At 37.3% G+C, this 60,948-nt stretch overlaps 3 protein-coding genes and 1 non-coding gene across 8 annotated transcripts; 3 read left to right on the plus strand and 1 right to left on the minus strand.

The window, feature by feature from the left end:
* The first annotated feature begins 2,377 nt into the window (after positions 1–2,377).
* CCT8 (chaperonin containing TCP1 subunit 8) lies at positions 2,378–17,411 on the plus strand. Of its 3 annotated transcripts, none has more exons than XM_069472403.1 (15): positions 2,378–2,541; positions 5,616–5,706; positions 6,432–6,511; positions 8,237–8,386; positions 8,830–9,010; positions 9,115–9,176; positions 10,120–10,257; positions 11,069–11,247; positions 12,028–12,094; positions 12,169–12,256; positions 12,348–12,463; positions 12,968–13,039; positions 13,117–13,281; positions 13,901–14,020; positions 17,187–17,411. In XM_069472403.1, the coding sequence occupies exons 1-15, from the start codon at positions 2,524–2,526 to the stop codon at positions 17,262–17,264; spliced, it is 1,605 nt and encodes a 534-aa protein (XP_069328504.1). In that variant the 5' UTR covers positions 2,378–2,523; the 3' UTR covers positions 17,265–17,411. The 3 variants fall into 3 exon arrangements, with proteins under 3 accessions (XP_069328504.1, XP_069328503.1, XP_069328505.1); XM_069472402.1 differs by having other exon boundaries at positions 2,378–2,516; XM_069472404.1 differs by lacking the exon at positions 6,432–6,511 and having other exon boundaries at positions 2,378–2,516.
* Positions 17,412–18,489: 1,078 nt separating this feature from the next.
* USP16 (ubiquitin specific peptidase 16) lies at positions 18,490–46,448 on the minus strand. 3 transcript variants are annotated; one of them, XM_069472406.1, is made up of 19 exons: positions 46,330–46,448; positions 45,354–45,416; positions 42,568–42,669; positions 39,396–39,574; positions 35,394–35,497; positions 34,510–34,613; positions 33,410–33,597; positions 32,757–32,852; positions 32,027–32,157; positions 31,637–31,724; positions 30,530–30,608; positions 29,194–29,285; positions 28,768–28,824; positions 27,686–27,862; positions 24,933–25,596; positions 23,754–23,848; positions 22,775–22,861; positions 19,022–19,178; positions 18,490–18,925 (listed from the first exon to the last, which is right to left on the minus strand). In XM_069472406.1, exons 3-19 carry the CDS (start codon positions 42,626–42,628, stop codon positions 18,801–18,803), a joined length of 2,484 nt encoding a protein of 827 aa, XP_069328507.1. In that variant the 5' UTR covers positions 42,629–42,669; positions 45,354–45,416; positions 46,330–46,448; the 3' UTR covers positions 18,490–18,800. The 3 variants fall into 3 exon arrangements, with proteins under 3 accessions (XP_069328507.1, XP_069328508.1, XP_069328506.1); XM_069472407.1 differs by lacking the exon at positions 45,354–45,416 and having other exon boundaries at positions 33,410–33,594; XM_069472405.1 differs by lacking the exon at positions 45,354–45,416.
* Positions 42,400–42,503, plus strand: LOC138389040 (small nucleolar RNA U13). Its single transcript, XR_011234480.1, has one exon. It is a non-coding gene; the product is annotated as a small nucleolar RNA U13 (small nucleolar RNA).
* Positions 46,449–48,258: 1,810 nt separating the features above from the next.
* Positions 48,259–60,708, plus strand: RWDD2B (RWD domain containing 2B). The gene is made up of 6 exons (XM_069472408.1): positions 48,259–49,561; positions 54,192–54,365; positions 57,043–57,269; positions 57,359–57,426; positions 57,548–57,910; positions 58,881–60,708. Exons 3-6 carry the CDS (start codon positions 57,063–57,065, stop codon positions 59,113–59,115), a joined length of 873 nt encoding a protein of 290 aa, XP_069328509.1. The 5' UTR covers positions 48,259–49,561; positions 54,192–54,365; positions 57,043–57,062; the 3' UTR covers positions 59,116–60,708.
* Positions 60,709–60,948: the final 240 nt, after the last annotated feature.

The following is a 60,948-nucleotide window of genomic DNA, read 5'->3' on the forward strand; positions in this document are numbered from 1 at the left end:
TTGATCTCTTGACTGTCCAGTGAGTACAGTTTAACTCAAATTACATAAAATTAAGAATTTTCATCTAAAAAGCATTCTTAGCAATTAAATCAATTTCATTCCTTGATAAATTGCCATACAGAAGATTAAAATAGATTTTAATTCTTACCATTTCCAGTTTATTAAAATTAATGTTAGATCAATTTTTTTTTTCTTTTGAGACAGAGTCTCACTCTGTTGCCTGGGCTAGAGTGCCGTGCCATCAAGCTCACAGCAACCTCAAACTCCTGGGCTTAAGCGATCCTTCTGCCTCAGCCTCCCGAGTAGCTGGGACTCCAGGCATGCACCACCATGCCCGGCTAAATTTTTTCTATATATATAATTTTAGCTGTCCAGATCATTTCTTTCTATTTTTAGTAGAGACAGGGGTCTTGCTCTTGCTCAGGCTGGTCTCGAACTCCTGACCTCGAGTGATCCTCCATCCTCGGCCTCCCGGAGTGCTAGGATTACAGGCGTGAGCCACCGTGCCCCGTCTAGATCAAATTTTTATTACAGACTTTAAACAAAATATTTCATTCATCAATTGTGTTGTCCTCAAGTTCAATTTTCCATGGTCTAGCCATAAATTTTTTAAAGGTTTTGATTCTTCATTTTTAATTAATAAAATTTTATCATGTCATTTTAGCCCCTTTCAGTTTTGTGTTAGCTCTGTTTATAAGTAATATTCTCTTTGAGTTAAAGGAATGAGTTATTTCTTAGCTAATACATGAGAAAATCTTGAATTGTCTGTTGTTCAGAACTGATCTATTACAGTGGTTCTCTAACTTTTCAGTCTCAGAACCCCTTTAGGCTCTTAAAAATTATTGAGGTCCTCAAAAACCTTTTGTTTATGTGGATTATAACTATCATATTTACTGCATTATAAATTAAAACTGATAACTTTTTAACTTTAAAAAAATAAAAATCAACCCATCCCTTGTTAACCCACATATTTTTATTAAAAATAACTCTACTTTCCAAAATAGAGAAGAGTGGCATTGTTTTGCATTTTGCAAATCTTTAATTATGTGGCTTCATAGAAGACACTTGGCTTTTCATACCTTTTACATCTAAACTGTTGTAATATCACACATCATGCAGGCCTCTAGAAACTTCCCACTTAAAGAATGAGAGAGAAAATGTCTTTGCATTATTATGAAAATAGTTTTGTCTTGGTGGACCCTTGCATTATTATGAAAAGGTCTTGGGGAGCCTCAGAGGTTCCTGGGACACACTTTGAGAACCGCTTCTCTTTTACCATGTTTCCAAATGGGTGCTTTACATACCGTCTTATTTGAGGTGTCAAAAAAGAGTTTTTTATTTTAATAATTATGTATTTTAAATATTTATTAGAAAAAATAGGAACAAATGAGACACTTGACACATCAGATTATTTTAGGCACTCTAAATTTGTCCGAAGTTAAAGTTTTATGTTCATTTATACGTGTCCAAGTCAAATGTCCAACCAAAACGGTCTGTATCATGTTTTCTGTATTTTCTACAAAGAAAGTGGATTACTTTCACAACGTGAAAATTCTGTTTTTCAATCAGCCATGTGTTAATGTGAAAGGACATAGAGATCAAGTTTTAAAAGATTCTGGGACTAAAAGGAATTTGTTTCCAGGACGAAGTAGAAAAGGACACTATAGATAGAGATTAAGAACGTGCAGTTTGCAACCCAGTCTGATCTGGGCAGGAATCCCAGCTTTAACATTTACTAGCTCTGTGATCTGGGGCAAATTATTTACCGTTTGTGAACCTCAGTTTACCTTTTATAAAATGGATGTAATATTAACTTGTAGGACTGACCATTAACAAAGATACTGCACGTAAAGCAAGTCGCACAGAACCTGGCACACAGGAGCCCTGGATACACAGCTATCCTTACGAAGGACTTTAATTATCACCTCCACGTTCCCAGCGCTCCCTACAGTGCCCAACACAGAGCTGACGCCCAAAGATAGGTTTGGGGGGTGAGGGCAGGTGCTGTGCCTCGGGAAGAAGAGGCACAGCTGTCCTGATGTTGGCGGCTGGGTCTGGAAGAGTACGTGGAATTTAAGCTTAGGAAGTGTGGCTTACACGTCAGAAACGGTAAAAATCAAACGTCCGGACCCTGACTCTAATCAGTGAGGACAGCCGGGAGCGAGCCCCAACGGCCCGGGCCGATTGCGCCTGCGTCAGCCTGAAGCTCGATGGCGCACCCTGCGCTCGGTCCCATCGATCGACTGGTCGGGGATCGTCCATTCTGTTCTGGCTGAGGAAGCTGCTTTCGTTCTCGCGAGGCTTCAAACTAGGCGGCTGGGGAGGAGGCGGACCCGCTGGAGAAAGAGGAGGAGCGGGAGGCGGCGGCGCGTAGCCTTCCCAGCAGGCTGTGGGTGTCCCTCGCTTCCTCCGCGGCTTTCCGAGCGAGCGCGTGAACCGCTTTCTGCAGGGTGGCCATGGCGCTTCACGTTCCCAAGGCCCCGGGCTTTGCCCAGATGCTCAAGGACGGAGCGAAAGTAAGGGATGGAGGAAGGGGGTGCGGTGGGAGGGAGTCGGCATAGGGCTGCGGCGGCCGCAGCAAGGAAGGAGGGCCTACTAACGGGCTGGGCGTGCTCCCCTGGCACAGCGGTCTGGGGAAGATTCCAGAAACGGAGGTGTTTTCGGGAGGGCTCAGGCGTGGAGGTCTGCGGGCACTTCCATTCTTCCTCGACCTGGAGGAAGGCCGAGGGGGGGAAAAGTGATGGTTGAGGGGTAACGCCGCAGGATTCGTTCTCTGCGCTTTCTAGCTGGGCAGACATAAAGCCACTCGTGCATTTTTCCTTCATTCGCAAAATGGGTCTAATTAGGCCCTCCACACTGAAAGGGTATGGTGAAGGTGAAATTGAATAATGTAAGTGAAGTTGCTTTGGGAACTGCAACGTGATTGACAACACAGTTTGCGAGTTACAGAACGGGAAGAGACGAGAAGCGGGCGATCTAGAGAGGAGAGCGTAGGAACAGGTTATTTCCTTCCAAGTGAGAAACAGAGGGCTTCCAGTTTAGTTCTCAGAAGCAGTGCGTTGAGCCAAATGCATTCCAGTCTCAACTTAATGCTAGCAAGCTTGACCTAAAACGGACCCCTGTCCTCATCTGTAAATTGAAGAGATTAGACCAAAAGATGGTATCTTTGAGTTCTGTCTTAAACCTCTGTGACCCACAGGATAAGTTAAACCCTGGATCAAATAACAATATTTTGTTTTATGGCCTGGTCTTGATATAATTTCAGGAGCATAGTTAAAAAAAAAATCTTACTGCACTATTGATAAAGTTTGGCTTTTTGGTTGTTCAAATAGTGGTGTTCCTTTATTTGTCCTCCATATTTTATGTGTTAAATTAAAGAAATAGATGATTGCGGTTGAATTTAAGGTTGTATGGGAGGTAAAGGGAGCATTAACAGTATTAGGGACCTAGGTTCTTGTTTGTAGGATGCACTTTTGAAATACTCTGGGGCAGGGCACATAACCCCAGCGCTTTGGGAGGCCAAGGCAGGAGGATTCCTTGAGGCTAGGCATTTCAGACCAGCCTGGGCAACATAGCTAGACCCGGTCTCTACAAAAAAAAATTTTTTAAATTACCTGGGCATGATGTGGTGCACCTGTAGTCCCAGCTATTGGGGAAGCTTAAAGTGGGAGGATCACTTGACCCCAGGAGTTCAAGGCTGCAGTGAGCTATGATGGTGGCACAGCATTTGCACCTGGAAGAGAGACCCTGTCTCTAATAAAAAATTTTTTAAAAAGATAATGACATTGCTCCTCTAAAAAAAAAAAAAAAAATCATAGCTTCCAATTTGAATTGTTTTTTTACTAATATAGGTTTGGAAAATTTATGTATCACAAAGCATCATTTAATTGTCATTCAGATACTAGTGGTTTTCTGCAGAACACTGAGATATTCTATTTGGTAAATGGGTACTGAAGGGACTGCAGTGAAAGACAAAAATCTCAGCTCTCCTAGAGTTTATATTCTTCTGAGGCAGAAATAATACATGATCAAATAAGGAAATTTTCAAATAATGGTGAAGGAAATAAACTATACTAGAGAATGACAGGAAGTAAAAAGTCTATCTTTAAAAAGAAGGATTGCGGTAGACAAAATGATGAGATGTTCAGGGAAGAACTCTTAGGTCAGTGCTGAGTGACAGAAGGAACTAGCGAAGATGAGAAGGGGACATGTTACAGGCTGAGGAACCAGCTGGTACAAAGACCTGAGGATGGAATGAGTTTGACGTAGTTTTAAAAAAAGAAAAAGTAGGTGACAGAGCTGAAGTTTACCAAGGGAAGATAACAGTAAATTCAGAGGAGGAGAGGAGAACATGTAGGGCCTTGTATCCCTGAAGAGGGATTTGCATTTTATCCTAAGAATGGTGGAAAGCCATTGAAAGGTCTTAAGTATGGTAGGTAGTGATGGGATCTGATTTGTGATCAGTTGGCCATTTCTGAGAAAATGGGGGTGAGGGGAAATAAGAGTATAAGCCAGGTCAGACTTAAATTCTATTGTTGGGAGTTCAATACTTCTAAAGTAGTGGCTGTGAACCTTGTGTGGATCACAGTTCCTTTTAGGGATATTATAAAAACCATTCCTTATATTTTAGAGCAGTACTATCCAATAGACTTTCTGCAGTGCTGGAAATTTTCTATATCAGCACTGTCTAATATGGAAACCACTAGCCGTATGTACCTAGTGGGCACTTGAACTGTGGTTAGTGCAATTGAGGGACCAAGTATTTTATTTTAATTACTTTAAAATTTACTTAGTTTAACTAGCCACAAGTGGCTAATGGCTCTAGGAAACACAATTCTAGGAAAATGTTTACATGAGCAATAGGCTCATGAAACCTCTTTGAAGCTCCAAATAAAATCCCAACTGTCAAAAAAAGTGTAAATTTGAGAATTTCAGTATTGTGAGCAATTCAGTTTTTTTAACATCTATATATTGAAATTGTAATTCTGAAGAATATTCAATCATCTGTATACTTTAGTTCCTAAACACTTCAGGGGCAAATACTTTAAAGTGGGAATTCCCAATGAACATAGAACTGCTGGCTTTACAAAGCCCAGGTTCTAACCCAACAAGAAAAATATACCACATTTCTACTTTTATTTAGAAAATACCGATAAACTCTGGAAAGGTATTTTACCTAAAATACCTCATATCCTTTATCTGATCAGTCTTAGCATGCTTCCCTGTATGTTACATTCTAAAAAATGGTAGGTCCTATGATTCGATGTGTAAGTAGGTACCTGCGGTTCCTTAAAATGTCATGCTTTATTCATTCAACTGGTGAGGGTATTTATGGATTCTTCATTACTATCAAATGCCATGCTTTACGTACATAAATCTTGTTTGTTTCAGCAGCCTATGAGGTAGGTACTATTATTATTACCTCTGTTTTACAGATGAAGAAATGTTAGGGAAATTGCCCAAGGTCATGTAAGTTAGTTAGCCAGAAAGATAAGAATTGTAACCAGCTCCTCTAAGCTATTCTGCCTCTTTATTAGAAGCAAGATAAACAGAGACCTTGTATTTGAAAATTCTTATTTTACTGTCCTATCTAATTAGAAGTTTTTTTTTAACAGCATTTTTCAGGATTAGAAGAGGCTGTGTATAGAAACATACAAGCTTGCAAGGAGCTTGCCCAAACCACTCGTACAGCATATGGACCAAATGGTAATTTCTAAATTCATGTTTTAAAATATGCAATAATAGAATTTTGTGTACTAGCTCTTCTTTCAAGTTTGTTCCAAGGATATTATATTTACAGTGTGGCTTTGAAAGTTAATTTCATAGTTCACTGATACCAATACAGCATTTTTAATCAGCAAGTGGGATCTCTTTAGAAGAATAGGAATCACGATGATGTTTTTTATCCTATTGAGAGGATAGAAAAATAATAGCAATTTGGCTTTCGATGGTTCGGTGTGACAAACACTGAACAATTCTTTAATTAAAAGTGACATTGTAGTTTAAGGGAGAAAATTCTCTCCTTCTTGCCTTCTACCACCAATTGAAATTGATAGATTTATGGACTGACCATAAAACTAAATATACTCTCAAGTAGATTATTTTAGTCTTTTTACGTTAACATAATTCGTGTTTATTGAACACTTGTTGCATGCCAAGAGTATTTGCAAACAAGATAGAAGTCAGCAAAAATGTGAGATTTGGCATCCTCTCTAGTAATTGTAGGAAATTAGTAAAGAAATAATACGGATGTGTGGTCAGGAAAAGTCCATGGGGCTGTGAGATAGACTTAATGAGTAGACAGTATGTGTTGAGTTCTTACAAAGCTATTTTAAGAAATAAACACAAATTCATATTTTTTTACCAGATTTTCCTGGGTGTTTGGGAAAGGATTTGATTAATGATTTCTTTTTCTTTTTTAACTATTTGAGGAATGAACAAAATGGTTATCAACCACCTGGAGAAGTTGTTTGTGACAAATGATGCAGCAACTATTTTAAGAGAACTAGAAGTAAGTTACTTCTTTAAAAGGGGCCGTATGTTTTGGTGACATCAAAATTAAGTGTATTTTAACATAATAGAAATCTCTTATTTTAGATTGGGTAATAAGGGACATTTTTTTCCAACTTGAAAATTTATTACACAGCTTTTTCTAATTATAAAGAGTCCTCTTTAGGTTTAACATTTTAGCTACTCAAAAAAGTTATTGATTTATAGAGGGATTGGTTCTGATAAAAGTATATTTGCTAATAACCATATCAAATTGAGTACAATATTCTTGTTCTATAGAGTGACACTGAAGTGAATTATTCCATAATGCAGAAACATCTGACGCAGTTTAAAAACAGTGGTTTTTAAAAATGAATTGTTTCGTTGTATGAAAATAAAAAGTTAGTTGCAGTTTTGTTGCTGTAAAGTCTACAGAATAGATACCACCAGCAGGATTATGGGGAATCTCCGGCATCTGAACACGCATGGAGAGCCATTCCTCAGGGAATTTTCATGAAGCTTAGCCCTTAAAAGAACTGGAACTTAATCTTGTATTTTAAATGAAACTGTATATAAATTAACATTTCTCTAACTTCCCTAATAACAATATATTCTTAAAGAACATATTCAACAAACTTAAAATTTTAACTCCGCAAAATATTTGTGGAGGGACTTGTCATTGTGAATGTTAATGTTAGTGTACACTCTGATGTTCTCAGGAGTTATTAAAGTCTAATGGGGATATTGTAAAAATAATAAAATCATAGTGCTGACATCTTACAGTTTTCTCACTGCTATCACTTGTTACTTTGTTGGCTTATTTCTGTAAAAGTATCTAAACTTAAATCCTCAGAATAAAATCCACGTAAAATTTTGTATGTATTTTAAGAAAAACATTATACTCCCCTTTTTTAAAACCACAAATGATAGCCCTTACAGCAAGAACATACAAGTAGTTATTGCGACTCATGACCAAATTAAGTGATGTCTATTTTAGTTCTCCTGAAGGCATTTTAAAAAAATGTCTAGGTTTAGTGGTTGTAATTACTTTGTTTTTTAATTTAGTGAACATATAGTAATGTGCTGAACCTTATCTATGGGACTGTATGTGCTAGGTGACTAAACATCAAAAAATGTGTACCTTGAGGTTTTATTTCTAGTGATGCATTTGTACTGATAGAACTATAGGGACTTGGATTTTTTTTCTTGCGAGAACACCCTAAGTGTATAGCAGTGTGATCAAATGGGAGTTACGTTCAATGCAACTGATCTCAGAGACAGTAAAATGATGGTTACCAGAGGCTGGGAAAGGGTAGTGAGGAGATGGGGGATAAATTGGGGATGGTTAATGGGCATAAAAATACAGATGGATAATTAGATAAAAGGAACAATATTTGATAGCACAACAAAGTGACTGTAATCAACAATAAGTTATAGTATACTTTAAAATAACTAAAAGAGTTGAATTGGCATGTTCTTAACACAAATGGTAAATGCTTGAGGTGGTGGATACCCCAGTTACCCTGATTTGATTAATTCACATTGGATGCCTATATCAAAACATCACATGTACCCTATAAAGATATACAACTATTATGTATCCACTATAATTAGAAATAAAAATTTTAAAATGGGAGTTACATAGCCCATGGAGAAATTGGAGTCTATTAGTTTAGGAAGTAGAAATTAATGATTTTATGTTGCTTTAATCATCAGATGTTTATCTTGATATTACCTCTTTTACCAGGTACAGCATCCTGCTGCAAAAATGATTGTAATGGCCTCTCACATGCAAGAGCAAGAGGTTGGAGACGGCACAAACTTTGTTCTGGTGTTTGCTGGAGCTCTTCTGGAATTGGCTGAAGAACTTCTGAGAATTGGCCTGTCAGTTTCAGAGGTGAGTGAGTGTTCATTTTATAATATACTTGTACTTTATTTTTGCCTGTATATATAGCTATTGCTTAAAACTTAAACTAAAATCATTATTTTAATAGTAGCTAACATTTATTGAGCAGTGTACTCTGTACCACGCATTATAGTACATATTCTTCACATGCAGTGTCTCATTTTATTCTCACAAAAACCCTGTTAGGCCTAGAGTGAGACTAAAATTAGGAAAATTTTACCCAAGACCTCATAGCTAGTAAGTTAGGATTCAAATTTGGGCTGTCATCAAAGCCTACACTCATAGCTAGTAGGCCCTGCTATATGTGCAATTATGAAAGTACAGTTTATTCTTTGTCATTTTATATTGAAAATATCCATATGCATTGGGTTACCAAAATGACTGGTTTAAGCCATGTCAGAATTAGAGAAATATTTTTGTTATTTGTGTTTTAGGTCATAGAAGGTTATGAAATAGCCTGCAGAAAAGCCCATGAGATTCTTCCTAATTTGGTATGTTGTTCTGCAAAAAACCTTCGAGATGTTGATGAAGTATCATCTCTCCTTCAGACCTCCATAATGAGTAAACAGTATGGTAACGAAACATTTCTGGCCAGGCTTATTGCTCAGGCATGTGGTAAGTAAATACCAGCAAATGAAAAGGTCCAAATCTTTTAAGGTGACTAGATGTTTTCTCTGTTATCCCAAGATGTCTTTTGATATGTCTAATTTTCTCAACAGTGTCTATTTTTCCTGATTCCGGCCATTTCAATGTTGATAACATCAGAGTTTGTAAAATTCTGGTAAGTTTACAAAAATACATTAACTACATTAGCTAAATCAATTATTCTTGCAAAAAAAAATTATGTTAATCTAAACCTAAATTTTATCTCATAATTTGAACACTTATGACTTCTTTTGAGGTATCATTTTATAACATTTTAATATTGCTAAGTTGTTACTGCTACCTATTTAAAATTAAAAGGGTATTGACATATTATCTCCTTGTAAAGTCATCATTTTTCATGACATCTTGTGAGTTGAGAATAGCATATAAACTGCTTTTTTGCATTCTTCATATATGCTGAATTACAATACGCTTAGTATGCGATTTTCAGTAGAATGGAGATTGTTCTATTCTGCAATAATAAAATTCATATTTTAATGTTAGTATTGAAATATTCAAGTATGGTTTTGATAAATGATGTGCTCGATGTATTAAAACCTATAATTGGACTGGTTTTGGTTTTGCACATCGGTGTACTGATTCTTAACATGAATTTACCTTATATAAGTACATTTGTTCTTTATATATGTATTTATATGTGCATTGTATGTTTTCTGTCTCCATTACTGTCCACCTTCTCCATTAAATTGTAAGCTTGTGAGAGCAGAATCTTTGCTGCTTTGTTCTCTCTTCTGTGTCCGGTGCTGACAGCCATGCCTGGTACATCAGCACCAAGTACTTGGTGAATGAGTGAGTGAATGGCTAAAAGCAGTTCTCTACCTTTGGTTGTTCCCAGTAAACTGAAGGACCTCTTCTCCATAACAGTGGCTTATTCCCACGATTCCTACCTTAAGCAGAGTGCTGTGCTTTATGCCTTCCACCTCACCCCTTATCACAGTAGTCACTGCCTTGGCATATTACTTTACCTTACGAAAGGATATTTTTGGTACATGCAGAATCAACTTAGCCTTATGTTATTTTCACGAGGTCACTGATGGTTTGTGTATTCCCCTCCTTAGGGCTCTGGTATCCATTCATCTTCAGTATTGCATGGCATGGTGTTTAAGAAGGAAACTGAAGGTGATGTAACCTCTGTCAAAGATGCAAAAATAGCAGTGTACTCTTGCCCTTTTGATGGCATGATAACAGAAACTAAGGTATGTAGAATTCAAACCTTAAACGCAAAAATTTGAGTTGCTCTTTCAGATTAGTGTTTGAGGTCGAGTTTGCTTTTACCTGTTTTTATACCAGATTTATATTATTTGAATGTGTGATTCAACTACTAAATGTTAAACTTGAAATATTAGATGGTGGTGATATTTATTTATATCCTAACACAAAGCCCTTGACAGCTTACATATTCAGCAAGTGAGAGAGTACTTTGTGTGCTCTTCACAAAATTTTTTTTAAAATGCTGACATTCTATAGCATTTTGAAGCAAGATATGCAAATGTGATTTGGAAATGATACATATGTTTTTAAAAAAATACATATTAAAAAGTTTAAAGTTTGTGTTCATAGTCAGTAGTGGCTGAGTTCATCTCTAGAATTCTTGAAATCCAAGTTGTTGATGGTTTTAAGTTTCACAAGATTGGGGGTCACTGGTAATTTAGTCTACATTTTAGAAAAAGGTTGAGAACCACAACATCATTTTGGTGACTGTAGTTGACCTTTGTCAAAAGACAAATACCAGCACATCTGCCTGACATACTGAAAATAAAAATATTTCTCTAACTTTTCCACCAAAGTACCTGTTAAAAGCAAATGAATATGTTTTGGGAGAGGGGTCTAGGAGCAAGCTGAATGTCTATTTCATACAGATTTTGTATTCTGCTTCATAATATATGCGTGTTTGTCTCCATATTTTTTGTCAGACCTTTAAATTATTTCTTTAGTAAACTATTATCTTATGACTTTGACTGCTGAAGTAGTGAAATGGTTTTAAAGAGTGCTTGCTTGTTTTGCCAGGGAACGGTATTGATAAAGACTGCTGAAGAACTGATGAATTTTAGTAAGGGAGAAGAAAATCTCATGGATGCACAAGTCAAAGCTATTGCTAATACTGGTGCAAATGTTGTAGTAACAGGTGGCAAAGTGGCAGACATGGCTCTTCATTATGCAAACAAATACAATATCATGTTGGTGAGGTAAGAGAGCTGCATTCTATTAACCAAAATTATAAATGGTTTTTTGGTAGTAAAACACTAAACAAATTCAATAGACTACGAAGACTGTTAATACAAGGAAAGTGTAAGTATTAGATCAGATAGCAAGAGGACTTGGTGTAGGGGGACAAGAAACACCTGAGGAAACTTCAGGCTGAGAGCTGAAGGATCAATGAAAAGCTGTTATTTGAGGAAGAAGAGAGAAAAGCGTTCCAGGCAAAAGGAAGGAACAGCTTATTCAAGAGACCAGATGCAAGCCTAGTGCATTGCATGTCAGCTAGAGTGTGGAGTCAGGAAGATGCCTTGTAATCCATGAGCATATTTATGGGGCACATTAGACAATTTATCTGTCCATTTCTGCCTACCACCAATGAAATGTACAGAGTGAGTCACTGTACTCTTACACAACATTGATTGCATAAAGTAAAGCAAAAGTTCTCTATATACTATTGAGTTCTGTAAGGGTTTCTCTGGTGTTAAGAACTATAAACCCCTGGCATACTAAAGTGACATCAGATCTAGAATAGTACCATACAACGCAGACTTAAGGTGCAGCATTATTGGCTAGCTGGGCTCGCTCACAGCGTCAGGAATCAGCTTCCTGGCCTCAGTGCTTAATGTAAGCCAGATGTGTTCTGAGCTTAAATAAGAGTCAGAAGAATGTGACTTGGGGGCTAGAAGTTTCTTGTTTAATCTGTGTATTTTATATGTTACCTGATAAAGTAAAAACTTCTATAATGGCCTTTGGGTTTTTTTTTAAAGGTTAAACTCAAAATGGGATCTCAGACGACTGTGCAAAACAGTTGGTGCTACAGCTCTTCCTAGATTGGTATGTATTTTGGAAAACATGAAAAGATAGTTGAAACTGTTTGAATTTTTATTACAACAGTCACTTTCTTACAGACTCCCCCTGTCCTCGAAGAAATGGGACATTGTGATAGTGTTTACCTCTCAGAAGTTGGAGATACTCAGGTGGTGGTTTTTAAGCATGGTATGTAGTGATGGTACCAAAAAAAAAACATTTAATATAAATGGGGGTGTTCATTTTATTTAATCACCAAATTCATTTAATTTATTGACAGAAAAGGAAGATGGTGCCATTTCCACCATAGTACTTCGAGGCTCTACAGACAATCTGATGGATGATATAGAAAGGGCAGTAGATGACGGTGTTAATACTTTCAAAGTTCTCACAAGGGTCAGTACTAGCAATAATCTTTGGTAATTTGTAAGGTTTTAAAAATACATTTGGCAGACTCCTAAACATTATGAGAACTCCAAAATGAGTGGTTTGTTTAAAGCAAAGCACCTGTTTTTTACTTAAGACCTAAACATTCACTGCTATAACATATGATAGTTTCCTAAAATGATTGTGCAATGGAATAAATAGCAAAGCATGTTTTTTTGTTTGTTTGTTTGTTTGCTTTAAAGGGATGATTTATGGTGTTTTCTGATTATAATGCACCTTAATTGCTAAATCACTGTTCTTAGTGCTGTTCCCATTCTTCACTTCAGTCCTTCCCGTTTCATAGACACTGTACAGTAAGAAAATTTTCCCTGACCATTCATTTTTACCACATTTGTAATTCAATTTTGAGTAACAATGCCTGATGAAAAACTCCAGTGTGGTGGAGTACTGGAATCTGGAAATATTAGAAAACTGAAAACTGCTTTTTAGTGACTTTTTTTGGTCTACTTAAAGGATAAACGTCTTGTGCCCGGAGGTGGAGCAACAGAAATTGAATTAGCCAAACAGATCACATCATATGGAGAGGTAAAGCTTTTTCTGTATAAATGGACTTTTTCCCATTGCTTGAATAAAATGCAGCAATAAACACATTTTTATTTTAGACCTGTCCTGGACTGGAACAGTATGCTATTAAGAAGTTTGCTGAGGCATTTGAGGTTATTCCCCGGGCACTGGCAGAGAACTCTGGAGTTAAGGCCAACGAAGTAATCTCTAAACTTTATGCTGTACATCAAGAAGGAAATAAAAACGTTGGATTAGATATTGAGGTATTTGAAAAAATACAGAACTTAAATTGCTTTATTATGTGAACACGCAACCTAGAAATAGAAGGTTTGAAAGGAAAATCAATGAGAGAGTGTTCTGATTTGCGAGCAAATGCGTTTAACAATTAGTTTTTACATAGTTTGTCTGATAGAGGAAAATTTAGTTTTCCTTTTGTTTTATTGATATCCTTCTGTTTTATAGTATGTACAGTCAGCCCCACATATCTGCAAGTTCCACATAACGTAGATTCAACCAACTGTAGATGAGAAAAATTTATAAAAATTAAAAATACACATTGTAAAAATATAGCATAACTACTTACATTGTATTAGTTATTATAATTAATCTAGAGATGATTTAAAGTATATGAAAGGATGTACATAGGTTATATCTAAATACTACCATTTTATATGAGAGACTTGAGCATCACAGAATATGGTATCTGCAAGGGCCCTGGGACCAATCCTGCTCAGGTACCAAGGGGCTCTATAGGATAGTACTTGTGCTTGGTTACTTTGCTTATACTATTTCAGGAGCCATGCAGGTTTTTTTAGTTACTGGGTTATAAACATTTTCACATAAAAGAATTTAAAATGAAAGGATGAAAATTTTGTTTGACAGGCTGAAGTCCCTGCTGTAAAGGACATGTTGGAAGCTGGTATTCTTGATACTTACCTGGGAAAATATTGGGCTATCAAACTTGCTACTAATGCTGCAGTCACTGTACTTAGAGTGGATCAGGTGAGCAAAAAGTAGAATTTTGATCTTTAAAAATGCTAGTTTTCACGGTTCAATAGCATATTTTCACAGAACTAGAACATAGCATAATTCCAATTATATTCAAAGGATTATTTCTTTACTCTCGCATCTTTAGAGATGATAAAGTGCTCTCCGAAAATTTTATTTTTTCTATTATAGTTTTAAATTGTATTAAGTGTATTACAGCTAATTTGGCTGGGCACAGTGGCTCCTGCCTGTAATCCTAACATTTTGGGAGGCCCAGGCAGGAGGATTGCTTGAGCCCAGGAGTTAGAAACCACGCTGGGCAATATAGCAAGAACCCCCTCTCTACCAAAAAAAAAAAAAAAAATTTTATAGGTAATTTAAAAGATCTTTTCAGTGAAAGAAATCTTTGCTGCTTTAATATTGGAATAGGTAGGACAAATCTGATTTAGATTCACAGGCTAAAAAATTCAGAATTTTTTAGCCTTAGAACCCCTTTGTACAAATAATTTAGAAAGTGTGTTTAATATAGAATATGGAAGGACCATGAAGCCCTGAAGCAGACATTTCAGACTACCAACTGTAAGGAAAATGAAGTCTCCAGTAGTCTGGAGATAAGAGGACCTGGGTATTTAAAATTTTTCTCTAACAAATAGCTTGAGATACTAAAGGATCTTAAAAGTGTTTAAAATCATAATAGTTCTACTTATTGAGGAATTGTGAGTGTATTCTGGGTATAGATGTAAAACAGAATTCATAATTATTTTTCAAAAAGGTATTTTCTAGTAAACTTAATTAAATCCATTTCCCCACAAAATTAGTACTTAATAGAAAATTATAACTGCTATGGCACAGTATAAATCCATTAAGTGAAAGTCATGCCAAATTAAAGTTGGGAGAAGTCAGTCATAGGTGGAATTCAGTGGAAAGACAATTAGACTTATTTCTAAGCACAGTTAAGACCAGTTGGTGGTTAATTGTAGCAAAACAAATTTTTCCTCTGCATAAGGAATAACTTTTTCATAGCTAATAGAGATGACCAAAAATGGAACTGTATATCCAGTTTCATCTCATCAGAAATAAGCAGAAACTGGATGTTTGTGTATCAGATTTATTGAGACAGGTTTATATATCAGTTTATTAGGTGGTTTTCAATGGAAGAATATGGATGTTTTTAAATAAAGATAATAGATGCCTAAGGAAATGTTTATTCTAGAAATTAGAATGTGGCTAAGAATACAAGGGGGAACCCAAAATAGAAGGAGATGGAGGAAGCTAAGTAGCAGACTGATGCGTGAGGTAAACAAATTCTGATAGTGGAAATTCCTTAACTTAGGAAGTTTTTGAAAGCCAGTTATCCAAGCAAGACAATTTTTATAACCCTTGATCACAAAGGCACTTCTGAATTTTGTTTTTAAACTAGGAACTGTGTTTTGTTTTATGGTGGGGAGGTTGCCCCTGGTCTTCACACTGTACATAGAGGGTGTTTCTGAAGAACCCATCCAACTACATTTACCAGTTTGTGTTAGTATAGTGAACTTACAGTCTTTTAAAAGCCAGTTGTTCCTAATTTTGTACAGTATATATTTTAGAAAGGGAATTGGAAATCAAGCTTTTAAGTATTGGATAGTAAGTATAGTAGGGGCTAGATTAATCTTTGTTCAAATGTCTGTTTTGCTAGTTCTCAAAGCATGGTCCCCAAATTGATAGCATCATCACCTAAGAACTTTCTAGAAATACAAATTCTCAAACCTGGCCCAGAACCACTGAAACAAACTCTAGAGGAGACCTAGCAGTCTGTTTTAATAAGCCCTCCAGGTGATTATGGTACCTGCTACAGTTTGGGAACTATTCTAGGTACTTTCTTTTTTAATCAAGGTACACTTAGGTTCTAAAATTATACTTAATGCCTTTAATTCAGTCTGAACATACCCTCAATCAATAACACGTTACTCTAAGAATTTCAGGTTCAGATTTCTTAAGAGGTTTCTGAAAAGGGATGTGAGCTGGGCAGGGTGGCTCACAGCTGTAATCCCAGCACTTGGGAAGGCCAAGGCAGGAGGATCACTTGAGGCCAGGAGTTTGAGACCAAGCTGGGCAACCTTATCTCTATAAAAAATTTAAAAATTAGCATGGTGTGGTGGCGCATGCCTGTAGTCCTAGCTAGTTTGGGGAGGCTAGGGTGGGGGGTGGTTTGAGCCCAGGAATCAAAGGCTCCTGTGAGCTATGATCATGCCACTGAACTCCAGCCTGGGTGCCAACAGCGTGTCTCTTAAAAACAAAAAAAGTAGTTGAGGAGAGGGATGTGGAATCTATCAGAGGTGGTAACAAAGATGTTTTATAATTTGTGTTGCTTGAAACAAGCCAAACTCCCTGATTTTATACAGGAAGTTCTCTAATCATACAACTTTGGCAATGAATATGGTATTCCTACTTTTGAGATTCAGAACATACATTATGAGGGGCTCAGAGTTCGACTTTGATTAAAGTCAACTAATTTAATTAACAGCCACCACTTTTTAACATAAATTTTTTCAATGTTAGATGGTTATACTTGGAAAATGCTGGGTTAGCACATTTTAGGTAAACTAAAGATGGGCTTGTGTTTTTTAAGTTACCAGGGAACTAGGTGCTTGTTAGGAAAGGGTTTGCTTTCTTGCTCCTTGAATAGTTCTTATTTACAGGTTCTAGAAAATTTCAGTGTTAAACTTTGTATTTGTGTATCAACTACTTTAGATTATAATGGCAAAACTGGCAGGTGGACCTAAAACTCCTAAGCCACAAGGAAACTGGGATGATAAGGATGGTTGGCAAGATGAACCTCATATATAAATAGCAAATCAGGTGCCGAACTGACTGATGCATACCAGTGATGCATGCAAATATATTCACCTTCAGCTTATTGGGTTATTGAAGTGCATGTCTTGGAATGTCCTTCACTAATGTGTGTGGATTTTATTGCTATTACTATCCATAAAAGCAAGAAACTTTCTCAGACTGCTGGAAGTTTACAATTTAATTCCTAACAAGGAAGTTAGCAAACTTTGCGCTGTGGTGTTTCATATGTGGTATAAAATAGATTGTTTAGTCTTAAATCAGGCTAAATAGAAAAACATTCTTTTTCTTCATTCTAAAGGTTGAGTTTGTAAGCATACTTTCTTGTGGTTTTTGTTCTGTTATGCAGATCATCATGGCCAAACCTGCCGGTGGGCCCAAGCCTCCAAGTGGGAAGAAAGACTGGGATGATGACCAAAATGATTGAATGGTTTAATTTTACTGTAGGTGAAGGCTATGTTTGTAGTAGTACTCTAGGAATTGCCTGATGTTTTCTTATTCTCATTAAGTTAAGAAGTGTTTTGTGTTTTTATCCTCACCTGGATGTTATAATAAACATGTTGTTACTGTCAAAGCTTCATTGCCTTATTACCATTGTTACTGGATCTAAATGACCTGTTTGTCTCAACCCTGTTAATCACATTAGCTGTGGGATTTAAGGCAAGTCACTTATGTAGAGACCTGCTTCCCATTTACCTCTGGTCCTGCGGTTTGTGTAAGTTACTGGAGCACAGCCATGCTCAAAGTTACATATTTTCTGCATGTAGCTTTCTAACAAGGGGATGGCACAGTTGAGTAGTTCTGACAGAGATAATGAGCCCACAAGATGAAAATATCTGCTAGCTGGCCTTTACAGGAAAGGTCTGCTGACACCTGGACTAGATTTCCACAGTGTTTGTTCACAGGTCTGGCAAACCTGACTCAGGTGACTTGTTTCAATAGCAATTAGTGATTTGTTGAATGGAAAACATACTCTAGCAAGTACAAAAGAGATGCTTATGATACAATTGAAATATCTGATATGTACAAATTAAGCAAGTCAGTTTTCATAAAGCAGATTCTATTTCCCTAAGGTCAATATGGATTGTTGAAAAAACATTTGTAAAAGAATTATACTGAGTTTATAGGACATGCTACTATATGCATTATATTAATATTATAAGGTTCTTGAATAATTCTGTTTGAAATTGTGTATTTTTGGTATTCTTGGAAGCAATATGGCTGGGTCTTCAATAAACTCAACAGGTATTAAGAATGATAATTACCACCATGGAAAGTTATAAGGGTTCATTGTGGAAGGGAACCTTATCCGACAGGCTTTGTGTCCTTTAGCTGCTTTAGGTTGCATATAACTCAAATACTGGGACATTAAGGGGGACTTGATACCTAGTCCCAGGAATGAGACTGGCTTGTGTCTGCCTTGGGTCAGCTGACCACTGGCACAAAGCAAGTGCAGAGTGAGGTCTTATGCATAGTATGGACTACAGATACATGTGTTTTCCCCAATTATTAATATATACCACTGCCAAATATCTATGCTTATAAAATTAACACACTTGTAATCAAGTTTTCATTAGCCAGTCTGAAACATTTTTTAAAGTGATACCTAGTAGGGTAAATTAATAGAACTTAAAATCTTCTAAGTAATAAATTTTGGGGGTAAATCAGTTTATTGATGTGTTGTGACCTACCACCCACATATACTGTGCACAAAAGACTTAAATAATTCAATTTTCCTTACCAGAAACTAGAAGCAGGAATAAAACCCACGGTGACAGTACAAAACCATTGTAAATTTTTAGGTATTTTTCCCTTTCATATGTAAATAAATATGATTTCTTCTGGCATGTGTTTAATGGTAAGTAAACATGATTTATAGTTAGTCTTTACTTTTTTATTGTTGTTATTACAGCCATTATAAAAGCCATAAATGTGTTTCCAGAGAAAGCACTTTTTGATACTGTTACAGTATTCTCTCATAAAATAGGAGGTACGCTTGTGAGTTGAGTACTTTAGTTGTAGGCACAGCTTGCACATGTGTATCGCTGATGTGAAACCACTGCCCTTTGGTGGATTCCATTTCAAAATCTGTCAAGAAGAAATGTAAAGTTATAAATAGATTCAAGTTCATTATATTTTGGTCTTATCATAATCCGAATGCCTGAATTCTCCAAAATATCTTACCTTGTGGAATATCACCATGAAGAACAAGATTAGAGAGATGACTATTTGCATTTCTTGCCTTGGCATAGGCAGTGTAATGTCCTGACCTCATGGTACCACTGTGTTCAACGACTCCATACAAGGAATACAGTACCCTTGTATTTTCTTCCACAACGTTCTTTAAAAATGAATAGAATTCAAGTTAGCTCTAGTCTATTTATAGATCTCACTGGCAAGAGAAGTTTGCACTATTTACACAAAAGGTCTTTAACCTTTACTTTGAGAATGCAAAAATCATTCATGAGTCTGAACTTGACTATTAATTTCTACCTCTTCTCAACCTACTGATACACTTCTGTTTTTATGAGAATATTGCTATTGCTGTTTCCTCACTGGAAAAACCATAAACCACAGGTCACTTTATGTAATCACAGTTATCTGGCCCAGAAATTAAATAACAATTCAACTTGCCAATTTCTTTAGGAGCCTTAGGATAAGTCCAAAATTCCAAAATATTATTAACAGCCCTCACTATTATCCTGGTCTCTGCCCAAAGTGTAAGCACTCAACAGGAAGAGGATAGCATTTAGGTTGTGCCAAATTCAAATACCCACTAGGGAGTCCATGAGACACTAAACCTCTCTGAAAGTGCTAACTTTCCTCACCCAGAGTGGATGCTGCTTATTTATTAAGATCCCATATGCCACAGGCTGACAACAGGTACAGGCATTTTCTGAGCAAGGGGCCACTTTAATACAACTATTTATGTTCTTTTGTAAAAAGTCCTCCCAAGTGGGCATCACTGCCCTTCAATAGTAGTATCCCTACCCTCATCTCTGCAATCTATGCCTCTCTATTCACTGAAGAGCTGTACTTCTCCACCCAGTCCTGTCAGCTTCCTCAAGAGATTCTGTCCTTCTGTGATCCTCAAGGGTTTTCACTGCCATTCCATTTTAGCCAACCACAACCAAGACTGGATTCTGGGCCTGGCATCACTTAAAACTGTTTGCTTTCAGAAATCTTACTATTTTCTAGTCTCGGTCCACAAGTCTTCCATTCTTTCAACTCTTCAGTCTCACCTATTCTGTACTCCTTAACCTAACAGGATTCTCCAATCCTCATTTTCTCCTAGCTTTTGAAGCCTCTGGCATCATTCCCATATGTAGTCTAGACCTTGGCTATTCAAAATGTGGCCTGTGGACAGCCAGCATCGGCATCACCTGAAAATTTATTAAAAATGCAGAATTTTAGACCCCCACCCTAGACTGACAGAATCAGAGTTTGTAGGTCTGATTCCCAGGTGATTCAAATGCACAGTAACAACATGTACCACTTACCAATAATCTCCTCTCTTAATAACCAGCACCAACTTTGCCACCACATCTGATTCATCACAAAACCTCACCCTGAATCCTACAGTGTACCTTCCTCAGCCCCAAAACCAGACAGCTGCTGTTGTTAGAAAACAAAATTATGTGATCCAACTTGTCAGGGACTTCAGTGTGACTATATTCTTATTAAGTTGTCCTCAGTTTTAGCTGCCTCTTCCAAGATGCCCTTCACAGAAACGCCCAAACTTTTACCACTCTTACTGCCTCTCTCCTTATCCCCTAACTCTTCTGTACCAGTGACCTGACCTCCTACTTCAGGAAAACTGAGACACAACCTACCCAATTACAAGTTACCCATTCTCAGGAAGATGAGGTATCCATTAGTATCCCCTCCGTTTGGTTCAAAGATCATACTCCAATTTCATGTCCTCAGCCCAACCCTGCTGGCCTCCCAGGATTTTGCTCAATCAACTCTTCTGTATCTTCAACTTCTAGATTTTCCTCTCGGCCTACAAACCTACTTAAGTCTCCCACACTTAAAAAAAAAAAAAAAAACACAAACTTCACTATCTACCACTTTTCCTTTTCAACAAAGCCTCTAACTTATCTACATACTTTATTTGCACAACCCACTTAAGTTCCCAACACTGTTCTTGAAAAATTTTACCATGACCTCTTTACTGTCTAATCCATAAATAGTTTCCAGTCCTTTTCTCTGATATTCTGATTCTGAGGCCACTTAGTCTCCTTTCCTCGAAACTTGAACACAGGGCAATGGCATTTAGGCAAAAGATGGATTTCTGGTGACCTTGTACTCCAAGCTAATCTAACCAAAGGTATTGCTACTTACCAGCCAAAGTGGCCTGGCCTTACGGTGTTAATATAAAAATAATTACAATTGACAACCCACCAGCTCTGAAATTATATCATTCTTGGAGAATTTTAAATTGGGAAGGAAGAAGGGAGAATCCCATCATTTCAAATTTTACATAAAAAGTAAGACTTTATTAATATGCTTATATTGAAATATTTGAAATCAGAATATAGTACATAGCATAGCCTTGACTCTCCAAATTCTGCTTCAGCATGGAGATTCTTTGAGATCCTTTATGATGTCCTCACCTTCTACCTCTGCCTCTTCCACCCAGATACTTGCCAGGATCCTGTCCTTGGCCAACTCTTCTCATTCCCTCTCCAGGATCTATACACAAGGGATCCCTATCTTCTCATAGTTTTAACCACCATATACATACTAATTTCCAAATCTTTATCTCTAATGCTATCCTCTCTTCCCTGGGTCTCAGACATGTGCATCTAAATGCTTTTTAGACTAAGAACATGAGTATCTCAAAAATATTTGACACTCAGTATATCCAAAACCGAACTCACTATCCTTTCTCCATTTCCCAACCTGCTCTTCTCCCTGTATTTCCTACCTCAGTTATGGTACTCCAATCTGTCTAGTTTCACTCAAGCCAGGTGTCAGGAATCATCCTCAACTTTCTATGCTACCCTCAGTATCCACTTAAAGGCCTCTGCCTCACCTTCTAGTGCCAATCAATCATAAATGCAGTTAATTTTACCTCCTGAAATCTCCCTTCAATCTCCCACTCTCCTGCCCCACTTTAAGTCTTCATCATCTACTAGCTGAATTAATGCAATAGCCTCCTAACTGGTTTCCCTGCCTCTAGTCTTTCCCTCCTAAAATACAGCCTCCATACCTACGCAAGTAACCTATGTCATATATAGATCTAATCATGTCACCCCACTGCTTTAAACTCTTCAGTGGCTCCCCACTGCATACCTAATGAAGTCCCCATTCCTCACCATGAAAGCCCTCCAAAACCTCATTCCTACCTCACTTCTCTGGCTTCATTTCCCAACTCCCCCTACATCTTGTACCATAAGCTCTAGAACTGTTTATATTAGCAGTCCCTGGCACACATTATGCTATTTTACACTGTTACACCTTTACTCCTGCTATTCTTTCTCCCTACAAAACTCATTTCATCTTGATTCATCATACTAACTTTTACTCCTTAAGTGTTCACTGAGGTATGGTCTACTTTACAGAGCCTTTCCTCAACCACCAATGTGCTGGGTTAAGTGTTTATCACCCCAGTTCTACACAGACCAATCTTAACACTCAACCACATTAAACTGACGTTATCCATTAATATATCTGCTCACCTTTATTTTTGTGCCCTCAGCTCCCAAGATAATGTCTACCATAATAATGAGGGTTCCAAATGTTGAACTCATATAACCTAATCTTCAAAATAAGTCATCACAGATCTTCAAATTATAAAGGCACAATGATCAAAGACCCATTCTACTCAATAATTCTTATCAACTTCATACTTATGTGAGTTGCTATTGGTGTACTTGGTAAGCAATGATTTGCCTTTAAAGGGCTTTCCTGAAAAACACCACTTTCACCTACCTTACATTTAAGGGTACAAAAAGGAGCCAAATCTAAGATTTCCGGAAACTTTATATGTTTGTTAACTTTGCGTAGGTTAAAACCAGCCTGAAAAAGAAGGATAATAGATTGAGTTCTTTTAATGGAAAAGCTATACATGTTAAGCCCCCTTCCGATGCTCAAAAGAACACCATCCTCCAGCCCTAGTTCAATTTTCTTAGGAGGCTCTGTTCTTCCTGACCACTAACTGATTCAAAGTTGGTTTATTTATCTCAAGAACATACACACACACACACCCCAACATGTTAAGAATCCTGCTCCTATGAGAAAATTCTCAATGTTTCTGCAGTAGACCAGATTAGACCAGAAGTTCTGAGTACTTAAGACTCACCAAAAGCAGAACACTTTTGTATGAAACACACTCTCAGCATCATGCTCTAACTAAGCTTTGTGAATTGTTAATTAAGACCCACCCAATTAGTCAAGCCCATACCAATCCTAAGAGGAAAAACATTCTAAAGATGCTAAATGTCTTTGGAATTTGGGAGAGAATTTGAAAATTGTACTGGTTATAGCAAAAGTTTTCCAGAAGAGACACACTCACCAAAATGATGAAAATCCAAGATACCAATGTCGTTTTATCAAGGGTCAGTAAAAATCATACCACACACAAACAGAAAAACATCACTAATATTCCCAAACATGATATACATAGGACACTGCGTCTTTTAAATCTGAAATTAAGGTTAAAATAAGTTGCTAACCTTAGTAAAAAAAAGTAATGTGAGTTCTAGTAAATCTGAAGAAGGATTGTGTCTAAATTTTCTTTCACTTTGACTTGCATCTTTGTCTTGCACATATATATTTTTTTACTCTCCTACTTCTTTGAAGTTAGAATTAAGAAGTAACAGAAAACCAAAGCAGTAATATGTTGAGACAATAACAAATAAAGTAGGTGTTATGTATTTAAAACAAGTTTTGGGTAACAAACAAGTGGTACCTGCTGAAATCTCTTTAAATGAAGAGTGAGAACAGGAGGAGCAAGAGAAATTAGCATCTGCTTTTTGGCGTTGGTGTAAACATGCTTCCTTTCACCTAAAGAAAGGAAGAAATTTTAGCAATGTGAAAATTTAGACTTCTAAAGCATTTCAAATTTACTATAAAATCATTTCAAACATCTAAAGCAAGGATCAGCAAACTTTTCCTATAAAGGACCAGACAAATATTTTTGGCTTTGTGGACAAAGAGGCAAAATCAAAGATATTTTGTAGGTATTTATATATGAGAAAAATTTCCATAAATCCTTACTAATGAAATAAAAATATTATAATAATGGAGGACAATTATACTCTATTAAAGAGAAGAATGAAATTATTGTGAAGGACATAATATTTTGGGGTTCAAAGTTAGTGTTCCCTATCATCAAATCATTTGCAAATAATCATCTATAAAAAACCTTTTTTAGTTCAGAGACCATACAAAAACAGGTAGAAGGTTAAATTTGGCCCATGGATGACCTTAGTTTGCCAGTGCCTACTTCAGAAACAAATACAACTGCTATAAAATAAACACAACTTACTTTCTGTATCTACATGTAAATAAATAAAAAGCTAGAATTTTTGAAACAATCCTAGTAAAACTCCTTAGGAATCCATAGCCTCTCCCTAACCACTTACCCAAACTGAAAAAGAAGAGGAGCAGGAAGGGAACTGTCAATATCTTCCTCTTCCATATCTGAGGGAGATTGTAAGAAAACACTATCCTCCCAGTACCTTGCACTGGGCATGTCACATTAGTACACCGATGAAGTCAAGTGTGACTTCCTTGGCGCAAAGGAGATGAAGGTCATCACAGATGCTGACAGGGAACCAAGAGGCAAGAAATAGCCACTGTCTGTCAGGATGCTGTGGTGACAGATCCCAATGGGATGATCTACCCCATGGGGAGAGGGTGGGAGAGCGAAGTGCCCCACTGTAACTGCTGCTGGGGTGTCACAGAGTACTAGCCACTTCAACAAAGTTTTGCTTCTTCCATCCTTCTGTTAAAATATTTACACAGAGGAGGGCACTCATTCTTGCCATCCAAATCTTGATACAATTACAATAGCAGTACCCTACCCATGCAGCGCAAGATGTGACCCTGAATATTAATTTTACTTACAGTGAGGGAATCTAAATACCTTTTATATTTGCCTTTGGTCCATTATACTGTCTCCGTGTACATACTTCACAAAGCAGTTTATTCGCATCTCGCAGTTTCTCATTACGGGTGAACTGATATAAACAATGCTGGATTGAACAGTCATCGGTATTGAAAGCTTCCCTGTTTGCAAGAGTACAGAAAGCAGTTTCTGGATCTTCATTTACAACTTCATATACCTTTGTCCCAGGAGTATGACTGTCATTCAGAATTTCTATATTTATTTCATCAGGATGAAGAACAGCATTCAAGTTAAGGTTTTTGAAACCACTAGAAATGTCCACTTCTCCATTGCTCTCTTCCTTCAGGTAGGCACCATTTAAATTCCCAGTACATTCAGTGGGAGAAGATGCCAAAACCTCAAGATCGTTATCCGTGTTGACATTTTTCATGTCTACTTCCTCTATGGACTTCTGATTGTCAGTTATACTTTCTATCATTTTTTCTTGGCCATTCAAATCTTGCTGGTTAACACAGTATTCTTTCTGTGTAACTTCCTCTTGGGAAATGTGGTTGGATTTAATATCCACTTCTCCCTGAAGTGACATTTCAGCCTCACATTCATTATCTTCAGGATGGTCAATGGTACAGATACCATTTAAATGAAGAACTTTTCCTTGAATTTTTTGTTGCCTTCGTTGGTTCTGTGTAAATAGTATAAAACATTAGAAACGAAGAAAAGAGAGCGAAAGAAAGAAACAAAGGAAAAGAATGAAGGAGTGCACATACACTACATCAGCGTTTGTTACTTATCAATCCAAAATAAATAATTTTGTAAGAAAAAGTTCACTCTCAGAATCTAATCTTACAAGTTCCTTTACTAGCAAGGATCAAATATATTACAAATAAAAGTTCCTTAAATGAAATCAGGAATAAACCATCACCAAACATCAAAAAAGTTGTCCCACTGGGGAAATAAAAATATATAAGACATGGTCTCTGCTCTAAGAGAGTAATCAGACAGTGTACTAAGACTGTTTAATGCAGGCAGCAAAGTATTAAACCATGTGGTGGGTCTAACTACACACACAATAAAAGGAGAAGAATCCATGTGATTTATAATTATTAGATAAAGGTTTCACTGAGGAGATAAAAAACAAACTAAAAACTCAAGGATGCACACAGTACTGGACTACTTCGGTCAGAGAAATGGATGAAAGCATTCTGGGGAAAAAAATGGCCCAAAGTTAATGAAGAAGCAAGGGAGCCACATGTACAGAGATCACCGTTTTTGCCACTTGCTGCCTATTTCCAGGTAGGGGGGTGGGAAAGGACTTTCATCAAGATTCCCATTACTAGAGTGCCTAAAGACCCGAAGGAGTTAGCATTTTTGTTGTAATTGAAAGGACAGTCCCTGTGAGGCTAATCTGTAATACCAGAATGATGAAGAACAGCATACAGGACACAAACATTTTCTGATGTGTTTCAGTAAAAGCAGGAACACATGAATAAAAAATGGGGAAAGGGCAGCAAACACTTCAAAGAAAATGAAACACAAATGGCTCTGAAACATAAAAACATGTTTAACCCCATTTATATTAAAATACATCCAAAATAAAACTGCATTGAGATAATATTTTCCATCCAACAGACTGGCAGAAATCCAATTTGGCTGGGCACAGCAGCTCACGCCTATAATCCCAGCACTTTGGGAGGCCAAGGCAAGAGGATCGCCTGAGGCCCCGAAGTTCTAGACCAGCCTGGGCAAGATAGCCCATCTCTATGAAAAATTTTAAAAAAGAAATTAGCCAGTTGTGATGGCATTTGTCTGTAGTCCCAGCTATTAGGAAGCCTGAGATGGAAGGATCACTTGAGCCCAGGAGTTCAAGGTTATAGTATGTTATGATGGAGCCACTGTACTCCAGCCTAGGTGACAGAGCAAAATGCTATCTCAAAAAAGAAAAAAGAAAAAAGAAATCTGGAAGTTTGTTAACATACAGCTGTTAAGGATAAAGAGAAACAAGAAGTCTTATATATTGGTGGTGTGAATATAAACAAACTACAAATGTAATCCCTCTATCTCAAAATTTACCCTACAGATGACATATGTATAGGATTATCCACTGCAGCATTGGCCATTACAGCAAAAGGCTAGAAAGAACCTAAATCAATAAAGAAATGGCTAAATGCATTATGGTACATCCATAAAACAGAATACCATGCAGCTATTAAAAAAAAAAAAATAAGCAGCAGCTTTGTATCTTAGAATGGAAAGGTCTCCAGGAATCTAACTAAGTATAAACAAACAAACAAAAAACAAGGTCCATAACAGTGTATATAAGTAAAACAGGTAGATAAAAAACAAAACTACACATTTGTCTTTGCTCTTATTTTCCAAGAGAAACTCCAAGACAGAGGAAACCAATGAAAGTGGTTGTCTGTCATAAAAGGACAGCGGTGAGAGGGTGACTTTTATTGTATGCATTTATATATATTTCTAAATATGTGAATGTCAATGTATTAACTCAAAAAATTATGTTAAAAAAGAACTAAACTTATTAAAAACAGTTGTCACAAGTGATGCGAGATTTTTAAAAAGCACATTTTTTTCATGTATACTCAAAGCAATTTCCCTGCAAAGAATATAAAATGACCTAATTCTGTAACTGCCAGATGGAAGTGCTGTATAGATTAATAAAATAACAGACATATCTGCTAAGGTCATTCATACTACAAACTCAGTAGTTCAAAATATAAAATCAGAAACGCATGATTTTCCTCCTAATTACCCACCTTGGCTTGCTTTTTGGCTTGCTTTTTGGCTTTTTTCTGTAAGTGCTTACTCGTTCCAGAAGGCATATCATTTCTCTCTTTTATGTAACTGTCATTATCTTTTTCTTCCTCACTGTCTTTATCTTCATCCTCCATTGTCTTTTTCAGATTTTTGTCATTTATACTTTTCTTACCACTCTTAAAATGGAAAGAATATAGGTCAAAAGCAAAATTTTACCAATACTGTTTGGTGAAAAGAACATCCATGTTACCTAATATTTTTCTACTCTTATTTTATACTAGTTTTGTTTTCCACAATATTTAAAAATATATCCAGGACAAAATTCATTAATCTCATATACTAGAAAGCAATCTTCACATACTGAGAAAACAAGCAAACCAATGAAACAGCAAAAAGGCAACTTCACATGCAAGTGTAACAGAAATACAATGAATTTTATTAGATACATGCTTATCACACTGCAAATATGTCCATTCCCAAATGCACTTTCTGTTTATAAGTGATTTATATTTCACATTACAGATGTTACTCCTTTTTCTTTCCTTTCTTTGCATGTAAATGACAGTTTGAGAGAAAGAGAAAATGAAGTAAGTTTGGTGAGACTTTAATCACTAAGTAACAGGCCAAGGGACTCATAATTCATATGAAGTTGAATAATGATTTATCCAATATTCATAACACGCTCTCTTTTTTCCTACTACTACTTAAAAGGAACCAAACTAATATGGCTTAAAACTGTGATAATACTCTATTTAACATTTATGAACCTAAGTCTGCAAGGGATTTGTGGTCTTAAATAATGAAAATAAACAGTAATTTTAATATGAGGAAAATACTTCCCTATATGTAAACCAATCAAGTTAATTACCTATAAAGTATTCTAGATATATCCTCTTTCTTAAAACAAGTATTTACCCCATTCTTTATTCAAATCCTAAAAATTATTCTATCTCAAATACATTAAGAAAAATTCTCCATTGGCTAAATGTACAAACTTGAAAAAGGTGACTAAGACTACCTCCATAAAATCTAACAGAGAAAAAAAAAATCTACTTTAATAAAATAAACTCAATATTCTTACCTGATCATCCAAAACTGGGAGAGACAAATCAAGGAAAGATTCATGAACCAAGGAGACCTTAACCAATCAAAAAAGAAAACGTAAAAGGAAGGAAAAGATTCACTTTAAACATTAGATAGTAAGATTCTCCCTGACCTGGGTGGTGGGAGTTAGTTTTAAAATAAACAAAGGCTTAAGAAAATTTGAAACGAAAAATCACACAACATTGTGAACTTTGGGTTGAGGAAAATAAACTAAAATGTTAAACTAACTTTTCTTCAATATTTAAGGAATGCTGATATTTCCAGCAAAGAACCAGCCATATTTAGATAGTTCAACAAAGAATATCCTATGAAGTTAAACATTTCTGTTTTTGAAAGAAATAACTGATAAACCATACTCTATGAATATTAATGAATGAATCCAGCCCATACCACATCTACTTACAGTTCTGCATTCATCACACATGATTGTACTAGTTAGTTCACCACCAAAGATACGGTCCACAAAACTTGGTATTGATTTTTTCTTTTCATAATCTATAAAGAAAAAAAGTTTATCAGTTACCTTTATATAATTAAATAAGAAAAGTTAAAACTACTTATGTATCAACTTCTAAAATTATATTTTAAATTCTCTTTCCCATAGACTTTTTTCTCTATTCATAATTAACATAATTTATACAGCATACACTCCATCTCTGAGCATAATAAAATTTAACACAATCACCTTTTATGAATAAGAAAAAAATGTTCTTACCCAAGATCTAGTCAGTGGGAAATAAATTGTGCAAATCAATGAGGCCTTCTGCATATCACTAATCCCATTAGTAAAAGGAGCAGCTGGGACTAGGCTGAATCATAGTCTAGCTCCCTAGTTCTAGCTCTAACACTCTAACATTCAGGACTGATGAAAGATACCACAGTAGCAAATTTAGAGACAAAATACTTGTAACTTGCTTTATGAACTCTAAGACCTAACTCCTTTTATATTTAAAAAACAAAAACAAAAACCTCAGGAATATATTTCAAACAAAATCCTCTTTTAATTTTTCTGTGTTCCCAGAAATAATCTCCTGATAAATTTAATATAATTTTACTACCTGGTCAGCCAATTTTCCAAACACCTTATAAGCATTATGCAAATGATAAGTGTCCATTTACACAGAAGCACACTTTTATGACAGATAATGCCAGCAGGCACAACAATTCTCGTTACTCGCCAGGCTCTAAAAGGCACCAAGGAGGTATTGAGTTGCTATGAGTTGATTTGAACCTGTACTTTACAGTACAGTAGCTCTTAGTCACTTGTGGCCATTTAAATTTAATTATAATTAAATAAAAATAAAAATTTAGTTCCTCAGTTTCATCAGTCACTTCAAGTACTCGACAGCCACACTTAGCACAAATCTGTCCTAAATCTTTACATGCCACACAGTAAGAACTCAGCTGGCTCTGTGATTAATAAGCCAGCTGCTGACAACTCACACTTATAATTCATGTATTACTGCTAATTATCATTTTCAGCTTTGAAAAACAAAGTTGTGACTCATCTTAACTCTACCTCTATAAATTTCATTGTAATAATGCATAAAAAGAATATACCACAAGTTAAATTTTTCTAAAATATTCACTGTTGGAGTACTGAATAATTTTTAAAAATCATGGTGATAAAGGGAAATTATGTTAATAATTGTGGATTTGAAATACATGTGCCAGCAATCTCGTCCTGAGATACAAAGGAATTCAACTATAGTGTTTTAGTTCAAAAAGTTAGACATTACCTTTAACTTTATTTTTTAGTTCTTCATCCAATTTTTCAGTAGAATTACCAAATGCTTTAAGAATTCCTTTACTCACTCTCTAAAAGTAATAAAATGGATATATATATACTATTAAATTTTAAATTTTATTTTCCTTAGAATATATGTAATCAAGTCAAGAAAGTGATCAAGATGTAGCTCCCCAGATTTACTGAAGTAAAAATTAATATTTCCAAAATCACATTTTCAAAATTAATTCAAGGAGCTAAAAAGAATGCCTATAAAGCAATCACTAGCCCCTGAAAAATGGTATCTATCTTATCATTTGAAGATCTTAAACCATTCAAACCAAAGCTTTTCAGAACATGCCCACCTCCTTTGGAAAGACACGGAAACATCTTGCCCTAGAAGCAGTGTAGTTACAGGGACTGACTCCAGCACTCAAAGCCCGGCTCCATCATTAACCGGGTGACCTTGAACTAGGTACTGAACTTCTCTACGCCCTACTTCAGAATCTATGCAGTGAGAAAATCACAGCGTCCACCTCACAGAAACATTGTGAAAACTAAGTAAGTTAATTCATATGAAACACTGAGAACAATGCTTGGATAAAGTAAGTGCAAAATAAACATTAGTTATCAATATTATAATTAATGCACATCCCCAAATACATTATTTTATATCCTGGAAATTAACAAAGATTTTAAAATGCAACAAATGTTCCCTGACTCTTTCAAAATGAAAATACTTCCTAGATTCAAAATACTGTGTTAAGCCACACTAAGAATATGAGTAAGGTGCACTGGAACTGGGAATCGTTTGAGCACAAACATTTTCTAATCCTTTGCAGCTCTCCTAGTAGAGGCTAGTACAAAAGAACCCTTAAAGAACAATAATGCTGTAAACATCAAGTAAACTAAGGCATCAAGAGAAAGAGATCATTTCTAATTCTCTTGATTCAATCTAATGATGAAAACATACCAGTTGAAAAAGGCGGTACAGGAAAAAATTTAAAAGTGCAATGGCCTCATAACTAGCTTTCATTGCTTTAATAACCCTTAAGATAGCAAATGACAGACAAGTTCATAAACATGAGATTATAAAATACAATGGTCATAATATGCTAACTTGGTGTTCTTCCGCTCTCATCCCATCCAATAAATAGCGAAGCAGCTCCTGGCTGTCTTGCTGCTGATAGCCTTTAAACCGCACTGCTCTACAGAAAAACAAAAACAAAGACAGATATTCAATGATGGGTCTCCTAAAATACAAAGCCATTTTTACAGAATCTTAGGATCACAGCCCAAATCTAAGAGGGGTCTAATTTCTCAAAATTTCTGTTTAGCCCAATCACACCCTTGACAGATTTAATTATCACACAGAGTACATTTTTTAAATCCAAATGAAATAAACTATGATTTAATATATATGTACTGGGTTGACTCATGCTATCAATTTTTTTTTATATTAATTCTCAGCATCTGAGGCACTGAAAGCATAATCAAAGTGGATACTCACTTTTTACAGACCTGAGAAAAGAGTTCTTTAGGTGTCACAATTCCCTTTTTGGTCTCTTGCATCTCATTAAGAAACTGGCTCATGGCTAAAGTAAGAGGGCCTGGAGGCTCAAGGTTTATTTCTAAGGGTTCCTAAATATAGGAATAAAAATTACTTTCTTCAGTCAAATTTTGGAATCATTTACAAAATGTAATTAGTTAACGTACATTACCAATGTTCCTGACACAGCTGACCTATTTAAAAGTTTAAAATATACATCAAAAGATACAGAAACTTTCTGGTAATGGATTGTCTTATGAAGAATTCAGCTCTACTATTTTAGTTTTAGATTATCAGGAACTTACTACCTAAGAACCAAAAGAGCCAAAGCAAAATGTAAATAATAAAAATGGATGAGGTAATATTCATTCAGCTACACAGCTTAAGAGTCACATTAAGAGATGTTAAGAATAATAATGCAGGCCTAGAGCTTCACAAATATAAACAACATCCCCAAGAAGGAAGCTAAACACTTTCCTAAGCACAGAAAAACAGAGCATACCCAGAGCAAACAAATGTAAGAGCTCCTTATAATTTCTATTGGCCTGAAAATGTTTAACTTGGCAGCCTAAAATAAACCAAAACCAAACAAAAAGTTGGAAATGAGTGTCAGTTCCTTAAAATAATTTATAATATGCATATTCACAAGAGGAAAGTTACTAATTATAAAAGAAAACTTTAAAGAACATACCATTAGTGCCAAATCAGGTGGTTCAATTTTTACAATTGTTCCAGACATTTTCACTTCTTTTAGTAGTTCTCTAAGAACTGGTGTTTGCGACAAATTCTAAAATATAGGATGAAAAAGAAAAGGAAAATTATTTAAAGGCAAATCAATTCATTCAAATATTTCTTAAGTGTCTATTTTATCAAAATAGAAAATCACAACCAACACTGAAATCTTTATAGTACCTATACGTGGGAAATGAAAAGCCACAGCATGTTCCTCTCCTTACTCTTATTAGGTTCATAAATACTTCAGTTTTGGGCCTATTCATCACCTCGGATGGGCATTCTTCCACCCCCCAATCTGAAGGAGCTATCCCTACCCGCCCCCCCACCACTTACCACCACTTGTAGCTACATATTTGTTTCTGTACTAGATTATCCTGCGCTTCCCCCACCCCAGTGCAAGCTCCAGGAGGGCAGGGGCCATGTTTGTTTCAGACCCCACTGTACCCCAGAGCTTACCAATGTCTTACTGCCATGCAATAAACATTTCCTTGAGTTTCTTTTAATATATAGAAATAAGCTACTTAGGGGAAAAACTCAATACTCTAAGTAAGAAATCCTATGAGGAAAAGGCTAGGTTTTTTTAAGAGGGGGGGAAATTGACACTGGCACCTGCATAACTGCATTGAAGAAACACGTATTTCCCAAATTACTGAGTCCTTTCACACTTATTTGAGAAGTAGAATTCATGGGAGGATTTTCTTTAGCCATGTTTTCCTTTTTTTCTCTCTCTTGTTCATTTTTACTCTCTTTTTCTAATTTTTTATTTTCCAGTTCAATGTTTCCATTATCTTTTTCTGCTTTAAAAGAAGAAGAAAAGATTTAATAAAATGTGTAATACAGTCATATCAAAAGCAAAGTTATACGTGGGACAGAGTACTAGAATTTGTGATTTTTATCTAATACCATTATTTGCCACCTATTTGATTTTAAAATGTTACCTAATAAATATAGGCAAATTACCATCGAAAGAAAGAAGAGCCAATAAATAAAAAATGTTCAGAACTGATAGAAGCATTAGTCCAACAAGTGAAACCAAACAGTATATGCTTCAGTATAAGTCTTCCCCTTTTTACTACACAAAAATTCTTTACAAATGAGCATATCTTACCTTGTGAAATTAGAGTAGAAAACAATCAAGAAAAGAATGTGGACGTGTAATAAATTTTCAAATGAATTCTGTGGGACTAAAATCAATCCTGAAGTAAAAAACAGTTCTGGCTCTGACAAAGGTACTTATAACGGTAAGATTTAAAGAAAAAGCTTAAAGCAAATGCTATATGACAACCAACTAATTTAATTATGCATGGAAAGACAGAACCTAAGAAGTATCTGACCATCAGAAGGAGTTAAAAATACTTTACTTTTATATCATCCCAGCAGACAGACTGAAATCTTGCTATTACAAAATGTACCACAGTAAATACAGCAGAAGGCAGATCTACAGTTATGTCCAGGCCAGGGTTATGGGAACAGGCCTGTTGCCCACCACCTTAGTGCAGACCCTTCACCACATCTGATGAGATCATTTCTTACATCCCTTCTAACACCTTATAGTTAAACCAAAAATAGTTTCATAGTTTGAAATCAACTGTCACTAATGTAACTCAGCTGTATGTAAGGCTAGGTAGCATAACAAATAAATTTAAATGTCAGCAGATACATATATCAACATTATAGTGACTTATGTCATAATAAAGAAATCACTTTACCTGGTTTTGGAGTTGTAATACTGGCTTGCTTTCTAACATAGTCAACCACTTGACCCAATCGGTTTGAACTACAATACTGGACCTCATCATCACATATGTAACACCTATGTCCCAAGAGATCACAGAGAAGAAAAATGACAAATTGACAATTAAAAATGGGGAGATAAATTGTGGTTTCTGAAACCCAAAGTGTGTAATTGCCAAATTATTCTATTAGAGAGACTAAAAATAAAAATTCTATGTTTTTTTGAAGAAGACTATGCATATTAATTCTGGTTTATCATTAGCAAAGTTAGCCAGAATTATAGCTATTATACATTTAAAGAGTACTGTGAAAAACTCCAACCCTTTTACTGGGCTGATTATAACATTAAAATCAAAAGTTTTTTCTATACACATACTTCTGAATATAGACCTACACCAACAAAATTAACAAATTTTATAAGTGGTAGATGACGTTCAGTGAAAACTATTGTGAAGATGATTTTTAATGACATAAAAATTGGTTTTAATGATATTAAAATACAGCAAATACAACATGCCAGCCTGACATTTACTTTTATACAAATTCATGGCCAAAATTTTACTACATTCTTGTGCATCTGAAATTTGTTCTTAGTATCCTAATCTCCACCATGTGCCTTATAATATCACAGGCAAGAAAAAAGGGTGAAGACTCTTAAGTCTTCTACATGCTATAATTTTTGTGTTTGTTCAATAAGCAAAAGCTTCTCATAACACCACATTCTCTAGCCTTCTGAAAATGATATTTAAACAAATATTTAAAAAAATTTAAGTTTCTTGCTTCGTAAACATTTCAAACACTTCCATTCTCCAATATTTCAAATAATTTCTACCCAACAGGCATAGGAATTGAAGCTCACCATACGCTCCAGTTGTCCAAATTAAGAACCAAACAGTGAGGTTCAGATCTTGGCGTCATATAGTGCTTCAAGGCATGCTGCTCCTGAGAATTTCTGCCACAGCCCTAAAAAATCAAAATCATAAACCTCAAAGCCACAAAACTTTATCAAAGGAGGAGGGAATTCAAAATCTATAGTGAACAAGTAAGCAGCTGAAGAATTCTGCCATTCTTACAATTTCGAGAATAAAATGTTATAGATTCTGGATTTTGTTTAAACTTAAATATCCATAAGCAATGAAGGACTTTTAAAGAAGAAGGTTATTTTAAAAACCATGCACTCCCTGAAGAATGGGAGGGGCCTAGGGAGCCCCACCTTGTCATGTACCATCAATAAAGTTCCCTGTACTAGGAAAAAAACAAAACAAACAAAAAAAAAACCCATGCACTAAAAGTATGCTTCCTCTCCAACTTTCCACACTATTTAAAGCACACTAATGCAATTACTCATTAGGTCTGGTTTAGACTCCTTAACAGCCTTCTAAAAATTCCCCTAACTTCAGCCTCCTTCTTCACACACGTAGTCTTTCAGTTTAATGTTCCTAAAACAAAGTTCTGTTCATATATAATTCAAAAATTATTAATTGCTCTCTTAAACTCCTAATAAACAAACCTGACACTCTTGGACCCCAAGCTACCTTTCCAGCATTAACTACCATATTCTATTCACGTACCAACTTCTGGCTAAAAACAAAGTGCTTTATACAATTTTGTTCTTGTTATTCTATTTTCCTGGAATCCTTTACCATCACTGCCACCTTACCAAATCCCACCCACTCTTCAGAATCTTGCTCTAAAGCCACCTCCTCTCAGAAGCCAATGCCTATCCTCCCAGGTGAGAAAATACTGTATTCTTCCTGTAAACAAACTCCTATAAAACATGGTATAAATTCCTTGTGGCATTCTTTATTTTCTACCTTGCACTTTAGTTAGTTTTTTATAACTTTTCTCCCCAGACTACAAATCCTGAAGGCTCAAATTAATACAATTAATCTTTCTGTTACCAAAAAATCTAGCACATAGGAGGTGGCCAATAAGAACTAATTGAACAAGTAAATGGGAGACTTTCACCTAAAAGATGCATAAGCTTATGCATAAAAGGACACAACCAGGTTTTCTGCCCCCAGCTGGTTAGATCACTGCTAAGAAACACATCTTCACCATGTTGTACCTACCTGAAACAAGTTACCAACTCTTGGACTGCACTACAATAATTGGTTCTATTTCTATTGCAATTAAATACATACTCTGGAGGAGAAATATGTATCAGTGGCTTCTAATTCTTTAGCTATAATATCAAACACTATTGGTTTAATTTATCGCACTCAACATTTAATTCCAAAATAAATGAATTAAAATTTGATATTAATTTTGAAAATTATAACACCATTTGAGATCATTTGAAACATAAAAATGAGAAGTCTTGAGACAATATTTAAGAATCACTAGTGAACAGTGCAAAAGATAACTAGTGGGGAAAAACTACAGTTAATATTGACACTGTCTTACTTTTATGAATTAAAAAGACAGTAAAATAAAATTTATAATAGGAAATGTATTCTGAAAAATTGAAAAAGCAAAATATATCCATGCTTGCCATATATACTTAAGAGGTTACAATTAAAACCTCTCAAAAACAAATAAACAATATTCTTTTCAAACAGAGTTTTTTTTATTGACTATAATGATACATCACCATACATCTATTACAATGGCTAAAATAAAAAATTGTGACAATACTAAATGCCAGCAAAAACGTAGAGAGTGGATCACTTACACATTGCTGATAAGACTATAAAAGGTACAGCCACTTTGAAAAGTAGTTTAGCAGCTTCTTAAAAAAGTAAGCATTCAATTATTATACCACAGGACCCAGCAACTGCACTAGTACATTTATCCTAGAGAAATGAAATCTAAGTTCACACAAAAACCTGTACACAAATATGCATAGCAGCTTTATTTGTAATTGTTAAAAAATGAGATCAGCCCAGATATCCTTCAACAGGCAAACAGTAAAACAAGCCATGGTACATGTATACCATAAAATACTGCTCAGCAAAGAATAGGTTTGATATACACAACTTAGATTAATCTTTAGGTTATTGTGTTGAGCGAAAAAAGCCAATCCTGGCTGGATGAGGTGGCTCACACCTGTAATCCTAGCACTTTGGGAGGCCGAGGCTGGAGGATTTCTTGAGGCCAGGAGTTTGAGAACAGCCTGAACAAGAACAAGACCCCATCTCTACCAAAAATAGAAAAAATTAGCCAGGCGTGGTGGCACATGCCTATAGTCTCAGCTGCTCAGAAAGCTGAGGCAGGAGGATCACTTGAGCCCAGGAGTTTGAGGTTTCAGTGAGCTATAATGATGCTACTGCACTCTAGCCCACAAGACAGAGACCCTGCCTCAAAAAAAAAAAGCTAATCCCAAAATGTTACATATTGTATTAGTCCATGCATATAACATTTTTGAAATGACAAAATTTTATTTTTATCTCCATTTTTCTTTATTTTTAAGACTATTTTCTTTTAGAAATGACAAAATTTTAGAAATAGAGAACAGACTAGTGGTTGCCAAGGACTGGGGAGATGGGTGGCAGTAGGGAAGTGGGTAAGACTATAAATGGGCAACAACATAAGAGATCCAGGTGATGTTGGAACTATTCAGTACCTTGATTGTGGTGGTAGATACACGTGTCTACATAGGTGACAAAAGCATACAGAACATAACACTCACATACACACACACAAAAATGAAGAGAATAAAACTGGGGAGATCTGATTGGGATTGGTGGATTGCACCAATGTTGATATCCTGGTTGTGATATATGAATTTTATAAAATGTTACCACTAGGGGAAACTGGGCAAAGGGTATATAGAGGCATCTCCATTTTGTTTCCTAGAACTGCATGTGAATCTATAATTATCTCAGTAAAATTTTCAACTTAAAAAAAATATGGAAAAAAATTAGCTGTATGCCTCATCTTGAAGCCTCATGACAAACCTTCCTGGTAGTTCAGTTTCCTAACATATAAACTTAACTTGCCAACACTAAGGGTGACTGAGAGGCCCTGACTTTTAGTACATGGTAATACCTGTGAGCTGGTGTAGGAGATACTGTGACGTGCTAGCCAGATACCCCGCACATCCCTTAACACCAAGGCACTCATTCCCCCAGCTGCCAGGAATGAGGCCTGCTAAGAGCTCATAGCCCAGTCGGTCTATCCCCAGGAATTATCCTCAACCTTGCCCAAGGTTACTCCCCTCGCTCCAGGGGCAGGCCATATCCAACAGTTGGTCTACAGGCAGAAAAGCCTGACTCCTTGCCTCAATTCAGGCAAGAGTTCACTGTGAGGGCCTGGGCGAGGTGGCTCACGCCTGTAATCCTAGCACTCTGGGAGGCCGAGGTGGGTGGATCCTTTGAGCTCAGGAGTTCGAGACCAGCCTGAGCAAGAGTGAGAGCCCCGTCTCTACTAAAATAGAAAGAAATTATATGGACAGCTAAAATATATATAGAAAAAATTAGCCGGGCATGGTGGTGCATGCCTGTAGTCCCAGCTACTCAGGAGGCTGAGGCAGGATTGCCTGAGCCCAGGAGTTTGAGGTTGCTGTGAGCTAGGCTTGACGCCATGGCACTCTAGCCTGGGCAACAGAGTGAGCCTCTGTCTCCAAAAAAAAAAAAAGAGTTCACTGTGAGATCAGCTGAGACCCTATTGCAACTGCCTCTTCGTTTAACTTCTCCCTCTGCCTAATCCTGCTTCCCTCTTTCCCTTACTAGTGTGGTACCTGAGAACACTCCCCGTAAACCACCTATGCACAAACCTCAGTCTCAGAATCAGTTCCCCAGAGAACATGACCCACGCCAGCTGATAGCCAATTCACCCATACTTCACTTTTAAGCAATACCTTCTAAAACAAGTTCAAAGAGTTTTCTAAAATCCCATATTGATCAAAATGTAAGCATACCTGATGGCCACATTTAAGACATAACCAAACTGAAGGGTTTTCTTCTGTTTCTTCTTCAGACTTATCTTTTACTTTATTGTCCGTCTTACAGTCTTGGCAAATATTCCATTCCACATTCACTAAAGCCTTTTTCAGATTACCTTGTTCCAATCCTTTTCTAATGTGTCTGCACATAGGTTCTATTAAAATAAATAATAAACAATATATGAAGTCAAAAATAGCCTTCTTCAGTTCATCTCAAAACTTTCCCTTCATTCAAACTTCAAAAATGAATTTACAGTTGGCCCTTGAACAACACAAGGTTGAACAACTCAGGTATACTTATATGTAGATTTTCTTTCTCCTCTGCCACCCCTTGAGACAGCAAGACCAATCCCTCCACTTCCTCCCCCTCCTCAGCCTACTTAACAAGAAAATAAGAATGAAGACCTTTATAGTCATCTACTGCCACTTAATGAACAGTAAATACATTTTCTCTTCCTTATGATTTCTTTAATAACATTTTATTTTCTCTATCTAACCTTATTGTAAGAACATAGTATATAATACATATAACATACAAAATATGTCTTAATCACTATCCGTTATTGGTAAGGCTACAGGTCAACAGTATGCTATTAGTAGTTAAGTTTTGGGGAGGTCAAAGTTATACTCAGATTTTTTTTTTTTTTTTTTTTTTTTGAGACAGAGTCTCACTCTGTTGCCCAGGCTAGAGTGAGTGCCGTGGCGTTAGCCTAGCTCACAGCAACCTCAAACTCCTGAGCTCAAGGGATCCTCCTGTCTCAGCCTCCCGAGTAGCTGGGACTACAGGCATGCGCCACCATGCCCGGCTAATTTTTTCTATATATATTTTTAGCTGTCCATATAATTTCTTTCTATTTTTAGTAGAGGTGGGGTCTCGCTCTTGCTCAGGCTGGTCTCGAACTCCTGAGCTCAAATGATCCGCCCACCTCGGCCTCCCAGAGTGCTAGGATTACAGGCGTGAGCCACCGCGCCCGGCCTATACTCAGATTTTTGACTGTGCGAGGGTTCAGCACTTCTAACCCCCACATTGTTCAAGGGTCAACTGTACTCTATAAAGAAACTGTTAAATAATCTGAAAACGTACAATTTTATTTGATATTTGAATATTATGAGATGAATATGTAAGAGATTTTATACAAATTAGAAATTTTGCTTTTTTGAAGTCCTAAATATAATCACCAACACCCCTACAAATTCACTTCAATTTATTTGGCTATTTCCTTTAAATTAAGGCCCTTTATCATGTTTATGATTCTCTTTATCTTTACAGGTTTGTAGAGAAGTTCCTTCATTCAGTCAATACTACACCTACTACAGGCCAGGCACTGTGCTAGATGTTCAGGAACCTAAAACGGACCAAGTCACAGCTCTTCTCTTTTGAGTAGCTCACATTCTGAGAGGAGGTAGTTAATAAATTAAGGTATAAGAATTTCCAAAACATGCTGTAGCAGCACAAGAAGAGAAGGCTGAAGTCACCAAAAGTTTCACAGGTGAGGTAACATCTGTACAGTCCTGGAAGATATTAATAATAATAAAAATTTCTGATACTGATTAAATACTTCCTATGAGCCTTGCTAAATGTGTTACATACATTAGCTCATTTAACTTTCAATCACCCCAGAAGGAAGACACTATTAGTCCCAATGAAAATGAAAAAAATAAGATTTAGTACCCAAGGTCACGTAACTACAGAGTGGCTATGCCAGAATGTGGACTCAAGTCTTTCTGATTTCATAGCTCACATTCTAAACCATGACCTTAGGGAGTAAAGGGCAATCTCCAATCCCATAAACAAAGGCATGCAAAAGTGCATGCTGCCTCCGCAAATAGCAGAATCATACAATGGGTAAAAACGAGCAGCTGGACCTGAAACTAAAAACTCTGTTTAGGATAGATAAGTAAAACGCTTTATAAACCACTCTAAAGAGCCTGAGTTGTTTCAGGGACACAGAAGATTTAGGAACTAGTCAAGTGTCACAATTAGTCCAATGAACTTGTACCAAGAAAAGAAATATAAATGCAAATGGGATCATGTGGAAAAACTACTGAATTCCAGTAGTAGTCAAAGAAATACAAACTAAAAAAAGAAGGTACCGTTTTTCAACTTTCAAATCAGCACAGAATTTACAAATAAAACTAACCAGTATTGATAAAGGTCCAGGGACATAGGCACTTTATTATGAAGGGGCCTGTAAATCAAACCGTTTCTAGATGGGAATTTAGAAAAAGAATCAAAAGAGCCTTGAAAATATTTATATCCTTCAATTCAGCAATTCTACTTCTAGGATCTGTACTAAGAAAATATCTGGATATGCACAGAGACTTTGCTGCAAAGATGTTTTTACTATTGCTCCATTCATAATACTAAAAAGTTAAAGATTACCTAAATCTCTAACAGTAGGGGACTAGCTAAATAAATTATGAAACATGCACCCATGGTCCTTTATATCAATGGAATAACATGCCATTAAAAATGTTCTAGAAGACTATTAAGTGATATGTAGATATAAACATTACATTAAAATGCAGATTAGGCCTGGCACAGTGGCTCACACCTGTAATCCTAGCACCCTGGGAGGCCAAGGCGGGTGGATCGCTCAAGGTCAGGAGTTCGAGACCAGCCTGAGCAAGAGCGAGACACCGTCTCTACTAAAAATAGAAAGAAATGATCTGGCCAACTAAAAATATATACAGAAAAAAAATTAGCCGGGCATGGTGGCACATGCCTGTAGTCCCAGCTACTTGGGAGGCTGAGGCAGTAGGATCACTTAAGCCCAGGAGTTTGAGGTTGTTGTGAGCTAGGCTGACGCCACGGCACTCTAGCCCGGGCAACAAAGCGAGACTGTCTCAAAAGAAAAAAAAAAAAAAAAAAAAAAAAAAGATGCAGATTATGTAACAATAATATACACTTTGATCCCATTTTTATATTTTAAATATATACCCATTTAGGGATACTAACACTAAAGATTCAATTAATGAGATCATTTTGTAGTTCATAAGCATGATGACTGGGTCTTCATTCGCATGTGTGAGATGTGTCTCCCTCAAACTTTGTTACAACATCGGCACATTACCCGTCTGATGTGAACTTAAAAAATAAATTAATTAATTAAAAATAAATTTTAAAAAAAGACTCAATGAAATATACCTAAAGATTCAGAGGAATCATCAGTTGGAACAGTTTTTCCCTTTGTCCGTTTCTTTCCCATGGTGGCACTTTATGGATTACTTATTGACACAAAACAACAATCTAAAAAACAAGATAAAGTTAGCTTAACCAAAAAAAAGTATGTTTTATATTTCTTTAGGAGATAGCAATATAACAAAGCCACATATAATATTTTGCATGTTTATCACACTTTTAAAATTTACAAAGACCATTCACATATATCATCGAACTTTCAATAAGAACTCTGAAATTAGATAGAATAGATGTATTGCTTCTGTTTTTCATAGCTTGGGAAACTGATTCTTAGCAAGGTTAAGAGGTTTTCAGTAAATGCAAAGGTCAGGAGCGAAATTTGGTCTTCTTATACAGATCTTGAGAGGTCTCAGAACTTGACACTACTATGCATTTGACACCTCACTACATAAATGTGGAATGGTGGTGGAACATTTAAAACAAAGACTGATTTCCTTTCTTTCTAAGCTACCTTTCTTAGCTCTGTAGTCTATGCAAATTAAATTGATAATTTCTCTAAGAAAAATTTAACCCAGTTCTGAAAACAACCTCCTAAAGGGAATTAGAAAATTTGCAAAATAATCTAAAAGCAAAATATAAAAAGTGATACAATTTCTGCATTTTCCATGCCAGGATTTCCCATGGGTATTAGCTAAATGAGAACTGATTACAACTGCATTCTCAACTACTTACATTATATTATTGCCAAAACCAGTCTGGAAGGCTATGACAAATCTAGCTGCCCATCAAATCTTCATCTTTTTAGTCAACAATTCAAAATCAGAAAACACAAAGAAGGCCGGGCGCGGTGGCTCACGCCTGTAATCCTAGCACTCTGGGAGGCCGAGGCGGGTGGATTGCTCAAGGTCAGGAGTTCGAGACCAGCCTGAGCGAGACCCCGTCTCTACTAAAAATAGAAAGACATTATATGGACAACTAAAAATCTATATAGAAAAAAAATTAGCCGGGCATAGTGGCGCATGCCTGTAGTCCCAGCTACTCGGGAGGCTGAGGCAGTAGGATCGCTTAAGCCGAGGAGTCTGAGGTTGCTGTGAGCTAAGCTGACGCCACGGTACTCACTCTAGCCTGGGCAACAAAGTAAGAGACTCTGTCTCAACAAAAAAAAAAAAAAAAAAAAAAAGAAAACACAAAGAGTACTGAAAACATATACAGGTATACTTTAAATAATAATGATTTTGAAATGTTGTATTTTACATGCATTAGAATAACTCATTAATGTCAAATCTCTTAAATGACTATAATACTTATTTTACCTGAGATGCTTATTAAAATTCTGATTCAATAAATGGAAAGTAGGTCCTGGCATACATATATTGAGAACATTTCCAGCTAATTCTGATAGTTAGCAGTCATCACTGCCCTGGCTTAGAATCTTGATGTATTCTTCTTTTATACCAGTTCTTGAAGGATTAGTGTAATTGAAGGTAAGTCAAAAAGGTTTGTATGAAAAATGAGTGCCACATAGAACAACCGGTAAGAACACCTTTCCAATGATAACATAAAATGTTTACCAAAAAAATGAATGAACAAACAACAAAGGAACATGAAGTATATGGGTATATATAAAATGACGTAAATTTTATGCATTTTTCCCCACTCTACAAATAACATTTAATATAACTTATCTAGAATTGTAGATTTTAGAAAGAAAATAAAAACCACAATTTCTTGCCTCCAATCCAACTCCCTCTAATCTGTGCAACATTTCAATAATGCCATTTTTATCACATCACTCTTAGTTGAAAGCATTTAATATTAATAGTTTCCTAATACACACTCCTGAACTTTGCACTCAGCGGCCTTTATAATTTGGTTCCAATTCTCTGGTGATCCTGACTCTCATTACTTCTCAACAACAACAAAAACCCTCTAAAGTTATAATTGGATGGTGCTTTTGATCTTCAAAGCCCTTTCACAAACATTATTGCATCTGATTTTCATAACAACACTTTAAAAATGCAGATCTTTGGCCAGGCGTGGTGGCTCACGCCTGTAATCCTAGCACTCTGGGAGGCCGAGGCAGGCGGATCCTTTGAGACCAGCCTGAGCAAGAGCAAGACCCGTCTCTACTAAAAATAGAAAGAAATTATATGGACAACTAAAAATATATAGAAAAATTAGCTGGGCATGGTGGTGCATTCCTGTAGTCCCAGCTACTCGGGAGGCTGAAGCAGGAGGATCACTTGAGCCCAGGAGTTTGAGGTTGCTGTGAGCTAGGCTGATGCCATGGCACTCTAGCCCCAGCAACAGAGTGAGACTCTGTCTCAAAAAAAAAAAAAAAAACCTGCAGATCTTTGGGTTCCAAGACCACCCTTCCTTCCCCACCAAGTCAAATTCATCTCCTCAGTACACTCCACTCCACAACACTTTGCCCCTCTCTAGGTGCCTAGCTGGAATGTTCTCTACACCTCTCCAAATTTTACCAATTCTCCAAGCTCTCCATTTCAATGAAGTCTTAGGCAACCATGCTACTTTAAATAAACCTCTCCACTGAACTTCTCCAGTGTTTATAATGCGCACTATTCATCCTATCCCCTTGTCAGATACTATAGTGAACTGCTTCGTAAACCTTTAATTTGGACGTATGTTATTTCTCTATCTGGAATCTGAAGTTCTGGAGAAGGAATGGTTTTAGGCATAGCTTCTGAATTGCCTATAGCATCTAGCATAGCGTTAGTACACAGTAGGTCGAGAAATACTTCTTGCGTTGAAATAGAAAAATAGAAGAGTACCTGAGGCATAAAGGATGATTACAAGGTGCAAAGGTAGGTGCATAAGAATGAAGCAGACAGGTTCTGGTGAAAAAAAAAGGGTGAAGAATGAAGCAGTCAGAAGTCTGCAGTAGTGAAGACAGCACTAGTAAATCTGGTTTGGGGACTGCAATAGCTCAGACGCCAAAGAAAAACTTGAAAGACGAATTGTAATTGCTGCAGACTGAGAACATAGTAGGTCATTCCAATGCTGTGGAAAGAGCTCCAGTAAATTTTTGACCACTATAAGGTAACTAATGAGTCATAAGAAGAGAACTGTGATTGCCATCAGCTATAAAACATCAATTTATAGGATTCTTCAGGTAGAGTCTTCGGATGAGAATTAGCGTCTTAGTCAAATTACTCTTTGCAGGACTCGCCACAGAATTTAAATCAAAGCCAGTCTTGCCAGCTCTCACATTAATCCAATTCCCTTCTCTCTCTGCTCTCCCGGTCTTCCCCTGCCTACTCGGTTCCATTGAAAATGTAAACGTGTGAGAAACTTTGTCAGCAAGTCTCAAGTTTTGCATAGATTGGTCCTCTCCTAAAAGCATCCATTCGGACAGGTGACAGATCCTGCTTTTCCAAACAACCGTACTGACGCAGCTGCAAACCCAGCCCCAACTCATAGGGTGCTCCCTGCCGCGCGCCACCCACCACTTGCTTGTCGCCTGCCACATCTCACCTCTCCTCCCCTCCCCACCCTTTCCAACTGCTCGGCACCCACGGGGGATCCTCGGAGTCTACGGGGTCGAGAAGGGCGCCAGCACCGGCAATTCATTTGCCAGCTCCTGGAATTGACAAGATATGCAGCCAATGAGAACGCAGTACCAGGAAGGAGCCGGGTAACACGCTCAAGAAGGGCCTTCGAGAACGAGGCTGGGGCGGAAAATTCGGGCACTCCGAGCACAGGAAGTCAGGCGATTGGTGACTCCGAATCAGTGGGGTCAGAACTCACCCACGGCGACAGCGCCCATAACTGCATCACCCCTAATGGGCCTTTCGGCTGGGCAGCCAGCTCCGTCTTCCTCGCGGTGACGAATAGAGAGGGTCAGAACCGAAGCCAGAGTGACCCCTAGAAAGCAACAACTTCCGGGACGCAGCATTATGGGAAATGGCTCGACTCCCAGGGTCCCCCAGCTCTGCGTTTGTTAATCTGCGGCTGCGCACAGCCCGCCCCGGAAGCAAGGGCGCCGCTACCGCGCGAAGCTGTTTGGCTGTCAAAGACTTTTCCTGCTCAGGTGTAAATATGAAGTTATTTAAATACTTATAAAATGTGGATACCTCGTGGTGGTCTGAGCCTTTGAGTCTCCAGGACGGGTACCTTTCTTAAGCACGTTACATATGAAGGCTGGCTAAGAGGGGAAACATTGAAATTTCTCTCAGTTCCCCTAATCCTGTCAATTTCTATAATTACGTAAATTTTCTTGAATTAACCTTACTGCAGAATTTTATCAGAATAAACAGATAAAATTCGAGAGTGAATTTTAAAGCAGAACTGAAAGATGCTATTAAAGAGAAATTGCAGGAGGTAAAAGTTTCAAACATTTGTTTATTCGTTGAAAATACTTAAGTGCACACTTTGTGCCAAGCCCTCTCTGAAATGAATTGCACATAGACCTCTCTGCCCTGGAGTTTTAATTTAATAAAGAAGACACAGTAATCGCTACAGAAAAAAAAAATCAGGTCTCAGTAGAAAAACAGGCAAGGATGTAAACAGGTAATTCATCATAAAAGAACAACTGGTCATCAAATAAATGAAGAAATGTCCATCCTTACTAGTAATCAGATAAAAGTAGATTAAAATAGTGGCATACTAACCCACCAAATTGGCCAGAGTAACAATTGGTTAAATTTCGGGGAAACTGGCTCTCCTTCCCTTTACTGCTGAGATAATTTAAAACTTTCTTCTCTGAGCTCCAGCCACACAGGTCCTTTTTCTTTTTGTTTGGTTTCGGTCCCTATTCTAAAACAGAGCCTTTGGGTCGTGGTGGTTCCTACTTCCTCTGACTGGAATTCTCTTTCCCTGGATCTTCCATGGTCTGTATCTTATTCTCATTCTGTTCGCAACTTAAAAGTCACTTCTTCGCAAAGGTATTTGCAGAGCAATGTAAGGAACAGTCATATGATCACTCACATCGCCTTATTTTACTTCTCTACCCAGCAATTATCACTATCTGGTATTTTTTATTTCATTTTTACCTATATATTTTCCCTCCTCATACATATACAGAAATATGCAAATGCAAGCTCTTTGGAAGATAGGACATATTTGTCTTGTTCATGGCTATAACTCCAGTACCTAGAAGTGCCTGGAACACAGTAAGTGCTTAATAAATGTTTACTGAAGAAATATAGTCATTAGAAATGAAATACTGTACAAGAATGTTCACAGCAGCTTTATTCATAATCGCCAAACTGGAAACAGCCCAGGTTTCCATCAAAACAAGAATGGAAAAAGTGGTATATTCATACTATGGAATACTACTAAGCAATCAAAAGAAACTGATACACACAATACATAGATGAATCTTTTAAATATTTTACCGAGTGAAAGAAGCCTTACACAAAATTTCCTGCTGTATGAATCCAACCATATGAAGTTCTAGAGCAGGCAAAACTAATTATGGTGAGAAAAAATCAGAACAATGGTTGCCTCTTGGGGGAGTTGGGTGGGGACTGACTAGGAAGGAGTATGAAGGAACTTTCTGGGGTGATGGTAATGTTCTATATCTTAATAGGATTTGAGTTACATAGGTGTATGCATTTGTTAAAACTCAAATGTATATTTAAGATATGCATTTTATTTTTATCTCAAAAAAACTTAATTTGAACTGCAATGATATGCATGATGAGTACTTAGGGAGAACTGTACTAATGTCTGCAATTTACTTTGAAATATATCAAAACAGATTAGTCAGATATGTGACAAAGCTGGTAAAATGTTATGATAGTCTCTAGATCAGCATTTCTTGACCTCAACACTATCAACATTTTGAAACAGCAAATTCTTTGTTGTAGGGGGATCCTGTAAATTGCAGGAGTTGAGCAGCCTTCCTGGACTCTACCTACTCAATGCCAGTAGCATCCTTCCGGTTTTGACAACCCAAAATGTCTTTGGACATTGCAAAATGGAGAGGGGGAAATCCTTCCTTCTTCTTCCCTTCAGAACTGCTCTACTGCTTCACTGTAAATTCTCTCAACTTTGCTTTATGCTTGAAATTCTTCAGAATAAAAATTGGAGGAAAAAGAAGTAAATTATATGACTTTAAAAATGCTCATGAAACACCAAGTAGAAGATGCACCTATGAAGACCTATATACTATTATCAATTTTTTTGAAAGTTCGCAGTGATGATATCTAATATCAATGAACGTCAGTATTTACAAATTGTATGACATTACTAAAATGAACATGTGACATAAAGTGTACTGTATATACTTGGATAGGGAAGAAAAACATTTCTTATTACTGTCGTATTGGAATATCCTTCAAACCGTCCTTTTATCTCTAGAGATAAATCTGCATTCACACAGTTAAGCCACCTTGGTTTTTGGGCAACACCTAAGGCCGCCAAGACCGCCATCCATTTACGCTCACGTCTCCCTAATGCCCTCCAACTCCACGGCTTAGAGACAAGGAAGATCATCATTGTTTGGGAAGATGTTAAAAATGCAGAATCTGGGACCTCACTCCTACCTACCGAATCCTGATCTGCATTTCAATAAGATCTCTGAATGGTTCCTACACTTGTCCGAGTTTGAGGAGCGTCACTTTAATGGACCAATCCTTGCCCCAGAACAGTGCCCGCTATCCTCTGACAGTGGCAGCAGCTGAGAAACGACGATGAGGCTGGGATGGAATGGTAAGAATGAAAACTCTGCGACTGAGAAGCAAGCAGCGGGACCAAAGAATTCCCCCGGTCGCTCCAACTACGGAGGAAAGCACACTGCCGCATCCCCAGGCCTACAGGTCGGGGCTGCTCTGACTTCCGGGCCCCGCAGCCTCGCGCGCGCGCATGCGCCTCCCAGGAGCGAGCTATCTCAGCTCCCCTAGCCCGACCCGCGCGGCCGTTTGCAAGCTTCGGGTCGCCGGATGCTGGAATTTTGAGCCTCCTTCCCTAGGAAAATTGAGTTGTCTGTACAGCCAAGAAACCAGGGGTCACAGCAGTGAGCGGGGCACGGCTCGAGGTGAGTCTTCCGATTGCTGGCGCCAATGGTAAACGAGACTAGGATTTTCCCACGCTGTGGCGACCGGTACCACCTGCCCGGAACTTGCGGAGGTGACGGCACCGCCTTCACTCCCGCTACACATCCTGTGGTTGGTGAGAGCTAACCCAGCGTTGCCCCGTCCCCCTTCACAGCTGGGACCTCCCGCTGAGGCCCAATCAGGTGTTAGGTGGACGATACCTCTGTGCCTCTACGCGCTGGGGACCTGGGGACGTGCCCCTCCAGCACCATGGCAGCTCTTTAAAAAAAAAAAAAGAAGAAGAAAAGGAATTATTTCACTCAGGAATCTCAAGTTTCAGTCAAAGTTGTTACAGCATTCTCTGAAATCTTGAGTCAGAAAATTCTCTTGAGGGTCTTTTTGGGGGTTGAAATCTCATCAACGAAAATAATTTGACAAATAAGTGACTTACAGTATGACTCCCGTAGTTGTCTGTTCAAATGCCCCTCCATCCCACACTTCTTTGGTAGTTCCATTTCATCTTCCGGACCCCACACTCAACAGGACCCCCTCCCAACTTCATTCATTCCGTGGGTGACTTTAAATAAATGCATAGCTTTAAATAAGTGTTGATGACAAACAAAATTGTATCTCCAGCTAAATCTCTTCACTCCATAATGGTATATCTAACTGCCTGCTGGACATCTGTACTTAATAGGTGTCTTAAAAGAGACTTCATTACTGTTAGGTCCAGAGCTGAGAGAAAGAGACAGGAAGCCTCATGTGTAGGAAAATGCTGGGTTTGTTTTATTTTTATTTATTTATTTATTTAGAGCATCTGGGTGCAGATGGGTGGAGGTGAAAAAGCGTCCACAAAAGAAAAGGGGAGAGCCTTGGATTTTATAGAGGGTTTCTGGGCAGGGGGGGAGTAAAAATAAGTGGGCCAGGACAGCTGCCTGTAATTAATTCTTTTTCAAACAACCAGCTCCTAGGATCCCTGCCCCAGTCACATCCATCCTTCAGCTCTGGCCTCATTCTTATCAGGAGAGAGAGGGAAGGATAAACTTCATCCCTATGGGGGGCAGGTGGAAAGGAATGGTGGCTGTAGCTGTCTGTTAGATTTACAACATCTGGGGATTCTCTAGACTCCTGCGGCTATTGTTTTACAAGCCTAAGTTTTGCATTAACCACATTCCATTCCGTCGTATACTTACTTTTCGGGTTCCCACCTGGAACAAACCTTGCAATTACTTAATGTGTCTAAAACCAAGCTTTAGATTTCCACAATATTCCCCATGAAAATAAATGGCAAATCCATTGTTTCAGTATCTTAAAACCTAGGAGTCATTCTTATATATCTCATGTAATTCATCAGTAAACCTTGTTGGCTCTACTCTCGCTCTTTGTCCAGAACCTGAACATTGCTCACCACCTTGACCACTGCAACCCTTATGCAAGCCACCATCATCTCTCTTCAAATCATTGCAGGGCCTGTCTGGTCTCTCTGCTTTCTGCTACAATATCCTCCATAGCAGCAAGTGTGGGCCTCTTCATAAGTCAAAACCCTCCAGTGGCATTCCATATCTGTCAGGATAAAATCCAAAGTCCTGGCCATGCCTTACAAGACCCAAGATAAATGGGCCCTCATTTCCTCCTCTTCTATGACCCTGTTCCCAGCTCACTCTGCTCTAGCCAGGTCGTCTGGCACCCTGAACATGCTGTCGCCTTTGCTTGGAACACTCTTGGCCCCAGTAAACACACCGCTTCCTTCTTGAGTTCTTTTAAGTCTCTTCCTCACAGTTACCTTAGAAGAGGGGCCTTTCCTGACAACCTTGTTTACAGTCTGACTGCCTACTGCCCCACTGTTGCTCCTTATCCTTCAGGTTTCTCCATAACAGTTATCTACTGGGTGTATATATTTGTATTTTGATTTCATTGTCTCCTTCCACTAGATTAAACCTCTATTTCAGCAGAGATTTTTTTGTTACTTTCATTCACTGTTTTATTCTTAGTCCCAAAGAAAATGTTTGAGTATATTGGGTGTGCCTGATAAACATTTGCTGAATGAATAACACTAATAATAATAACAACAGAAAATACTCACGTAGCACTCTGTTCCCAGGCACTTTCCACACATTCTCATTTAATCCTCATAGCAACCCTCTCATTCCCATTTTGGAGATGGGGAGACTGAGGCATAGATAAATGAAGCCACTTACCTAAGATCACACAGTTGGTAAGTGGCAGACTCAGGAGTTGCACCTTGGCAATCTGATAACAGAGTCCATATTTTAAACTACTGCAATAAAAACTAAAGTAAATTCACATCCTTTAATAATTACCTAATGAATTGTTCCCTATATTTCTCAACTGCAAAACAGACTAAAAAGATGTTTATGAAATTCTAAGTCCAGGAATTTTAAATACTTATGAGGATTTTTAAAAAAAATAACAGCCAATATTTAAATTATGATAGCAAGTGCAAATAGTAGGATGTAAAATTATATGAAGTCAATGGTTAGTAAAGAAAACATTGTGATTAAAGGAGGGAGGAATGTTTGCAGCTCTAACAGTTATTTGAAAAGGATAACTTCAAATTTTTAAAAATAAATATTAATAAACATAAATAAATATTACCAAAGCTACCCACCATCTTCTATGAAGGTGGTAATATTTAAACTACTTAAGTTAGATGGCAAAGCAAGGAATCCTGATCTGTTCTGTGGAGAGGAGATCTAATACCATTTGGCCTGGAAAAATATGTTCTGGACTTAAATAGGTTTGGGATACTCAGCATAGTGAACATCCCTCTTGGAAGTTCACAGCACATACAGTTATCTAGCAAGACACTGAGAAACCACACATAAAAAGTGTACCCATATAATCTGTTGTCCAAATAGGGTCACTTTTGTCTAGGATAAATACTAAGCTAGTCAAGACAATAGGATGACAGCCATAAACCAGGATCATGGCAGCAGGCTAACGAGGACCCATGGTTACCCTAAAGAAACCTGTTGAACTTTATTGTCATTCACCATTTCAAGAGCTTATTTAAGCACAAAATGTTTTCTGTGATTTTTTTTTTCCCCAGCATGGCATTGACACCCTGGTAAATAGTGTCTTAAGGACATCAGTTGATACCGTACTGGGATTAGGAATGATGTAATGTTGACATTGATTTTTACTTGGATCTGTGGAGACAGTTCAGTGTGTGCAAGAGTGCTTCTTATTTTCCTGATTCATGTTCCATTAATCTTAATAAATGCAACACCCCACCACATTTACTCATTCCCATAATACTTAATGTGCTTTTGGCAGGACCCCATTGCAGTTACTGATCTGTCACCTGTGGATAATTTGCATTTCATTTTAAGTGGAAGAACTTTGTTTGCTTTTCAAAAATTCCATGCAATGAACTAGCTAAATTGTTGAACCATTACCATTTCCTGATATTAGAGAATGACCCAACTACATGGGATAAAATAAAGAAGACTTGAATAAAGGGACAGTCATATTCCTAAAGGGCTTGATAATAGATAATCCAAAGCAGCCTTTGTGAATCGGAACCACTCTCAGTGTGTTGGCATTTTGTGCTGCCAGGTCTTTAAACTAACAGCCCAGATTGTAAACTGAGGATAAATTCACTCCACTGAGTAGCTGTTAGGGTGGTCAACTTGCCTTTCCCATGGGAACCTAACACGTCCCCACTCCTTCTCAAACTGTAACACTGGTGACCAACCACTGATTGTGTGAACTTTTTCCTAATAGACAGTCAGGGCTCTCTTGCCTACCTTGTTAGACCTTTGTTAGAGCAGCACATATGATCACTGTAATGACAGTGTGGAGTGTGAGTTGATGAAGAGACATTAGCGGCAGAGTCCAGGTAAGAAGAGTAAAGGTTCTGGCAAGAAAAAGACACACATTCACCTTTGAAACATTGGAGAGACTGTTTAATAAGAGATTGTTTACAAAGGTGTGTCCAGGTTTAAAGGAACCATTACTACCTCTAGGTTCTCATGGTCTGCTGGAACCAGAGAGGAAAGGCTGCCTGCAGAAGCTGTGGTCTTCAAGGATTATAGCCATTGTCAGAATCCCACCAAAGCAAGGAAGTAGTAGTAAAGAAATGCCCTGGCCTCTTTCTCCTTCCATCCTCCTACTTCCTGCCAGAGCGTAGGCTAAACCCAACACAAGAAAGGCAGAAGAGTCAAGTGCTGTATGCTGTGGAGGTCAGCTGTCCAGAGTCCTGGGCAGGAAAATGGGATTAGGGGGACAAACAAAATAACTAGCACAAGAGAAAATAATACAAATGATGAGCCCCTGAATTAGGCCTTGGTAGTTGGGGTTGTGAGAAAGGGACAGGTTCAGGTCTATTCTGTTTTCCTCATGCTCAGGGGGGTACAGCCCCCACCACTACTTATACCACTTTTCTGTCTGGAAGATGTTTCTTCCAGAAGCCCTCTGCACTACTACTCCTCTTCCCCTTGTCTAAGTTCTACTCTTCTTTCAAGGTTCAGCTCAGATCCTGCTTCCTTCCTCATATCTTTCCTGGTAGGCCACTTCATTGATCATGCCCTCATCTTAATCCCCATGATAATACCTTTACTGTTCATTTAACACTTAGCTTTTTTTAATTGTTGTTATGTGTCTTATTAGATATACATCCCGATCCTCAGACTAAATAGAGAGCTATAGGAAAGCATGAAGGATGAAGCTCCACCTATAGTACTGCTTGATAAATCCTTATGGAGGATGAGAAAGAACACCATGAAGACACCACTGTCCTAAATAATTGTGTTTGATTTCACAGAGTAAAATCTCTTTAAGAAGGTAAGCCAAGTTTTCCTTTGCAGCAATGGGATGGAGCTATTTTTTTTCCTACTGAATTTAGAAGTACTGCATGCTAATCATAAAACTTCAAACAATATAAAAGCACACAAATTGAAAAGTGAAAGTCTTTTCCTTGTTCCCTCAATCACTTTTAGCCAACTTTTAATTGTTTGGTGAATTCACTTTCTGACTATTTTCATGTATATGTGATCATGTAAGAGTAATATCATACTATTTATATTTCTCTACAATCTACTTTTTTCAGGTAGCCATGTATCCTGAACATCAATGTCAATATACCTTTTTTTTTTTAATAGAGATACGGTTCTGCTTTGTTGCTCTAGGCTGGAGTGCTGTGGTATTATCATAGCTGACTACAACCTCAAATTCCTGGGCTCAAGTGATCCTCCCACCTCACCCACCTGAGTGGCTAGGACTACAGGCACTCACCACTATGCCCACCTAATTTTTTTTCATTTTTTGTAGAGATGGGGTTTTGCTATGTTACCCAGATTGGTCTTGAACTTCTGGCCTCAAGTGATCCTCCCACCTTGGCCTCCCAAACTGTTGGGATTAGAGGCATGAGCCACCGTGCTCAGCATCAATATACATTTTTTATTGACCTCATAATATTCTACTGTTTGGATGTATATTTATTAAGCTAGTTTTCCATAAGTCATTTCTGCTATTTTTCTTATAAGCAATGATGCGATGAATATCTTTACACACACTTGTTTATATGCTGTCTGATTTATTCCTTAAGTAACCTTTATATGATTGAGATTTTTAGATCAGCTCTCCTTATAACAACTTTTTCCCCTATGACAATTACCAGGCATTATTTTTTTTTTCTTTTGCTAAATTGCTAAGTAAAAATATTGTAGGGATTTCCACTTTGGGACAAAAATGGAGTAGACATAGATGTATTTTTCTTCATTCTTTCTGCTAAGTACAACTAAGAATTTTGAACACTATACATAAAACAAACACAAGAAGACTCTAAAATGTGGAGAGAAGAGAGCAGACTGGCTAGAGACCTTGGGACCCAAGGAAGGACATGGTGGTGACTCTTTTTTTTTTTTTTTTTTTGAGACAGAGTCTCACTCTGTGGCCCAGGCTAGAGTGCCATGGCATCAGCCTAGCTCACAGCAGCTTCAAACTCCTGGGCTCAAGCAATCCGTCTGCCTCAGCCTCCTGAGTAGCTGGGACTGCAGGCATGCGCCACCATGCCTGGCTAATTTTTATTTTTATACATATATATATATTTTTTAGTTGTTTAGCTAATTTCTTTCACTCAGTAGAGATGGGGTGTCGCTCTTGCTCAGGCTGGTCTTGAACTCCTGAGCTCAAACGATCCTCCTGCCTTGGCCTCCCAGAGTGCTAGGATTATGGGAGTGAGCCACCACGCCCGGCCCATGATGGTGACTTTTTTGGGTTTTCTTTTTGCCTCAGATATCCCAGACTTGACACTGAAGAAGCAGCAAGCCAGAAACATCAAGAGTGCAGAGTAAAAATAAATAAATAAAAGCCCTAACAAAAGCCTGCTTTCTGCAGCTAAAGGACCAAGAAAGAGGCAGCCTAGCAAAACAGAAAACATTTAGACGATAAATGCTCTATAGCAGGCAAATACCACAGAAAATACTGTGGTCTTGCCCATACCCACACCACCAAAGAGAACCCAGATTCCACCCTCATTGAACTGTATGAGGCACCTCAATCCCCACCCCTAATCAGCATGGTCTCAGAAAAGTCTGAGTAGGGACTCGGGCCTTTCCTTCCCAAAAGGATTCAGCAAGACAAGCAGCCATGAGAATGAAATCACTATGTGCTGACAATGAATAGATTTCCAAAATATACCTGGTGGGGAGGGGGATAGCAAGTAGGAGGAAAAGGGTATATATGATCCCCTTTGTATATACTTTATGTATACTGTGTATTTCTCACTCCATATATTTATACATTATACCAGTGTGTATCTTTCACATATGTATATGTATAATGCTTAAAATTTTTCTGATATGAAACACCAGAAACTCTTAGCCTTGGATGAGGGACTCAGGTGGGTAGTGGTGGAGGCCCCAAGCAGGAGACTATCTTCCTTTTTCAACTTTCATCTACCATTTGAATTTTCTAACCTTGTATTTTTTGTTTTAATGTTAATGGGTTACTTGAGCTATGGGATAATTTGCCTTTATTTTCCCTTCTTTACATTCTTCTCCTTAAAAACTAATAGACATTAATATTTACTTAGGAAGATGAAATTAACTATCCACATAACTAAATTCTCTTACTCATTCTGTTCATTCTAGGTTTCCAATGTAACCGGTCATATGCTCTCTTCTGGGTATATTATTGATATAGCTTTTTGGCTATGTAATTGGTTTACTTCAATGAAATTGCTCATTGTGGTAGCTGAAGATGCCAGATCAACTGTCTAGATATGGAGAGAGGAATTTGATACCTAGTTATTATTAGGGTTTCATGGCTCTCACTGGATTGTCCCACATTTTTGGTCTTAGCATATTACATCAGAAAGTAGAATAATGGGGAAAGAGATTGATTAATTTTCACAAGTTATGAAGAAATCTAATACATTTTTATTAAGTACCCATGTTGATCTATTGAGTTCTTTCAAGATTGTGTATGTAAATTGTCTCTCTTCTCTTTACCTCCTTAGAAACTTACGGGTGTCCGAAAATGATTGAGATAGAGCAGGCGGAGGCCCAGCTCTCTGAGTTAGACCTGCTAACCAGTATGTTCCCTGGTGAGAATGAACTCATAGTGAATGACCAGCTGGCTTTAGCAGAACTGAAAGCTTGTATTGAAAAGAGGACAATGGAGGGGCGCTCTTCAAAAGTTTACTTTACTATCAATATGAACCTGGACCTATCTGAGGAAGCAATGGTAATTCAGTGTTATCTTTGGAAGAACTTAAATGTGTCAAGGTTTGGAACAGCACTCAGGGCATTTTTCTTCTTCTTTTTTTTAATCAGGTGATGTTTTCTCTAGCCTGTATTCTTCCCTTTAAGTACCCTGCAGTTCTGCCTGAAATTACCGTCAGGTATGTTACAGAAACTCTTCCCAACTTTAGAGGTCAAAATTAATCTGAGAGTAAAAGAAATTCTCAAGTTTTTCTCTTCTAAGAAAATTGATTTAATTTTTTCCCATATCTTTTCCATCAGATCAGTATTGTTGAATAGATCCCAGCAGACTCAACTGAACACAGATCTGACTGCATACTTGCAAAAGAATTGTCTTGGTGATGTCTGTATATTGAATGCCACAGAGTGGGTTAGAGAACATGCCTCTGACTATGTCAGCAAAGATATCTCATCTTCCCCCATCACAGGAAGCACAATCCAGTCAGTCGATCTCATCCTCACCAGACTCTGGATCTATAGCCATCATATCTACAACAAATGTAAAAGAAAGAATATTCTAGAGTGGGCAAAGGAGCTTTCCCTGTCTGGGTTTAGCATGCCTGGGAAACCTGGTGTTGTTTGTGTGGAAGGACCACAAAGTGCCTGTGAAGAATTTTGGTCAAGGTTTGCTTTCACATTTTTTATATATCATGTCAATAATTTTAATACTAAACAAGTTACAGTCATGTGCTACATAGAGATGTTTTGGTCAACAGTGGACTGCATATATGACAGTGGTCCTGTAAGACTATAATGGAGCATATATAGAAACCTGATATATGGCACTTGATATTGGCATTGCAGATCAAGTAGAGGAAATGATTGACATTCAGTAACGGTGCTGGGGCATTTCACATGGGTTTTTCCATGTGAAAAATGTGTACCATCTAGATCTGTGTAAGTATGCTCTATGAATTTCACACAATGACAAAATAGCCTAAAGATGAATTTCTCAGGATGTATGCCTGTTGTTAAGTGATGCATGACTGTACTAGAGATGTGGAAATAAGTATGTCCTGGGGGTTATATTAATATTTGCATGGGGATTCAATCTCAAGTCAGTGGATAAGGCAGAAATCCCATATAGTATGCATTTTTCCCCTCACCTGCCACAGTGCACATAGGAGCCATTCTGTAAATGCATGTTGAATGAATTGAGCCTCTGCCCAAGGCCCTGTCTACCATCCCATCTATTTCCATGGATCTGATTCTTGCCTCATCTAGTGGTATCATAAACTGTACACCCTGTGAAACAAGGGGCTTTCTGGAAGCATTAGAATTGCTGCCAGTCTTCTCATTTCTCTACTGATATCCTACATAAGTTTCTGCTAAGTTCCTTCAGTAATTTGAGATTCAGCAATTTTCCACATTTTTAATATACTGATATGAGACATTAGTAATGGTAATAAATGAGTCTGAGGATGGGATTATGACCAGAATCACATTTGATTAAAATAAATTCCTGTGAGATAAAAGTAGGCTTTTTTACTTCTAGGAAAAGGCATAGAATAAATCTGTTTTATAACTTCTGCTTTCAGTGCTTTAGAATAGACAACCCATTTTGATAATTTTTGCTGTGAAAATTTCTTTTCAGACTCAGAAAATTAAACTGGAAGAGAATTTTAATTCGCCATCGAGAAGACATTCCTTTTGATGGCACAAATGAGGAAATGGAAAGACAAAGGAAATTTTCTATTTTTGAAGAAAAAGTGTTCAGTGTTAGTGGAGCCAGAGGAAACCACATGGACTTTGGTCAGCTGTATCAGTTCTTAAATGCCAGTGGATGTGGGGATGTTTTTCAGATGTTCTTTGGTGTGGAAGGACAATGACTGAGTAGAAGAGTAGTTCAAAGTATTTTGGCCTTTTGATTTTTTTTTTCCCACTTTTTCTTGAAAGATTAAGTAATCTTATGTTAGCTCCATTGTAGACTGTGGGGGAAAAATACAGAAAAAGTAGTATAGATGGAATGCATCTGTTAAAAATATGTCATGATTGAAAGCAAAACTAAGTTTCAAATTATAATCTTAAAATTATTGATAGAAATTTCTTGACATATAAATTACCCATTTTGAAAGGAAATTATCTGTGAAGGTAACATTAGTGTCCAACTTTGCAGTCATTCCCAACCCCCTTCTCCCTTACCTGCTTCTACTATAGAACCTGGAAAAGCTAATTGCTCATCCTCTTAGTCTCTTTTGCAACTACAGGTGGCCTGGGGATTTCTGAAAACGTTTGCTTCCTGATCAAAATGATAGATGCAGCTAGGCCACCTCTTCCCCCTCTTTCTGAAGTAACAGCTGGAGCTGGAGTAGTGCCCTCAACTAAAAGGGAAGGAAGGGCCAAGAGAACCACAGAGATGCTAGTCCCCACATTGTTGAGCTGCTGATCTGCCTATCTCTAGAGGTCTTATTATGAAATAAAACTAGTTTTATTTAATTTCTAAGCTCTTTATTAGCAGTGAAAAGGTAGTTTATCAAATAGTTTTTTTCAAAGCTTTAGTTTTGCATCTACCATTTAATAAACAAATAATTGAACTTTTTCTTAAATGGAGTTTGCAGTTCATCTCTATTTTTATGTACTTATGCTCTGCTCCTGCTCTTTGGCTTGCCTCACAGAAGGATAAGGTATGAGTAGAACCTGAACTTTGTTAACATGCCTCAAAAATTCATTAGTAACTTAGAGAATTCATTTTTGGCAAATTATATGTAGACAAATTTTTCATTCTGGAAGTGGCTTTCTATAAATGTATTTTTGGCAGATTGACCTAGAGTCAAATAAACACACTACTTGGTTTTTGAGGCCCTCCATAAATCAGTTCCAAAAGAATTCATTAAATATTTACTAATTGCTAGCACTCAGGTTCATACCGTGTGTTGGATACTTCTTAAAGAGTCAGACTTGGTTGGGGGAATGAAGTTGGGGTGAGATACGATACATTGTTTATCTTAGTAAAAAGTCAGAGGCAAACTATGTCCATCACTAAATCAAATATAGCATATATTACGGTAATACAATGTATTATAGCAGTCACAAAAAGTAAACTGGAACAAGGCAATGTAGTAGATCTTACAAAGGTGGTTAAACACAAATGAGAATCACAATGGTATTTAAAGCACAGTGCCTGTATTGGATGAAAGTCTTATGTACCTCCTTAGATTTTCTGCCCACCTCCCATTGGCCCTGTCAGTTGCCCTGGAAATCTCAGTTCTTCCTCTACTGCCACCAGACAGCCAGATGGACTAGCTGTGTGTCTAGAGTTTCTGACTCCTCTAGCCATTACCGGATTTGGATAAAATACCCTATAGAACATGGTATCTGACATCCCTAGAGACCACCACAGGGGGCAGACGATACATATATTGCTTTAAGTAGAACTAAACTGCTACAACTTTTTCATTCTTTGTACATTATCTTAAAAACCACATTGCTATGTTTAATATGTAAGATCTCAAATGTAACATAAAAACAAAATGTAATAAAGTAGTTTTATAAATTTTTTTCCTTGAGTCAGACCTCCTGTCAAATTTAGACACTTGTGATTATTAAGCCATAGTAAGCAAGAGAAGTACAGATTTTCAAATCACATGATTAGCAAATTCTTTGGAAAAATGGATAAACTGTAGTTAAATGTCACAGTATAAGCAATCTAGCTTTTTAAATTT

The sequence above is a fragment of the Eulemur rufifrons genome, chromosome 7 (assembly GCF_041146395.1).
Source record: "Eulemur rufifrons isolate Redbay chromosome 7, OSU_ERuf_1, whole genome shotgun sequence".
Classification (NCBI taxonomy): Eukaryota; Metazoa; Chordata; class Mammalia; order Primates; family Lemuridae; genus Eulemur; species Eulemur rufifrons.

Excerpts from the sequence above, each read along its gene's own strand:
- CCT8 (XM_069472402.1), top strand. The coding sequence starts at position 2,457 with ATGGCGCTTCACGTTCCCAAGGCCCCGGGCTTTGCCCAGATGCTCAAG. Across the intron at positions 13,282-13,900 it reads ACGTTGGATTAGATATTGAG|GCTGAAGTCCCTGCTGTAAA; the intron begins GTATTTGAAAAA and ends TTTGTTTGACAG. Across the intron at positions 14,021-17,186 it reads CTGTACTTAGAGTGGATCAG|ATCATCATGGCCAAACCTGC; the intron begins GTGAGCAAAAAG and ends TCTGTTATGCAG.
- USP16 (XM_069472405.1), bottom strand. The coding sequence starts at position 42,628 with ATGGGAAAGAAACGGACAAAGGGAAAAACTGTTCCAACTGATGATTCC. Across the intron at positions 35,498-39,395 it reads GTCTTAAATGTGGCCATCAG|GGCTGTGGCAGAAATTCTCA; the intron begins GTATGCTTACAT and ends TTGATTTTTTAG. Across the intron at positions 27,863-28,767 it reads TCCCAGTTTTGGATGATCAG|AGTGGTAAGAAAAGTATAAA; the intron begins GTAAGAATATTG and ends TTCCATTTTAAG.
- RWDD2B (XM_069472408.1), top strand. The coding sequence starts at position 57,063 with ATGATTGAGATAGAGCAGGCGGAGGCCCAGCTCTCTGAGTTAGACCTG. Across the intron at positions 57,427-57,547 it reads CTGCCTGAAATTACCGTCAG|ATCAGTATTGTTGAATAGAT; the intron begins GTATGTTACAGA and ends CTTTTCCATCAG. Across the intron at positions 57,911-58,880 it reads TGTGAAGAATTTTGGTCAAG|ACTCAGAAAATTAAACTGGA; the intron begins GTTTGCTTTCAC and ends ATTTCTTTTCAG.